The sequence below is a fragment of the Brachypodium distachyon genome, chromosome 2, assembly GCF_000005505.3.
Source record: "Brachypodium distachyon strain Bd21 chromosome 2, Brachypodium_distachyon_v3.0, whole genome shotgun sequence".
Classification (NCBI taxonomy): domain Eukaryota; kingdom Viridiplantae; phylum Streptophyta; class Magnoliopsida; order Poales; family Poaceae; genus Brachypodium; species Brachypodium distachyon.
In genome coordinates, this window is record NC_016132.3 from 21,823,257 (window position 1) to 21,892,921 (window position 69,665).

Sequence of the window (69,665 nt, forward strand, 5' to 3'; positions counted from 1 at the left end):
CGATGTGTCATACGAAATTCAGGCCTTAATGAACTACCCAGTTCCACTAAAATTATCAAAGGACTGCTCGTACACATAATCTCCCATTCTCCCTGAAAATCTTTTGAGCGAGCAAAGGAAAAGTTGGTCAAACTTTCAAAAGGATAAGAATCTACTTTAGAGAAGGAAATATTTTTCCTTTTCTCAAAAGGCTGAGACAGAGATACCGAGATTTGGAACTATTGATCAAATATCTAGAGGAAACTCCACTTATCCCAGGGAAACGCAGCAACCATAGCACACATTTTCCTCTAACACGTACTCTGCTGTCCAAGGAATGCATGCATGCAAAAGCTATGGAGCAGAGTTAAGCACACTGCACACTTTGGGCTTTGCTTTCCTAACTCTGAACTGAGTTTTCAATTCTCGTTCCATCTCGATGGCACACTTTGGACGCACATACGTTACGGCAGAATCCGGGGCGGGATTCAGTCGGGCACTTTGCCGCAGGCCACAGGAAACGCAACCACATCTTTCCCGAAAGCGCACGCAGGATGAGGGATTGAGGGAGAAGGAATCCCACAAAGGCAAAGGCAGCACGAACGCACGATTGGTCAGACGACGACAGAAGGCATGAAAGTGAAACGAAAGGCGGCGAGCACCGCATCCTGTCGCCGCCGGCAAGGAGATCCTTCCCCCCGTTTTACAAGAAAAGGAAAGCGGGTGGCCGCCGGGACGGGAGAGAGATGCCAATTAATAACCTGACGCGCGTGCCTAAAAATGTGTCATGCGGCTAAGTCACCGGACAGAAGTGACATTGTCGCGATGTGGTTATGGTTTCAGATACCTTGTTTAGAATGAAAAACTGGATCATGTAGGGAATCTCGTCTTTTGACCAAACTTGGCGTGAGAGAGGAAAGGTTGACCCAGTAAAGGTGATAGGGAGGAGACGCAATATGCTTGGATGTGCTCAGCCAACGCGGCTCCCTTTTCTTGTCTTCGAAGAACCTAGATTTTTCCCTTTTTTCGCTTTTCTAAGTCGATGCAAAACGACGTCTAATCCAGTTATTTAGATTCATGTAAGGTTCATACAAATATAAAGGATAAGAAATCTTAATCAGACGATTATGATTGTCGACGGAGAAGTAACTATTTCTAATTCGACTGAAAAATAGACATTTCTTCTTCTTTTATAATAGATGAAAAAACGAGATAAAGTCTCTTTTTTTTGGGACCGTGTAACATCCCAATTTTCAAAACCCTTCATATGCATTGCATTTCATAAGCATCATGCCACCCTTGCATTTAATCACATTTAAAATCCTAAAATTTAACCCAGAAACCCCTTTAACAAAAGTGCTTTTATTTGAATCTGACTCTTTTCTTGCTTTTGGTTAATTGCATTTTGACCCATGAGTGTTTTGGCATAAAAAATGGTTTAATGCATTTATAAAGCTATCCCATAATTTGGCTTTTGTATTTGTTTTGAAAAAACTAATTATTTTGATAGTTAACAGGCCATAAAGGCTAGTTTATAGGCAAAAGTATTTTAAATATTTTATTTTGAGGGAATTCTTGTCCCAAAAGTTGAATCATATGAAAATATGATTTTACAAATTTTGTTGCATTTTATTTGGTTTGAATTGGAGCTTTGAATCAAATTTGGTATCCAAAAACAGAAAATAGAAAAAAGAAAAAGGAAAGAAGAAAAAAAAAGAGAAACCGTGGCCGGCCCGGCCAAATGGGCCGAACCGGCCCACTTACCTGCTGCGCGGCCCGGCCGACCGACCGAGCCTGCCCAACAGACCGAACCAGCCCGCTCGCGAACCGCCTTCAGCCGCTGACAGGTGGGGCCCCCTTGTCAGTATCGTTTTCAACCGCCGGCCGCTTCTTCCGCGCGCAACAGTCCGCGTCGCCCATGACTCCCAACCCGACTCCGCGTCGCCCACGACCCCCTTTCTCCGCATTGAGCGCGTCTCTATAAAGCCTCCCCCACCCGCAGTCCTTCCCCTCTCTCGCCCAACTGAATCCACGCCGCCAGGCTGCCGGATTGCTCGCTGGAGTTCCACGGACACTGCCGCAAATTTTCGTCGCCGCCGGTTAACCGGTGAACCTTAGCCCCCATCTTCTGTTGTTCCTTCCTTCTTTCTTCCTTGCGCACCCCGTGACACGCTTGGTTTTCTTTCTTTCGCACTCTAGCGCCTGGACCGCCATCACCCGAGGCTCCCCGCCGCCGCCGGCCGTCTTCTTCGTCCTAGGCGTCGCCCCAAGCACCCTCGAAGTAAGCCGTCGTCGTCATCGGGATCGCCTCGCGGAGTCGCATCTTCCCCGCCTTCTCCCGAGCTCGCTGCTTCACCAGAACGCCGCTGCCCAACTCCCCGACTCGCCAAAGCTTCGCCGGAACCCTAGCCGCCGGTCGGAGGTGAGCCCGAACCATCCCGACTGTCAGATCTTGTTCAATGGCCAAGATTAGAACGTTTTTATTGAACCGGTATGCTTAGATCTCGGCCGCCCGTTTTGTTTTAAGTGAGATCCAACGGTTCGTATTAAATCCCTTACCGAACCGGTACCGGCCAGTAGGATAGCGCCACGTGTCGCCCTTTTTAATTAAAACTTATTTCTCGGCCGAATTAAATAGTAACTTTGCAGAAAAGACCCTGGAACTTCAAACCATCATATCTTTTAAACCGTTCGACCAAATTTGAAGTTCTATACCTTTCTGGAATCCTCACAACATGTAGAATCTTTTGGCATAGTTTAATTTTGACTTTGAACAACTTTAACAGAAGCAGATTACAGAATGCTTAATTATGGTTTAAAATTCAAACGAACTATTTCAAACTAGTTTTGAGCATGTTAGCTTGTTGAAGAATATTTTGAGTATACTCTCTGTCCATTAGGACCAGAGGAGCAATTATTTTGTGAATAATATTGCCACAGAAATTTAATCTTGCTCCATGGTTTACAAAAATCAAATAAGCTTTTAATTAAAGCCCATCTTTGTTTCATACAAAGCTTTTACCTCGTTGCTATTTTATAATCTGTCCAAATCTTGTGTGAAACTTTTCAAAACAGAAACTAAACATGTTACATTTAGAACCAACCTAAGTGTGCATCATCATGACAATTGCATCATGGCATGTTTTTGTATTGAATAGCATGTTCATGTGTGTGTGTTTTCTTTTATTTTAGATTGAGTGGATTGTGAACCTTGTTGTTGCGAAGAATGCGAGAACTACCACAACCTTGGACAAGGCAAGTTCACTTTGATCATCTCCCAAATAATTTTTACTATACACTAGTTATTTTATTAGTTGCACTAGGAATATTAATTGTACCTCTATGCTAGCTATAAATCTCAGGTAGTATAGTCTACCCTTGCCATTACCTTGCTACCAAATTGCCATCGATTGTAATTGAATGCTAGGCTATGGTAGTATCGGGGGAAAAATTACTACATTATGATATTGTTATGCCTATGGAGAAATGAAGTGCTTTATTAGAGTAAAGCAAAACAATTAATTCAATGAACCATCCTGAGTGGGCGGCTTTGAGGATTTTAAGGTTATGCGGCGTCAGGTCCATTTCTATGGGTCCCTCTGAGTCGACTTCCCGTGGATTCGGGGAGGGATCGTCCATGGACGTCTCCCCGTGGATTCGGGGAGCGCTTGCGTTGCAAATGTGCAATGCCACCTGGGGTAACCGAGACTGGACTAGTTTCCTATTTAGTAGCTTCCAGTACAACCACAATGCTAAATGGGCTCTGGCGAGACAATAGTATGTTGTACGAACCTAGACCCGAGGAATTGTACTGAGGTAGCATGTGTAAGGGGAGCGTGATTCTCTCGTGGTTTAGGGAATTACCTCTGAAAATCTCGTAATCGACGCCGTTGCTACTCTACCCTGAGGACAACAAGGGATTAAACCGTCGGTTTCTTGTGGGGAATGTGTAAAAACTCTCGAGAGCGTCAAAACTAAGTACTTAGCCGCGTCCCCGGTTATGGACAATTATGAGCAACTGGATAGTGGAGTTGTAAGGAAAGTCTCACTCATTCTTATTTCTTAATAAAATGAATTGTTTGAACTTGGGTTTAGGAGCATTGATGTGTCTACTCAATGTCCTTAGTTTAATAGGAGCATGGGTGTGTCTACCCCATGTCCAATAGTGACAAAATTATTTGATTAAAATGATAGGATTAAACAATTAAGCTTTTATGCAAATAGCCTGAACCCCACCTTGCCAAATTATGCATATACCTCGTGGTTCTGTTATAACTCCTAGTGATCTTGCCAATACATTCAATGTATTGACCCTAGTGGCTGCATCGTTTAATGATGCAGGAAGCTCCGACGAAGAGTAAGGATACGTTCTGGTCTTTGGGTTACGGGCTTACATTCCAACACGCTCTCACCGTGGTGTTGTGTAGCCCTTGTATCTTTCACTTTCCGCTGTTGAACTATTGTTTTATTTCCAGCTAACCCATGAGGTTATGCGGGTTTGTAAGTACTCTTAAATTCTGGATGATGCGTTGTAATATTGAGACCTTTGTTCTATGATATTACATCTTGAAACTGTGTGTGCTTGTGAGTCGATCCAGGGACTAGCACTAAAAGCACAGAGATCGAACCCGTGTACGGGGGTGGTCGCTTCAGACTGGTTGCTCGCTTTGGGTGTTAGGTCATTTTCTCCCAATTTTATACTCAAGCAGCTCCTTCAGTCGCCCCCCAGCCGGCTGCCGGGGACGCCCCTCCGGCAACCGAAGGAACCCCTGCAGCAGCAGGGGTCCATGCCGCTAACATAGCAGCATGCGTTGGCAGGGAGATTCCTCTCTGGGCGAAAGAGATCGCCCACTACTTGAAAGGAGGGGCTCTCCCGGGAGATGACGTCGCCGCGGAACGAGTAGCGCGACAAGCCAAAATGTACACTGTGGTGGATGGGAACCTCTACCGCAGGCCTACGAACGGTGTCAAGCTCATATGTGTGCTGCAGGATGAAGGGCGTGCACTGTTGGAGGAAATACACCAAGGCACATGTTCACACCATGTGGCCTCCCGGGCTTTAGCCGGCAAGGCGTTTCGGCACGGCTTCTACTGGCCCACGGCCCTAGCAGACGCGGAGCGGCTGGTGAGGACGTGCAAAGCGTGCCAGTTCCATTCGAAGAAGAACAGCCAGCCGGCGCAGGCCCTACATGTCATCCCTTCCTCGTGGCCGCTCACGGTCTGGAGGCTCGACATCGTCGGTAAGCTACCAAGGGCGGTTGGCGGTTACGGATATTTGTTCGTAGCCATCGACAAGTTCTCCAAGTGGGTGGAGGTGGAACCAGTGCGGAAGGTGACCGCCCAGGCGGCCATCAAGTTCTTCAGAAGCATTGTGTGCCGGTTTGGTGTGCCTAACAGCATCATCACCGACAACGGCACACAGTTCACGAGCGCGGCGTTTCAAGCCTATTGCGAAGACATCGGCACTAAACTGCGTTTCGCGTCTGTTGCTCACCCGAGGAGTAACGGACAGGCGGAGCGAACCAACGCAGAGGTGCTGCGGGGGCTCAAGACGAGAACCTTTGACAAGCTCAAAGGTCACGGGAAACACTGGGTCGAAGAACTCCAGCCCGTGCTGTGGTCAATCAGGACCACACCTAGTCGGGCAACGGGCAAAACTCCTTTCGCCCTTGTCTACGGGGCAGAAGCGGTGCTGCCCCTCGAGCTCAAGCACGGATCTCCCGGGTACGCGCGTACGGTGACACCAGCCAACACGAGCAAAGGGTTGACGATCTAAACTTCATCGAAGAGCTTCGATGCCGGGCTGCTGTGCGAGCCGCGCACTACAAGCAGGGACTCCGTCGTTATCACGATAGGCGAGGCCGCCCCCGGGGGCTCGAGAACGGAGACCTTGTCTTGCGCCGGATACAAGGAACGAAGGCCGGGAACAAGTTGACTCCGAAATGGGAGGGCCCCTTCCGGGTAGTGCAGGTGACCAGGCCGGGGGCTGTCCGACTGGAAACCGAAGACGGCTTGCCGGTGCCCAATAGTTCGAATATTGAGCACTTGCGCAAGTTCTACCCGTGAAGCGGCGGAGCCCGACCCTCAGGTGATGCCGCCGATGCATACCTCTCGAACTAGTGTAGCCGGGCAGCCCCCGTGTGTAAACCACTAGTTATTGTGAATAAAGATAAGTGTTTCGCTCCTGAGCTTTGAATTCGCCTTGTTTATTCGCATGTTCCTCCTTCTTCTGTCTCCTGTTTTAAGTGCACAAAAGTGTCTTTCCATACTTGGTTGTGAGCAGGGGGCTGTTGGAGCCTCGAAAACATAAACCCATTGTCGGATCGTTCCGGCACGGGACATGCAGTTGCCGGGCTTCCCGCAACGTGCATCATTGGACATGCAGTTGCCGGGTTTCCCGCAACGTGCATCACGGCACGTGCAGTTGCCGGGCTCCCCGCAACATGCACCGCGCAGTCGCTGTGCCTAGGAAATGAAATGCTCATATCCAAGTTTGGCATCGACCCCTTTGTGCCCGGGGGCTGGGAGGCAGGAGGAGTTTGTCTGTGTTGCTTTCTGTATTTTCGTGAATTTCGAAAAAATTTGGAGCATTTTGGGCCTGGTAAGAATCTAACCTGCAGGAAAGGGTGAAATCTTGTGCACTGTGATGCCCGTGGGCTGCTCACGGGTCGCGGCATGCACCGGTGCCCTGTGGTGCAGGACGACCGCAACACGAGAGACTCGCCGCACTCCGAGGCTTCTGACTCGGGAGGGCACCGCCACGTGTACCACAGTTGCTTGGCATGCATGGTGGCGGAGACTGTACCGCGTTTCAAGGGAGGGGTGCTACGGGTGCTGCGCGGGTCCGTCACGCGCGGTGGTGGCAAAACCCCCCTCCCGCGCCTATAAAAGGCACGCCTCAGCCACGGAACGGCTCAGAGCGAAGCCGAGTAAGGGGCCATTAAGGCGGGCGGTGCCACGGAGGCGCGATGGTGGTGCATTCCATCGCGCTTAGCACCGATGGGTGCACTGCCATCGCGCCCTTGCCGCATCATCCCATCGAGCCCGCCCCGAGGGGCGTCGCAGAGGCACGGTGGGAGTGCATGCCATCCGCGTTCTGTGCCAACGGGTGCACTGCCGCCGTGCTCCTACCGCGCCTCCTCAAGCGGTTGGCTCCTGGGCGAGAGTTGCCACAGAGGCACTGTGCTGGTGCATCCCATCAGCGTCCGGCGCTGACGGGGTGCATGCCGCAGTGCCCTTGCCGCGTCTCTCCATGAGACACCTTCGCAAGGAGCAGGGGCTGCCGCGAAGACACTATGGTAGTGCATGCCATCCGTGCCTTGCACCGACGGGTGCACTATCATAGTGGCTCGGCCGCATTCCCCTTGAGAGAGCCTTATTTCGGGCGCAGGTCGTCGCGAGGACGCTGTGATGGCGCCGGTGCCGGCGCCCGCCGCTCGCTTCGGCCCATCACCGCGTCCCTGCCACGGCCCTCGAGCAGTTTTGCTCCCGGGCAATGAGGGCTGTTACACCCCTTGGGACGAGCTCCCCATAAAAACCAGGTCTCCCCAGTTGCGGGGGCTGTCGCCGGGAGGCTATAACTTCCTCGCCACCAGTGCCCGCCGCCAGGGTGGGGTGCAACTGGCGGCGAGGACGTTATAGCCGTCTTGCGGCCGCTCCCGGGGCGGAGTCCTCCTAGGCCAGGGTTCCTCCCTGAAGGCGAGGGTTGCTGCATGAGCGTGGTGGTAGCATCGTCATCGGCGGTTGCCGCTGGCGGCGATCCTGCCCCCGCGTTCCTGTCGCATCCCTCAGAAACATTTTTCCTTGAACAGGTACCCGAGGTGGGTCCCTACCAAGGCAGTGCTTCAGGTGCACTTTTCCGCCAAGCGTCACGAGGCATTGGACTGAACGGAAAAGCTAAGTGCCTGAACATGAACGCTGAATTCGCTAAGAACTGAACGAAATTGAGCACTGTCTCGTTGGGTGTGGCCCCAGATCCTGCACGTAGCCCGATCAGCGTGCCGTGGTGGACTCGAGCGTCGTGCGCAGCCGTTTTGGCTTTGCGGACGTTGCCTTGCATCGCCGCGAGTTCCGCGGTCTTCGCCGCGATCTCGTTGCCGGCCTTGGCGAGCTCCTCCCGGACGGCGGCCAACTCGGTTTCAAGTCCAGCCACTCTGTCGTTGGCGGAGCCGAGTTGGAGCTCGTGCCGGGCCGCCGCTCCCAGCGCATTTTCAGTGGCCTTGACTTGCGCCTCCAGCATGACGTGAAGGCCCTGGATTTCGCCGCGGTAGTTGGCAATCAGGTCACTCTTCTCGTCTAGCCGGGTCTGGGCTATCGCGACCACCTCGGCATGTTCCTTCCTGGTCACCTCGAGGGTGGCCGCCATCGAGTCGAGCTTCCCCTTGAGCTCCATGCGCTGGGCCTCCAGCTGCTGGTGGAGCTCGGCCTCCGAGACCACTGGCTCCCGGACGTCCTCCAGGGCTTGCCGGGCCAACCGCGCCTCCTCCTCGGCGAGTCGTGTCTCCTCGCGCAGCCGGGACAGTTCTCGCCGCTCTCTCTCCACGGCCTCCCGCACCTCGCCAAGTTGGTTCTTGGCGTCAGCGTGATGCTCCCTTACCTCGTTGAAGGAGGTGACGAAGGCCTGTTGCTGGTCCCTAACGGCGTCCAGGAACCGGTGCCCCCGCTCGAAGATGCTCGGATCCCAGGTGAGGGGGTTCCAAGCGACCCCGGCGAGGGTGCCGACGTCGGTACCGGGGAGAGCAGCCGAGGACAATGAAGCCCCCGCTGCCGATGTGGGGCTGTGCGCGGGGTCACCAGCCTGCTCCCGGGGGTCTTGCTATCCTTCCCCGGCAACTTCCCCTGCGCCTGCGCCCAGGGACCCCGGGGCTGGGGAAGCCTCCCTGCTCCCGGCGGGAGCTGTCCCCTGCAGGGCGGCAGGTGAGCCTGCGCCAGTCGCGTCCGCAGCTGCGGGCACGTCGCCGGGCGCCGTCACAGCGGCGGCGGTGTCCACCGTTGCCCCTGTCTCTGCCGCGGCGGGGCTTGACGTGAGAGCCGGTTCCGGCTCCACCTCCGCCCCCGCGACTTCGACGACCGGGTCAAGATCGACCACGGTCGTGCCCGTTCCAGGTGTGGGCGCAGTTGTGCCTGCGACGATGAGAAGCATGAGGATCGGCGAGTAATGGGACTGTCAAAAAATGGACAAGGGTGACCAGGACGGTTACCTTGCGCGGCTGTCGGGTTTGCGGGGGGAGCCTCTCCTGCCTCGCCTGCGCCGGCGGGAGTGTCCAAGAGGCTTGCCGCGGGCGAGTTGCCGCTCACTGCAGAAAGAGGTACGTTCATGAGTTTGGCTAACCAAAGTTGCAGCTGCAGAGAAGTAACGAAGACATACCGGTTGCCGGCCTTGCCTCCGTGGGGGCTGGGCTGTCAGGAGCGCGATCGCGTCGCTGCCGACCCCTGCAGCGGTGGGGTCGGTGGCGCCGCTGGCATCGGCGCGCGCCCTCTTGCTTGGCGTGTCGGGCGGGGAATCGCTCCTCGCCCTCTTGCTGGCACCCGCCGGCGAGTTGGACTTCGGGGGGTTACGCCGGAGCGCGAAGCCCCGGAAGACCCCCCGAGCGGGCGGCGCCGTAGGCGCCCGCGGGGTCATCGCGGCCTGGAGTGTCGCGGGCGTTGACGGTGATGCCGCCGAAGTGCCGGGAGCCAACCTTGGGGAGGCCCCCGCTACTGGGGCGAAGACTGTTGCCGAGACTCCGGAGGCCCCTGCGGATGCGGGCGAGGCCGGAGTGCCGGCGGGCGCCCCGGGAGCGGCTGCCGCCATGGTGCTGGCGGCTGCCGCTGAGGCGGAGGCCGCCGCCGAGGCACCCGCGGCCCCGGTGGCCGCGGATGCCGCCAAGGTGCCGACGAGCGCCCCTGAAGCGGCCACCGCCGCAAGGTTGGTGGCCGCTGCCGGGGCGGACGTCGCCGTCGAGGAGATGGCTGCGGCTACTGCAAACACCCTCGATCTCCTCACGATCAGGGGCGCGCTGTCGCTGCTTTCGTCGTCGTCGTCCATGGGGACGAGCTCCGGAGACGCAGCCGCCTGGCCCGCCTCGTCGTCCAGCGACTGGAGGGAGGGCCAGCTGGGCTCAGATCCGCCCCCGCTCTCCTCGAGCACCTGCTTCTCGCGGGGTGCTTGCAGGGATCCTCAACGGGCATAATTTGACTTATGCCGATTCTTCATATGGCTTGGGGAGGAATTTCATCATCTACATCCACAACATCAACTTGCCCCACATGGGAGCCATTATTCTCATCAAACTCCACATTACAAGATTCTTCAACACATCCAGTGGATTTGTTGTAGACTCTATAAGTGTGTGAGTTTGATGCATAGCCAACAAATATGCCCTCATAAGTTTTAGGCTCAAATTTAGATAACCGAACACCTTTCTTAAGCACGAAACACTTACAACCGAATATCCAAAAGTACTTGAGGTTGGGATTGCGTCCCGTGAGAAATTCATAAGGTGTGTTGTTCAATATCTTGCGGAGATAGAGACGATTAGTAGCATGGCATGCGGTGTTGATAGCTTCGGCCCAAAAGTTGTATGGAGACTTGAACTCCGCCAACATTGTCCTTGCCGCATCCATGAGAGTTCTATTCTTCCTCTCCGCTACACCATTTTGTTGAGGGGTATACGCAGCGGAATATTGTCTTTTCATACCCTCATCACTCAAAAACTCAATCAAGGTGTAATTCTTGAACTCGGAGCCATTATCACTCCTAATAGCCATAATCTTTGCATTGTATTGTGTCAAACCAGTGGCACCCGGGGTACCACCGCTACGCGACACATGGGCCCCGTCCCCGAGTTCCCGGGAAGGTTCCATCCCGGGCAGCGGCTACGAGCAGTCCGGCAAGCTACCAGCCCGGAAGGGCTAGCGGGGCTTCGGGGAATATTCCCGCCTGTGCACTTCCCGGGAAGCCGCTTCCCGAGGGAGGTTCCCGGGTGCGTTGGGCCCGGGCGCTTCCCGGGGGGCGACTTGCTGGGACAGGGGGTTCCCGGGCGCATGCCCCCGCCTCAAGCGTGGGGCCCAGTAGGCAGATCAACAGCGCCGCGCGGGCGCGTGGCGGGCGTGGGGTGCGCGGCCCCACCGGGACAAGGAGTAAGGCGCACGGCTCATTAAATGAGCCGACCAACGGGGCGTTACCCGTCCGATCAAGTGAACAGTGGCTGTCCAATCCTACTCTAGGGTTTTAGACCCCTAGCAACGGAGGTGGCGTCCATGCGCGCCACCAGCTCACCAGGGGGGAGTTGTATGCTTCCCCGCTCGACACTTGTAGCCCATGCACCGTGGCATCTGTGGTATCCCCTAAAGTATAAAAGGAGGACCCTCGCCAACGGTCAAAGGGTTCGATCAGCCCACCGTTAGCCTCTAGCATTAGCAGAGAATAGTGAGGAGTACCTAGCCAAAGGGAGAGAGTACCCGGGAACTTACCCGGCAACCTGTAAACACTTGATTCACAACCAATATCAGTTCAGACAAGCAGGACGTAGGGTTTTACACCTCCGGGTGGCCCGAACCTGGGTAAAAACGTGCGTGTATCTGTTCTTTGATTAGCGCATACTTTTAGTACATCATTTCGCCGGCCCCGCAGGGCCTCATCGGCCGAGCCGGCGATCGCCGGGGCAAACCCCGACGCCCCTACCGAACCTAAAAGGGGGCCGTGACCGCACGTCCCCGGTGTCGGAGCACCGTGCGATGACATATTGGCGTTGGACTTCATTGCCAAAGTCAATAACGGTTTGTTGGGTCTCACTCTTGTGCTTGAAGAAATATACCCCAAGTGTATCTAGAATAGTCATCAATAATAACCAAACAATATTTCTTACCACCAAGACTATCATATGTAGGAGGACCGAAGAGATCCATATGAAGGAGCTCCAAAGGCCTCGTTGAAGTGATAATTGTCTTGTGATGATGTGCCTTCTCATGTAACTTGCCTTCAATACAAGCACTACACGCTCAGGGTGTGCATTCGGTTTTTCAATTCGGTTCAGTTCGGTTAATACGGTTTTTCGGTTAATACGGTTCGTATACTTCGGTTAATACGGTTACGTATAAAAATACGGTTCGGTTTCGGTTATAACCAAATTAACTAAAGTTGACGCGAATTTTTGATCAACGCATAAATTTTATAAACATGTTTCAACACACACGTGCTCACAACGATTTGAATTTGGATTGGTTTATTATAAACCTGCGTTTTACCACCAGTAGCAACCAAGTAGTGTACGAAAGAGTATAGTAGAGACTATCTATAAGTATAGATATACAGCAGTGAAATTATTCGAAAGTGACTCAAACTCGTTACGCCCATAGCGCCCAGAATCTGCCCAAAATTGATTCTTAGGTCCATAAGGTGCTCAGAATCGGCCCAATTGGCCAGAAAAAATTAAACAAAAAGTAGGGAATCAAACCTAGGACCTCTCTCGAGTCTGGACTAGTCAGTTGGTGCAAACCACTGGGCTACTGCATCACCTTTGTTTGAAGGGGCACCTTACACTTTCGGTTTGGTCGGTTTAACCGAAAACCATTCGGTTCAAATCGAAAAAACCGAAACTCAAATGGTTAGACATTTCTAAAACCGGAACCGAAAACCGTGAAAACCGAAATTTCTGTTCGGTTTCGGTTATTTTTTCTTGGTTTTCGGTTCTCGGTTCGGTTTTGCACAGGGTGACTACACACACGGTCTTTATTAAATGAAACATTGGTTAGTCCTACCACATGCTCACCTTTGAGGAGACTTTGCAAAGATCTCATATTGACATGGGCTAGATGACGATGCCATAGCCAACCCACATCAACTTTAGCTATTAGACATGTTTGTTCTCTAGTGGGTTTCTTACCGAAATCTACCACATAGAGACCATTTTCCACATATCTAACAAAGGCTACTTTAAGAGTCTTGCTCCACAAAAGGGTCACACTAGTTGTGCCAAAGAAGGAATAAAAACCCATATGTGCAAGTTGAAGTATCGAAAGTAAATAGTATGAAAGGGACTCAACAAACATGCAATTCTCAATGGATGTATCCGGAGAGATGACAACCTTGCCTAGTCCCAAAACCGTTTATTGTGAAGAATCTCCAAATGTAATTTGCTTGGACCTTGATGTACTCATTTTGGCGTCCACAAGCAATTCTTTGCTCCCGGTCATATGATTAGTGCATCCACTATCCACTATCCATGAAGATCCACCGGAAGCGACCTCCTATAAGTTTAAGCTTTGGTTTTAGGTACCCATCTTTGAATGGGTCCTTTAGCATTAGCAACAAGGGTCTTAGGAACCCAAATAGACCAATGAACATATTTATAAGGACAACCAATAATTTTGGCATAAACATGCCCATCATTAGTACGACAAAGAACATATGAGGGATTGAAATCCCCGGCACTATTATCATAGGTGGCCTTGCCACCCTTCTTATTCTTTGGCTTCTCCTTGGCCGCCTCCCCTTCCTTCACAAAATAAGCATTAGTGTAGGGAGGATCCTTGGCATTCTTCTTGTTGTTGCTCTTCTCATTGGGGTTGTACCCAATTCCCTCAAATCCAAAAGCTTTTCTATGATCATTCAAAAGATCATGGAGGTTCTTCTCCCCTTGGAAGCAAGTGGCTAGGCCCTTTTAAAGTTGAGCCTTCATCCTAGCATTCTCCTCAATCATAGATGTATGCTTACAACAAGGGTTAGTTGAAGCATCTTTATCATTATGTCGTGGTGGTGTCACGGCAGATGTCATAGGATGGCTTAACTTGGGGCCGATGGACGAAGGAGGAACCGGAGGAGGGAGGACGTGAAGGGAAACACGCACGAATCACACAAGCACACACGGATCTACCCAGGTTCGGAGCCTCTTGCCGAGGTAAAACTCGTACTCCTGCTTTGTTGTATTAGCCGACATAGGCAAGCTTAACAATGGCGCTCCTTGAGCTGTATTCTTGAGGAAGAAGACGAAAAAGGGGAAACCCTAGTTGTAAGTGCACCGTCCTGCTTTCTTACAGAGGGGTAAGGTTCTATTTATAGGCCGCCCATGTCACACTGACATGCGGGCCAAGTCTAACGCCATCTTCCTTGGGCCCCGCCGGGCACGCGGCTTGGTTCCCTCCCGGTAACACCGCAGGGGACAAGACAACTTTACTTTTCCCTGTCACCCTGCAGAAAGTACCGCTATCCTCTGCCGACTTTCGTCAGAGATTCTCTTTCGGTGCTTCCTCTCTGCAATCGCCTGACGCCGGTACGCAGGCGCTGACTGCTTTTCTGAGATGATGATGGCTCTGTTTTATTTTGCACCACGTGGTCAGGATAAGACCGTTGAGAGATCTCGGCGAGCCGAGATCAAGGTGCTCGTCCTTATCCTGCAAACTCATAAGACAAAATAGTCATGCCGGCATACGCCCGGGATGCCGACTTAGTGTTAGTTTTGACTTTACGATGCCGGCTTTGCCTCCATCATCTCGGCTAGAGTTGTGTCGCCATGACCCTACCCGGGGTCATCCCCCCGACACATTAGAAATTAATTCCTTAACAAGAGAATATAGAAGATGATCACAAGACTCTTTGAGAGACTTGTACTCACTTGTCAAGGACTTGTGATCCTTTCCAAGTTTGTCAAAGTCCTCAAGGAGGTTTCTATGATCATTCTCAACTTCACATATCCTACCCAAGTAATCATTAGGAAGGGAAATAGCATTATCATAGAAATCTTTAACTTTAGCAAGTTCCTTAGAAAGTGACTCCTCAATTGCTTCCCTATTTGCTTGTTCTTCCTCAAGAGCTTCATTAAGATCCACAATCTCATGAGCGGCAACGCACTCAAGTCTTACCTTTTCATCCATAAGCTCATCATGTTCTTCAATAATTGCTTGAGCTTCACCTAGTTTTTCCAAGAGGTCCTCAAACCTCTTTTTGGTCTCACCTTCCAAGTTTGCCATGAAGATCTCGAACTCATTCATCTTATGCTTAACAACACTACTCTCCTCCACACAATCAAATAAAGATAAACTCTTAGAAATGACATGCTTGGTGGGAGGAGGGATTACCGAAGAGGTCTTGGCCATGAGACACTTGGTGAGTAGTTCTTGGTGTCATTGGGGGAGTCGAAGAGAGATGGAAGTGAAGGAGCAATTGCAATGTTCGCCCTCTCCGTGGACTCTTCCTCATCATCATCTTCGTCACCCGAAGTATATTATTCTTGAACAAGAAGCATTCTTGGTTGCCTCTTCTTCGTTGGCTTCTTGTGGAAGGAGAGCTTGGTCTTCCCCTTAAGGATAAGGCGACCACCATTCTCCTCCCTCTTCTCATAAATACACTCTGGAACGAAATGATCATTGTTACCACAATTATAAAATTTACGAGATCTTTGACCTTTGGGCTTGGAGCTTGAAGCTCCCTTGTTGTTGTAGAAGTTTTTGGGGTTGAAGGTGTTGGTCTTGACAAACTTCTTGTTCTTCCAAAAAGCTTGAGCCGCAAGAGCCATGTAATCACTAAACTCATAGTTGCAATTTTCTTCCGTGATCTCGACCTCTTCTTGTTGGGGTGCTTCACATGGAGTTGAGGTGGGAGTCACGTTGGCCTTCAATGCAAAGTTTGAGCTTTGTGAGACAAACTTGGCGCGAATGAGGTTGTCCTCGGAGGTCTTCTTGAGAATATCCATAGTCACAAACTCTCCCATCACTTGACTTGGAGTCAAGCTATAATAGTCCGTTCTTTGCCTAATCATTGCGGCATGAACCTCTCGGTGTGGGGAGATGGCTTCTATGAATAGACACTTGATCCATTCATCATTGATGTCACGACTTCCATGGTCCTTCATCTTGGCTCCAAGAGTGATCACTAATCTTTTTGTCCACACTATCTACAATTACTTTTTGCATGCTATCCAAAAGCAATTTGATGGATTTAAAAGTTAGTGGAGCATTATCATCTATCACCTCGGTTTCTTGGGGTTTCACGGTGGATTCCCCATCATCGCCGGCCATACACTTAAGAGCGGTAAAGCCCTAATTAAGAGACGAGGCTCTAATACCAATTGAAAGATCGGCATGGTCGACTAGAGGGGGCGGGGGGGCGTGAATCGGAGACTAACAAATTTTAGCTTTACCTATTCTTTTCTTGAAAGATACAAACACTTAATCCTAGGGTTTACTAGATTCTTTAAAGTGAATGCAACCCTAGAATGAAATGCAATAGCCGAAGCAACAATAGATAGCAAGAATGTAAAGGGGAAAAGATACCACACGAAGAGACGAAGATTTCACCGGAGTTCCACCTATTGGGATCGGTGTACGTCTCTGTTTGGAGGAGTGCTCTACCACAAAGGTAGAGACGCCACGAAGGCTCACTCTATTCTTCAACTCACCACACCACAAAGGTGAGATGAGCTCTCACAACACCACAAAGGTGAGATGAGCTCTCACAACACCACAAAGGTGAGGTGAGTTTCACTAATTGCTTCCTTGAGGGCGAACGCCGAACCCTTAAAAACTTGACTGGGGCAAACTCCACAACTCAATTGGAGGCTCCCAATCGAAGCCCCGAGCTCCTCAATCACCAAGGAAGAGCTCGAGGTGACCCCTTTTGTCTAGGGTTCCCAACAACCCAAGAGAAACGAAATCCAGAAAGAAAACAAGGGGAATCAACTTTTTGACTTGGTGAAACCCTAGATCAAGATCTTCTCCTCCAATCCTCAAAGAATCAAGAGTTATGAGTGGCTAGGGAGGGAGATCTTGGAGATTTAAGCTTGAGGTGTTCTTGAGGTGAGAGGTGGTGTTCTTGGCTGCTTGCTCGGTCAATTAACTCGTTGGGGACGAAGGGGTATATAAGTGGATTCCCAAAAATTGAGCCATTAGGCACTGGTCGGGATAGGCCGGATCTTCTGCTAGATAGCCGGAACTTCCAGCTGACCGGAAGTAACGAATATTCACCGGAAGTTCCGCATATTCCCCCGGGACTAACAGAGAGCACCCGGAGGTTCAGGCGGAAGTTCACCCGGAACTTCTGCCGCCTGGAAACCAGAGATGCCAGAACACACTCTGAAAAATGTTTTCTTCTCACACCTTTTTGGGTAGGCTTTTTAGTGGGTGCAATTTGGTGTAGATGTGTACGTGAAATTGATTCATCCGTTACCTTCCCTTGTGGATCCCCTCTTAATAGTACGGATGTCCTACGACTCAAATCAACCGAAAAAGCCGCTAAACACCACTACTCTTCTTTCCTTTTTGAGGGTCCACAATTCATCTTGTGTCGAGTTCTTTATAAATCCTGAAATGCTTAGCACAAAATTAGATAACAAAACACGTTGTCATCACCACCAAAACCACTTAGGAGAGAAATGCCCTTTCAGTCTTTAAATAAGTTCTACCATTTGATCAAACTGCAACTTTTTGCAACCTGAAATTTTGGCCATATATAAAGAGTGACAATCAATGTATTCATACTACTTTAAAAATCATGGTACCGATACATATAAATGTAAGGGCACAAGAAAACCTATAAATTTGACTTACACAATGTGTTGCTGTTTGGTATTACAAAAGCGACATGTTAGGTGAAAACTTGAAACTTTCAAACCTATATTTTACATATCAAATAAATGGGATTTTTATGAAATATTAAAATGTGTTTAAGTGAGTAGAGGTTCCACCTTTTGTCCCGTCAGTTTATTTGAGATCCACTGGCTAGGATTTAAAGGTTCCCCTGAATGGAGATTTTTCACTTGATGTGTTGTTCAAGTTCAAACCATCGTCGTAGGTCCACCGCGTCACTCCCAAGGGGCGACACGGGCGGAACCCTAGATCCGGCCGCCAGCGCCGCCCCTACCGTCTCCTCCTCCCCTCGCTGCTACCAGTGTGCGCTGCTGGGCAAAGCGCTAGTGGCGTCAGTGGCGGCTGGGCCTTTTCTAGCCGTGGCGGTTGGTCCCCTGTGGCGGCGCGTTGTGTGGTGGCGGTGCTTGTGCGTGGTGCGCGGTGGTCCAGCGGCTGCGGGCGGCGTGGATCCGGTGGCTGCAAGCGGCATGCCCCAACGGCGGCGGGCTAGGCTCCGCGTCGCGATGGCGGCGTGGTGGCCCGGGCAAATCTGCACGGGCGACTCCTAGCTGCGGCTGGCGTGGTGCGCCGGGGTGGCGGCGCCAGGATGGTGGACGCGCTGGTCCCTGGTCTTGGCCCACGGGGGCGGTGGCGCCGCCGGGGCGCGCAGCCAGCTCCGACGGTGGTGGCGCCGGTCTTTGCGGCGGCCTGTTGTCGGAGGCGGGCCCTTTAGTGGCGGTAGGCGCGCAAAGGCTGCGGCTTGCCCTTGCGGGCAGCCCCAGCAGTGGAGGCGCTTAAAGGCTGGGGCTTGCCCTTGGGGGCAGCCGCGGTGGTGGAGCGCGGCCGGCTTGGGCTGCAGTAGGTGTTACCGTGGTGGCCGCAGTGGTTTGGATCCGGCTGAGGAGGGCCGGAATCGGGGTTGGAACACTTGTGGTTTTTCCTCCCTCCGATACGTGACTCGCCGTCATGATTCCCTTGGCGTGTCCTGGACGGGTTCGGTGTCCTTGGTCTTAGGCCGGAGAGAAATCTCCACGTGGGTGTTGGCCTACGCTGATTACGATGACGGTCGCGGCCGCCGTTACCTTCTTGGAGGCGTCGTTGTGGCTCGGCCGCGGCTTCCTCCTCCTTTGGCACCGGGAGAAACCCTTGGTCTGGTCGACGGACCTGGCAACGGCGGCGCTCAACGTCGTTCTTCTCTCTTGAGAGCGTTGTCTAGGTGGCCTTGGAGCCGTTCAGTGAGCATGGTTGTTGTGGGTGATGGCGCCGGTTCCATGCCTGGGACGCTGGACTTCTGGGCGCGATGTACCCGTCGTCGACGCACCTCGGCCAATCTCCTCATTCAGTTCCGGCCTGCGGGTACCCCACTTACCGATCTTCTCTCTTGGCGTGATGGTGGGCTACATCGTCCGGGGCGGTCTTTATGTTGCGGCGAGTTTTCGAGAGGCTTGGCGGCAGGCATGAAGCGGTTGTTGAGGTCCTGTGCACGACATCTTCGTCTTCTAGGCTTGTTGACTAGGTTCTGCGGTGGTTGTGACTAGGTTCTTGTCCAATTTAGCTTGGGTCGGTGGTGTGGTTTTCCTTTTGCCACTTGTTGGTGTTGTTCTTACCGTTTTGACGATGTACTAACCTTCTGACTCTTCTTTTTTAATCGATGATGCATCCACTAGGTTGCATTCTTGAATAAAAGTTCAAACCATCGTTCCATGAGTTGATTAGAAAAACTCCTTACGAACGAAAGTGAGGAAACTGGACATTGACCATCCCAAATAGAATGAAAAGTAAAAAATAATTGTCCACTACAAATAACATAATTTTTCCAAAGTGGAGCAAACAAGTTGAGGCACCAAACCACTTCCAAAAAATCTAATTCGTTTGCCATTTCCTACGTTCCATTTGTAACCAAATTCAATGTACTTAACCTCACAAATGACACCTTTCCAAAACCTGGAGACACTTCCAGTCTTACTAGCGAAGATGTTAGGATTATTACTGTCATGCTAATTAGATTGAATCTTTACTATTCCTTAATTCTCAGTTACTGACTACGTCCTTCTCCTCCCTCGTGCTACCGATTCCCTTGGTGGGCTTCCCGAATAAAACAACTTCGTCCGCATCCTCCAATCGGTTCCCTTCGTGGGCTTACCAAAATCGATCTCGCGACGCGTACCTCCGCCCCCATCTCGCCCCACACGACGAAGCCGCCGCCTCCCATCCAGTCGCCGGCGCGCCTCCGCCCATCCCCTCCTCTGCCGCCGGGATCTGCTGTGGTCCCGCAGGATGACGCCGCCGCCCCTTCCAAATCCGGCGCAGGCGGTGGTTGCCCGCGTCGCCGAACCTCCCATCTCAAGAAATAACTCCCTCAAGAACCCCTCGATGGGATCTGGCAGCAGGCTTCCCTCGGCCCCGCCAGGAGGAGCTCAAGCAGGTGCGCCTCGTCGGCGGAGCGGCCGCCGAGACTCACATGGCGGCGGCGGGAGAGCTGGCGATGCTAGATGTGGAAACGCTGGCGCTGATGGCGGCGGACCCGAGGCGACGCAGGTGGCCGTGTGCGGCAAGTTGGAGACGTTCAAGGAGATCGTGCGGCCGCTGAAGCAGACAGACACCGCACAGCGAGCCGCGCTCCTCGCCGAACGAAGGTAATCTCATAGCTAATCTCCTCCGCTTCACCAATCTCAACCGCGCCCTCAAGGCGCACGCAGACACCGCCCAGTGCACGCATCATATCTACCAGATTTATCCATGATTATGTAGAATAATGAGTTATAAATTGAAACTGGAAAGCTTACCTGTTTCCTGAATAATTGCTACCACCATATTACCAAGATAACTGAACTGAGATTGTGTTGTCTTGATTAGCATGGTAGGTGCTGCAACAAAAGAAAAATGGGAAAAATAGTGCACGAATTTGGGAATTCAAAAATCTGATTCAGTATTTGCTATAAGCTTCAGATGTTCTAATGGAAATTCCCACATGCAGGTGACTGAAATAGATGTTGGTTGAGGAAGGGTCAGCTGGTGATAATATGGCATCTAGGGGAACAAATCGAAGTAACCTGGACTGAGGTAACCTGGACTGCTGGCTATAGATCATTTCACCGAATTAAAAGAAATATGGATGTATTTAGTTGTACGTTCTGTAGAGTAAACTAATGATCGTGGTACCCAATGGATCTAATAATATTGCATGAACACACTAGTTTGCAAGTTGCCAGAGATGTTTGGTGTTTCATAAATATTGCATTTTCATAAGAAGTCCATATTTTTGTATCACTTCTGTTTTTAGGCACCATACACTGAAGAACTGTTTGGTATCTGGACTCTGGCCAAATGAGTGAACAAATCATTATGATGGATAAGAGGTCAACTTCTGTTTTCAGGCACCATACACCGTAGTCTGGAAAATTTCAGTGATCGATCCTCAGGGTGGAGCTTGATTAAAGTTGCTTCTCCGAAAGAAAATTCAGACATTGATGATTGGTATTGATCAGGTTAGGATGTTGCTTTCTCCCTTTGAATGATCTTGTTCGAATGCGAGTCTGGATTTTGCGAAAAGTTTACTTGCTCTGTTTGCTCACTTGTTTAAGATTTTTGCTTGCAGCTGTGTTTATATTCGCTGAACCTATTAGAGCTTACATCTCTACTACTTATAAAGGAGCCAACTTTTCTTTTCTAATTCCCCTTGTCTTGTCGTTGTAGATTTTTACAGAAGTCAATCATGTCCTGTTTGCAAGCGCTTCTGTTGCACAAGTTCAGGCCACCACAACACATGATGGGGAAAGTTGCTATTGAGGTTGTAATCTAACAAATGATGCAGTTTGTCTTGAGTTCACTTATGGTTTAGGTTGAATTCTCACATGAGATGCATTCCACAATATTTTTTGAGTTACCGCTGTTCTTCAGATACTGCGACATTGGGTGACATAATTATTTTATGTTCATGGCATGAGCTCTTTTTTTAATGTTGATGTCTGAACTTTGTATGAATAGACTTTAAATTAGTTGAAAAAAATACATTATTAGTGTTATATAACAGTTGCAGATTAAGCCTATAACAATTGCCTATTTAATCACACAGAGAACGAGAACTTGACAGGAGCAAAAAGATATGAGAGGGTAAACACTCATGTTGGAATTGGTAAGTTTACGTGAGTGTTGGCCGTGTACAACTTTAGTCAGTAGCTGTACCTAGACTCAAGGCATGTAGTGTTATTTCTTCCCTGTAAGTTTCTCGTACCTTTCCATGGATTTCTATGTTTAGATATTATGATTTGATTTTCTACTTCGTGATAGGAGAAAGCCAGACATCAGTATCTAAAGAAATTGTTTCGAGACCTCTTTATTTGAGAGGTTGATTTACTCTTTTGGGCACAAAACCTGTAGCATTCTGAAGATACAATTTAGATGAATTTATGTTTATACATCTAGGTAATATCAAATGCTATCTGTTCGAAACTCTTGATACGTCAACGTTTCTCTACTTGAAGGTAGTTTTACTATGTTTTTTATTGGACGATTATTAAGTATCAACGGTCAGAGAGAACCAATGTTCCACCATCGCTGGACCATGCCACCTATTTAAATGGCTTAGCGAGGAAAACAGTAATAAAAATATTCTTCAAGAGAAATGAGATTTGAAAGACACACTTAAATTTCAGGGGCGTGTGTGCACGTGCTCGCTCACTAATGATTAATGCAATACATTTGCTCCTGTGAGATCCAGGATTCAGTTAGTTTTGTGCGTGTGACTTCTATGCAACATTAATGCTTCTTATTTTGGTCAGGCATACATTTGCTAACCCTAAGAGACATATATATTTGCTTTACATCTAGGCGAAGTATCCAGTGAAAATTCTCGTTCGGTGCAAACTCTGCAAACTTCATAAAAAGCATGTTTAAAAGTTCTAAAAAAATTCTACAAAAATACCATATGTTGGGAGTGAGATGTTTTACAAACCTACAAAATTTCAACTTCAAAATCAAAAGTATTTGAAAGGAATTAAAAAGAAAAATTTACAATGAATAGTGTTAAACACTGAAAGACCATTATTCATGCAGAATTTGCTTTTTTCGCTGCTACCAAACGAAACGGGGTTTGAACTTGAAATTTTACACATATATAAAACATCACTTTTCTAACATATGTGATTTTTGTGAGAATTTTTTGAAATCTTTTCAATGGAGTTTTCACAGTTTGCACCGTAGAGATGGTTTTCATGGGATACTTCGCCTTACATCTATGCTCGATGAGAGGACTATTTAATACAGGCAACATATCCTGTATCCATGCATCCGGCCATCCTTGGCCCTCTGATCCGATCGTACGTGCAACATTGACAAGGTCGCTATTTTGCATATGCACGCCCGCCTGGATTAATAAGTTATTGTTTATTTTCAGTAACCCCCTAGGAACAGTCCCGCTTCAGCGTCGATAGAACTTATCGATTCAATACAGACTCGGTCGATCGAGTTGCCGACGCTTCTTGAATCAGCTTGGATACGCACATGCAACCGTGCGATTTGGGAAACTGTCCATGGTCGAGGTATCGCAATGAAGGATTTGTCACCAATTTCTCTCGGCGATGAATTAAGTCACTCCAATAGATCTCACATGTTCAAAATTCTTCAGCCATCATACAAGCAAAGGAACTTCAAGGAGGATTTTTAAACGTATCTACTTGGTGCGATGGAGCGGAAGATCAGTGTCGCACAGATGTCAGCTGATCGATCGTATTCAGCTCAGTACATGTGCAGATGTGTTTGCCGCCGGGTCGCCGGACGCCGTGTGGTGTGATGTGGTAGCTGCCTCGGTGCCTCCTGCTGCTATATGTGGTTGTCGGTCGGCGTGCATCGCATGGAAGATATGCACCCTAGCCTTATCCGCCGGATCGTCCAAGGACACTCTGCTAGTCCTGGGGTTGTTCGGTTGTGTGCCCGATGGGGGCGGCTTTCTTCTTGAAGATGATGGGGGGTTTCTTGTACTCAGAATATTGGGGTAGCTCTGTAGACTTGAGCTTTGGCGGGCATATAAGAGCAAAAGGTTGCCATTTTTATATTAGGCGTGCGATCTGGATCGGAGGCTGTAGAACAGGCGGATGCACGGATGCACAGAAGCCCCGGATTCACAGGATACGCTCCCTTTAATACATGAGCTGGATAATATATAAAAATGTTATTTGCAATATGTGTGAAACGTTTTTAGAGATAAACTTGGCTTATTTTAGTGGTCTGTACCTTTTGTTTTACTGCTGGAACAGAAAAACTAAGCTACCCAAGCAATTTGTTTAAAATAGATGAAGATATATACTCTGTATTAATATTTTGAGCAAACAATTTCAATAACGTTATTTGTTTCAGGACTAACAGGACTACATGGAGTAGGGTAGCACGAGTGACATTAGAGGTTGACAGCTACAGAACGGGTCGACGAATAAGGAAAAGAGGCGGGCGGGAAGATTGGTTCTCACGAGACGAAGATGAAGAATATCTCTAACCGGGAGAAAGAGAACCAATGAAAACACGAGATAGATCAAAGAAGCGCGAGAGAATGCCGTCGTTCTTGCGTTATGTTTGATGTTCAACTCAACATAATATCATTAGCTACATTTACGAAATAAATATTCATGTGATTGTTTTGTACACGCGCGTTCCGTATCAGTTTGGAGATGCAGTTAACCTGGTCAGATCTGTAACACCTGCTTTTTCTTTGACTCCGGTAAGCTACCCCCTTCATCGTTCGGTCTGATATCAAACGAGAAACGAATCTGTGTCTTCCCGCTACAAGAAAGAGAGAGATCCGCCCCTGTCCTACCAATTCGTCGAACACCCTCCTGTCTGCCCGAACCATGGCGCTGGCGCCGTCCAGCGCGACTCGGCAAGTTGAGGATGCGGTCATGGCGAGCCTCCGCGCCTGCGCCAGTTTCCGGGACCTCCTCCGCGTCCACGCTCACGCCGTGCGGCTATCCCTCTCCCAGAGCAGCTACCTCGCTACCCAGATCGTCCACCTCTGCAACGCCCACGGCCGTGTCGCCCACGCGACGCGGGTGTTCTCCCAGGTGCGCGAGCCCAACCTACACCTGCACAACGCCATGATCAAGGCCTACGCTCAGAACCACAGGCACCTCGACGCAATTACAGTCTACATTCGCATGCTCAGGCGCCGTCCATTTCCTTGGATTAGCTGCACCGGCGGCGACCGGTTCACGTACCCGTTCCTGCTCAAGGCTTGCGGTGGTCTGATGGCACTCGATCTGGGAAAGCAGGTGCACGGGCACGTGGTGAGGTCCGGGTGCGAGTCCAATGCCATCGTGCAGAACTCCCTGATCGAGATGTATACGCGCGCTGGCGATCTGGTGCTCGCGCGTAAGGTGTTCGACGGAATGCAGGAAAGGGATGTGGTTTCCTGGAACACGGTTATATCGGCGCATGCGAGGCTGGGCCAGATGAGGAAAGCAAGGGCAGTGTTCAACTCCATGCCTGATAAGACGGTGGTTTCCTGGACTGCACTGGTGTCCGGGTACACGGCAGCGGGGGACTTCTCAGGCGCCGTAGAGGCATTCCGGTTGATGCAAATGGAAGGCTTTGAACCGGACGACGTGAGCATCGTGGCAGTGTTGCCGGCGTGTGCTCAATTGGGAGCGCTGGAGCTTGGCAGGTGGATATACGCCTACTGCAACAGGCACCAAATGTTGCGCGAGACATACGTATGCAATGCGCTGGTGGAGATGTACGCAAAGTGCGGGTGCATCGACCAAGCACTGCAGCTGTTTAACGGCATGGCAGAGAAGGACGTCATCTCATGGAGCACCATGGTCGGCGGCCTCGCGGCGCATGGGAGAGCGCAAGAGGCAGTCCAGTTGTTCACGGAGATGGAGAGACAGGGGACGGTGAAGCCGAATGGCATCACATTTGTCGGGCTTTTGTCAGCCTGCTCCCATGCCGGGCTCCTGGACGAAGGGCTGGACTACTTCGACCGCATGAATGATGTCTATGGCATCGAACCTGGAGTCGAGCACTATGGCTGCATCGTCGACCTCCTCTGCCGGTCAGGGCAGATCCAACGTACGCTGGACCTCATAAGCGACATGCCCTTACCTGCCGACGCGAAGATATGGGGCTCAGTTCTCAATGCATGTCGCAGCCACGGGGATGTCGACACGGCCGTGCTCGCTGCTGAGCGGCTTGTCGCACTGGAGCCGGAAGACGTGGGCAACCTCGTCATGTTGGCCAACGTGTACGCCGCGGCGAGGCGGTGGAGTGAGGTGGCAAACACAAGGAAGGCGATAAGGAGCAGGAGCATGAGGAAGACGCCGGGATGCAGCCTGATCGAGGTGGACAACGTGGTGCAGGAGTTTGTCGCAGGGGAGGACCTGAAACCTGAATTTGGTGGCCTTTCTGGCGTTCTGGACATCCTGGCCTCGCAGCTTGCAGACGACGATGCAAATTTCATCGATTCAATTTGTTTAGTTGATGCGCAGATGTCTGCAGCTGCATCTGCAGCTGACTGGTGACCATCATAGATGTTCTGTTGTGACTAGAGAAAAGAAGCAGGTTAATTCAGCTGACTGGTGACCATCATAGAAAGTTGAAGTTCTCTGAACCCTGAAAGCTGCGACTGGACTTTTCCAAAGCCAGAACTCCGGATGATTTCTCCTCGCTCCATTTCGACAAAAATGATTTCTCGGCGTTGGAAGAAGAAATCGGAAATTGGCAGGGACGTGCAATGCTGGCCCTGTGGAGAAAGAGAAACAAATATTTGAAGCCCGGGTTCATGAAGATGAAAAGAAATTGTTCTGATATTCCAGTATGGTTTGGACTTGCAATTTGCAAATTGCATTGGAGAGCGGGTAGGATCGCTTTGGTCCCACAACCGGCAAAACTTGAATTCAACATCCTAAATTTCTCAAACTGGTTCAACCTTGATCCAAAATGAAATCCACATGGCATGCTGACCTGGCGGGAGTAATCAGATCTAGGAAGGCTTACCGGCGTCAGAGATCAAATGCCAGTGGTGACCACTGTTGAATTGGGCATTTGGCAAAGATTGGAACGGCTGGGTCGAACCGCATCCATCAGAAAGCAGGCACTACAGTAAGTTGCCACATCAGCAGAGTGCGTATAGAAATCATGTATGTAACTCACTATATATTTTCCACTGTAGTTCACTGATCTAGATGTGCATTTTTTTTAGTGTGGGGACTAAATTGAACGATCAATGTTGCATTTTACTCCCCTTAATTCTTTTGCTAATATTTATATGAGAAAAACCTCTCTTTCTTTTGATAAGTTAACGGCAGTTACTTGCTAGAGATACTTCCTCGGTCCAAAAATATTAGGACAAATTTGATGATTGAAAGAACCAAAAGAAACTTCCTCCCGGGGACATTCAAATTTACGAGTTTTACTCACAAATAAATTTCTCACAAAGCTAACTACGATGCATTATTGAGTAGAAGTGCAATTAAGAATCAGTTTGGCAATGAGTAACGGGGATATATGAATGTGCGATGGAAGTTCAAGGATTTTCCTTGTATCTTTTTGGTTCTCAAATAAGGATTTATCCTTCTATTTTTTGATGGAAATATTTTTTTGATGGATAGTACTTCCTCTGTCTCATATTAAGTGACGAAATATTACATGTATCTAGACTCTTTTTGGGTATAGATACATCTATATTTGGACATATTTGAGTCACCTAATATGGGTCGGAGAGAGTACTATTTTGTGAGAATATGAATGAATGCTACAATTTCGTTTTCTTTTTTTTCTGAAACGAGGCAAACGATTTGCCTACAAAAATTTAGTCGCTTGACTTGGGTTACACAATGCCCCAACGGTTTCACTGAGCCATAACCTAGAGAAGATATCATGTGCTCACATTCCTTTAGGTGCTATCGTGGTACCAACACACGGAAACACCACTAATAAGTTTTTAAAATTTTTGAAATAAATGAGTGGGTTCGTAAGATATGTGTCTACCATCTTATAAAGTTTCAAATCTAAATTCACTATATGCATAGAGAAACAAAAGGACAAATTCGGAAGTGAATAGGTCACAAAAAAAACACAAAAGGCAAAATATCTGACACTATTCATGTTTGCATTCTTTTTTGTTTCTCTCTATATATAATAGATTTAGAGTTGAAATTTGATGGAAACAAAGACACATGTCTTATGAACTCTTAATTTATTTGAAATTTATTTGAAATTTTTTTAGAGGTTGTTAGGCTCGGAAGCACCGGATATTCTCTCGAACCCAGGTGAGCTGCGCGGGCCGGAACTCCAGGCACAGACACATCGGATGGTGATGTGGATTGACGAGGCACAGACAAGCCACTCACGGACTGACAAGTCAGTGCCGTGCGCCTAGGGTCGTGGTTTACCGGAGGCTTCCGACAGGCCGAGACCCTCAAATTGCTGGCTCCTCATGGATTCATTTAGTCGCTAATGATGGGAACCGATTAAGTGCGGCTCGCAATCAAGATCGACCTTTCTGACTAGTTGGTGCATGTGTGCCCCGATCCCCACGCCCTGCTTGGGCACGTCCTAATATGGGGGCTGAAATGGCGGCCAGGATTTGGCCATGGAAACTCTAGTTTAAACAGAGGCTGCTTTGTGGATATGCTCTGTTTGTTCCTTCAGGCGCTTCTACTGCATGCAATTCGGTTGACACCTTCTGCTTAAGTACGATCAGCGAACCGAAAATCGTAGCCTCGTGCAGCATAATGACAAACGCGCGAAAACATACACACTGTAATTTCTGGTTTGGCGAGCAGGGGTTCAAAATTTCAACTTCTGCTCTCCGTTTTCCAGTGAGTATGCACTGTACTTCTGTGACTTGTGGCTAGGTGCCTAGATCCAAGAGGCGGGAGACATACGAATTCCAACGGAACCGAGAGCTAGCGCTCGATCGCTTGGAACCTTTGGATCCTCGCATGTTGGCTTCTTCGCACGTCTCTGTCACTCCTCTCTTTCTCTTCACGCTCCTGACGTACGTGCATCTTATCTTGCCTACGTGGCTACGTACATCGGTAGCCTATCTCCCTCCGTCTCATTTTTTTTCTTCAAAACGGACCGTCTCATATTAAATGACTCAAATTTGTCCAAATATGAATGTATCTATATCTAAAATCGTCTAGATACATGTAATATAAAGTCACTTAACATGTGATGGAAGGAATGCATTTTACGGACTAATTCAGTCAATTTATTGGAGAGATTGTGACTGCATATATCTCCGATTAGTTTACCAACATTACAACAATCCAACATTGTAAACTCGACCGCATTCCTGCCAAGCACTCGCCTTCTATATATGGGGTGGATCGATCTCCTCATCGCCACGGGCACAGTTCTCACTCCAGCATCCACAAATGTCCGCTGATCTCCTCTTACACAAGCCATGCCCACCACTTCCTGGCACCCAAGCTCGAGCCGTCATGGAACCGCCGCTACACTACTCCAGGCCACTCCTCCTCAGACCTCAGGGCGCTCCACCTCGTCCTCCGGTGCGCGCTCCGCGCCACGGCCCGCGCGTGGTATCGGCATGGTGGCACCAGCGTCCTGCAGGCGTGCTCGGCGGGGCTGCTGGAGCTGTCCCTGCAGGCCGGGTCGGAGTGCGCCATCTGCCTGGCGGAGCTCGTGGGCGGGGAGCAGGGACGCGTGCTGCCGCGCTGCCGCGACGGCTTCCACGCCGGCTGCATTGGCCGGTGGCTCGCGGCGCGGCCGACGTGCCCCACGTGCAGGCAGCTGGCGGCGGTTGCCCCGCGAGCTCGAGCACGTCCGGGTGGACTGTACGAGTCATTCGTAGTTCGTAGATGATGATGGCGGGGTCTGCCGTGTGGAGATTTGGTGTGCGTGACGGGATTAGATTGATGGTACAGCAGTAATCTTGTCAGCGAATAGGAAGGCATTTCTGGGTTGCGAAATTGGGTGGATTATGCGGACATAGTCATAAGTAAATTGAGAATTTTCACAATATATTGGTACAATGTCAACTTATTACTCCCTCCGTCGCATATTAAATGACTTTATATTACATGTATTTAGACGTTTTTTAGACATACATTGAGCAAATTTGAATCACTCAATGTGAGACGGAGTGAGTATATCATAAGATTTCACACCGAAACACAATATCGCGGCGCCGCACGCGCAATCGCATCTGTTCCTGCACGTACGAGCCTACGAGGACACAAGGTAGCATGACGGCCCAGCAACACCTGTTGGCCCAGCTGCCTCCAGAGCCCATTGGCTGATCGCCTGATCGTGGTGGCTCCAACGGTCCGTCCGAACAAAACGTATTTCAGCCTCGTCTTGGTAGCGCGTGAGTAGCTTGCCTTCGTCTATGTCTTTTATTTTCCCTCTCTTATGAATTACTCACTTGGTTTCATAATATTTGTCAAAATATTATATTCCTTTGTCCAACAAAGGATGTTTCAAATTTGACTAAATTTGAATGCATGTATACACTAAGTCATGTCTAGATACATCCAAATTTTGACAAACTTGAGACATCTTTTGTTGGACGGAGGGAGTATGTATGTAGACGTTTTGTAGAAATAGATACATCCATTTTTTTGACAAATTTGAGACAAGAATTATGTAACGGAGGGAGTAGACATATTTTGCAGCGCATAAAAATTTGATCGACTTAAAATGTACAAAACTTATCATTACACACCAGTGTTTCCTAAAAAACGCAGCACTCTCATATATGTCGTGAAGTATGTTTTTCTGTTTAATTGCATTCATTTATCGATTTATCATCACCTACTTGTCAGTTTATCTATACGTATACATGTCTACTTACCAACTTGCCAGTTTATTTGCCGGTTTAGCTATGTATACTTGTCTTTTTATTGACCGATTTGCCAATTTAATTATCCACGTACTTGTCAGGTTATCCACACACACACTAGCTAGATTATTCGAGCATACTTAACGGCTTATCCACATCTATTGGGTAGTTCAAGTGTTTAGCTATGCATACTTGGTATGTTACTATGTTGATACTTAACAGATTAATTATTTCTACATACCAAATTAATTGTAACTATTTATCAGGTTAATTTTGCCTACTTACCAGATTAATTGTGTCTATTTATCAGGTTATCTGTGTCAACATAATATTAACTATAAAGTACAAGTCTCATGGTTACCAGCTTAGTTTATCTACTTACCAGGTTAACTGTGCTTACTTACCAGGTTATTCGCGCCTACATAATAGGACATATAAAGTACAAGTCTCATGGTTACCAGGTTATTCGTGTCTATCTACCAAATTATTTGTTCGCGCTTACGAGGTTATCTACGCCTACTTAGTAGTAACTATAAAATTATATATCACATGGTTATCAAGTTATTTGTGTTTGTTTACCAGATTATTTGTTCGTACTTACCAGATTATCAACATCTACTTAGTATGACCTACATAAAGAGAAGTCTCATGGTTATCGAGTTGTTTGTGTGTACCTACCAGATTATTTGTGCGCACTTATCAGGTTATTTGCGGCTACTTACTAATATCTATAAAATGTACGAGTCTCATTATTATTAGATTATTTCCATCGACTTACCAGATTAATTATGTCGACTTACCGGGACAATTATTGCAATCAAATGAATAAGCTGAGCACACTAGTTCTCTTTAGCTATGTAATCAAGTCGATTCTCTTTCAGCTATGCGTAATCAAGTCGAAGCGAGAAAATATGTGCATTTCAAAGAGGAAAACAACATCCATGATCTGCTCGGGTAGGAAAGACCCACAAATATTTTTATCCGGCCAGCTACATCCTCAAATACTATTTTTGGCAAAGCAAAAAACACTTGAGCAAAGGACAAACAACAACATATATTAGCCAGTAGGAAACAAACAGTAGCAGCAGCCAGCAGGCAGTAGCGAACAAACAACAACAGGGGGACGTGGAACAGCTGCTCGCACTGGAGGGGAAGTCACGAACTGGAGAAGGAGAAGCCCAGGAGGAAGGCACGGCTAGCCGCGACCTCGGCCTGCACCTGCGCTAGGTTGCCTTTTGATTCCAGACCTGGAGGGGAAGACAAAGCGGAGACAGAGGGGAGAGCGCTCCAGTGGAGGGAAGAGAGCACCGGCCTAGGGCGGAGGGGAGAGGGCCCGAGCCGCTGCCGTTGGGGATGGCAGTCCACCGGCGGGTGGATGCGCTCCGGCCACACGATCCTGGACCCTCCGAATTCCGAGGCTGACTTTCTGAGTGGAGGAAGGAGGGAAGGGCGGCTGAGGGGAGAGGCCTGAGGGCGCCGGTGGGTGGCAGCTTGGCTGGCGCTGGCAGATACGCCCTGGACACACTCACGAAGAAGCCGCCAGTGAGCTAGGCCGAGAGGAATTTGGCCAGCGGGCAGCGGCTGGCAGCGAGAACGGCGGTGCTAGAGAGAAGACGTCGAGGAAGAGAAAAGAGGAGATTCTTGTGATCCGCATAAAAAGGGATCGGGTAGCCAGGCAAAAGAAGGTCGGGTGATTTCCCAATCTCAAAGCGCTGCACGGAACAGCAACCCTGGGCACGTCTCCCAATTAGATTTGCCGAACAATATTTGTTAAAGGAAACCGATAAAAAAAGGGGTTACTTCCACTACTTCTACGACACTGGTAAAATATTATACTTAAGGCTTTGTACCACTTCATATGTTATCCTTGTATATAACCCATGCGGAATACTGCGGTTGGCGCTCGTGTTCTAGGTAGCTTGGTATCTTCCCAGTGAGTACTTCCATCGCACAACTATGATGGGGTCCGTCTCTCACATATATAAGGTGTGACCATGTGAACGACAAACAAGAACTGCTCTGTGCAGACGAGTTTTTTAGACAACATAAGGTTCTTTTTGGAAGGTTGAAACAGTAACAACATCAAAGTTGTCACTTATGGGGCTATATCATGCCATGGGCAGGCAAAGAAAGAAAACAGAAAGTGTGAAATGTAGGTATTTTTTTAAGCAACGTCTGGCTTTATTGATTCAAGAGACAAATTACAAAAAATCGATACACGAACGAACACAAATAACAAAGATACTCAACAAAACTAAAAACTTCAGTGTAGTCCTTCGAACTAAACTTCTCTTGATCCATCCTTCGCATTTGATGCTTCACAACATATTCGTTGACAAAATTGCAGAATACCGTGCTTGCACAAAATGAACTAACCTCAAAGGTTTTGAAAAGTCGCATGAGCCGTCCACCTCAAACAGTAAGAACTTAAGATCATTGAACGCACCGATGGAGTCATTCCCCTTGCAAGACAAGCTGTAAAATTGCTTTCCCGTCGATGAATCAACAAGGAAACAGACCAAAAACAAAAAAACACGAAAATATATGTCGTGAGAAACACTAATCACTCCATAGCATAGGTTGCAACGCTTACATCAGGACCATGAAGGAGCCTGAACACCAATCTTCTAGATGATGACGTCTCCATCGCCAAGACGTCATCAAGACGAACACAAAAACCTAACAAAAGAAGGAAACAAAACTTGATGCCAGACGTTGATCCGTGGTTCCCCTCGTTTGTTAAGGCCAGATCGGCCGTGAGAGACGAGGGATACCGCTGGAGATTGAAGCTTCCCCGAAGACAACGGTGGCTAGGGTTTTCTGCTCTCGTAACTTTCCTTCACGCCGGGGCCACCGAATGTAGGTATATATATTTTTTAAACAAAATGTAGGTATAGTTTTTTTTTGAGAGGAAATATGTAGGTATAGATAATATTGGAAAAAGATCTTAAACAAGGCCCATCAATTTATAATCCGTATTGGGGTTGTTTTTTGAATGCACTGTGGCCAAGCTGGTTTGGGGTTGTATCGGTCACTTCTTGGGCACGATGGCGATCCCTAGAAATCACTGGTAGTTCTTCATTTGGTCAGGGCGCCTGTTGCGTCTAGACAATCTCTGTTTTGTGGAAGGCTTGGCAGCTGTGTGCTGGGCTATATGGAAATCTCGCAATTAGGTGCAGTTTTGAGAAAAAGATACTACACCCTCAAGCTGTGGTCTTTTCTCTGTGTGCGTTGTTACAGTACTGGGCAGGGTTGCAGAAGGAGCCGCGGCGTCAGCAAATGATGGATGGGGCAGGCGATGGTGGCTCTGTTGAGAAGACATCGAGCGGCTGGGGGATATGATCCAAGGCTCGTTGATGGCGCTACTATGGAGTAACTGGTTTCTTCCTTGCAAGTGTCTGGGTGTTGCTCGTTCTGTGGGTGATGATAGTTCTATATATTTTGGCCTCTGTCACTACAAGAAATATGCTGATTTTTGACCATCCATTTTCGTCACTAAATCGTCACTATTTTCAATTTATGACGTTCTTATGACGAAAAACAGATCGTCAAAAATCAACCGTCGCTAATGATTTTTAATGACCTTTTTTGGTGAAATGGTCATAAAAGTTATGACCATTTTTTATCGTCATAAATTTATGATGAAATATTTTGGTCACTAACAGTTTGCCATGACACGTAGGATCTGACTTGGCAGTCCGACGTGGCAAACTTTTGTGACGATATCAAATGGTCATAATACGAAATGAGCCCGGTCCATACATGTCATATAAATGGGCCTAGCCAAACATTTCTTTTGGGCCACGGCCTTTTTACAGTCCAGTTTTTATATTTTCGGATCATTTCTTTTTTGGATTTTAGCACTTTTTAATTACGATCCAAATGAAGTTGGGCCTTGGCCTTTTTAAGGACCAGGTATTATTTGGTCCGGTCAATTTATTTAGGTCAGTGGCATTTTTCATTTATTATTTTTTCAGTAAATGCAACACGCCAGTGAGAGCTGTTGGGCCTCTTTGGTCCAAATGTAAGACCAGTTAAATACATTTCAAAAAATACAGTCATCCCCGTTAATTCAGCCCACATTGAAAAGGTCAATCAATGCAACATAGTACAAAGACAATATAGAACATATGACCGTGCGCAATTATAAGCCAATTTTCTGAATCATAAGATAAAATATTTGATTGCCTTTTACAGTACTAATCATGATTGGAGGGGGTATAAATTAACATCTCTTGATAGCAAGACTTGCATGGATAGCTGCATAACCCTAACGCTGTAACAAAGCATTTTTTGGCGCCTTGGCATGTACATTCCTCCTGCAACATCGCATTAGAGATTGCATCAGTTGTGCATATGTAAAATAACAAATTTGTGAAGCAAGAAGCTCAATTAGAGATTGCATCAGTTGTGCATGTGTAAAATAACAAATTTGTGAAGCAAGAAGCTCAGGTCGACAGATCATACATCTAAAATAAATTTCATGATGGTATAAGCTGACAGTATACAACATGAAATAATTATTAAGTAGAGTCGCACACTAAGATGTATTCAAATGACACAATTACAACAGTACATAACCATGTTATTTTGATTATCTGGTAACTAGAGCATCGAGTTTCAAGGATTTTTCAGATTTATTTAGTTTCAGTCAGACGTCACTTAGAGATAAATTTCCACATTCCACACCTATGCCTGACCAACAAAACAGACCATGAGTCAAAAGTAAAATTAATCCGGAATAAACAGACATCTGGGTGAAAAAGAGATATTCTCTATAAAAGATGTAGTTAATCAGTTTCAGTTAAACATTTGATAGACAACGTAATTTCACTCTTATGAAAATATTCCTCCTCGATTTTCTTGCTGGCATAATTCACAGAGAAGTGTATGGCAACATCACAGATCTACGTGTGGTCCGATGCTTGCACTATACATGACACCAAACTGTATTGATATTTAAGGTCTATTCAAGAAGTTGAAGCATAGCACGTATATACATACAGCATATATCAAGCTAGGAACAAGCTAATATACAACATCTATCAATCTAGCTTGAACATCATACATCATGTATATATACAGCATATATAACAGGAAATGACAGGATGTATATACAGCATATATCAAGCTAGGATACAAGCTAATTACAACATACATCAAGCTAGGTCACCATATACAACAGATATCAAGCTAGGATACAAGCTAATTACAAAATACATCAGCGTATATCAAATATATCAAATATATCCTGAAATTGCATGCTCGAGCAAGATTGGCATGGAAAAGGGCTAGGAACAGTGCTTGACCTGTCGAGGAGGAAATTGCAATCACCGTGTAGGAGCTGGAGGCACCCGCCATCGCCTCTCTGATGGATATGGAGCAGGCAGCGGCCTTGAGGAGCCCCTGGATTACACGGTTGATTCAACAAAGCAGACTGCAAACAATTCTCGAATATAAATCGAGCGCACCGAGGAATCAAACCAAGAAGTTTTCCTTACGGGATCTGCAAGACCCGAGAAGTCTTGCTGACTCCGTGACGCCGCTGCTCCACCCATCTACGTCGTTGTTACTCTTCAGGGCCGGCTGTGGCCAAGGTCGGAGATGCCAGATCCGTGCCGAGCTCCACCTTCTGTCCGTCCTGTCCAAGCTCGTGTCCGGCGGCACCTGAGAGAGAGTGAGACTGAGACAGGGAGAGATAGAGAGAGACACCCAGGGAAGGCAAAGAGCAAACCTCGTCGTCGACTAGTCATGGTGGCGGCGGCGCTTCGCTCGCTGAGGTGGACGCGGAGGCAAGGAGGGCCTCAGGAAGGAGCAGATGAAACGACGCGCTGAAGGGATGAACGCGGGGAGCAAGCTGCAAAGCACAGCACGGCTGTGGCGCCGGATGGTCACGCGGCGACGAGCGGCGTCGGGAGCTGGAGGTTGACTGCCTGTCCGCACGAGGACGGCACGGTGGGTGGGCAGAAAGACAGAGAGAGAGGGAGATAGAGGGTGGCGGCGGCTGAGGGAGGGGAAATAGAGGGCTAGGGTTCCGGTTTGGACACAAGAGGTGAGCATTTATATAGCTTTTCGTTCTTGGGCCTTGAGTTCCTTTTGGTGGGCTGAAAAATTTAAGAATGCCGTGCGGGAAGAGGAGGGAACAGCAGCGGGAAGAACAAAATATTCACACGTACTCAAATGGTTATTTGTTTTATAAGTCTAGCATGATGGCTTCATTTTGTGAAGTAAGTGCTTTACAATTTTATCCAAACTGTCTGATTTTTTTTATAATGGCATATTATGCCCAAGACATGCTTCCATGTCAGACCCCAACATTTTCTGACATTCCTATCCTATTATTTCATTTACTGGTCATTTAATGCCAAGAAAGGCAACTAAATGATGAAAAATAGCTAAATTTTGTGAAAATCCTCGAAAATCCTTAAAGACCCATTAAATTAAATGTGGTGCAACACATGTACACAAGAGATGAGTGCAAGATAACTGGAGATGGGGCATGTTGTTTCACAAAAAAAAACCACTCTCAACCATGTGGAAAATGGGGAAATATGTTTTCCACATGGAAATAGCCAAAGTTTTCCAAGTAACAACTCACTGCATCGAAAGGAAGCCTTGGGCCAAATTCAGGACCAATCTGATGAGTTTTCATACTAGTTTGGCAGGTTAGTTACGATCAAATTCTATCAGACATCTAGTCTAATGAGCCCATTGTGGGAAGGAAGTGTTTTTCAACTTTCTCTAAACACCTTGAATTTTTTATGGTGACAATATATACTCAATTGATGGCTCCATGTCAAACCCCAACATTTTCTGACCTTCCTATCATATTATTTCCTTTTTCTGCCCATTAAATGCCAATAAATACAACTAAATGGTAGAAAATAGCTAAACATTTTGAAAATCCTTATAAATCATCAAAGACCCACTAAATGTGGTCCAAAACATGTACAAAAGTATATGGATGCAATATAAGTGGAGCCTAGGCATGTTGCTTCATAGAGAAACCACTCTATAGCCATCCGGAAAATGGGGAAATATGTTTTCCGCATGGTAATAGCCAAAATTTCTCCAAGTAACAACTCACTATGTCGATAGGAACACTTGACCAAATTTGGGGTCAATCTGTTGAGTTTTCATGCACGTTTGGTCAAAATAGGTTAGGTACGATTGAACTCTCTCACACATCTGGCATGATGATCTCATTTTGTGAACGAAGTGTTTTACAACTTTCTCGAAACAACCTGATTTTCTTATGCTGACATTGTATGCTAAATACATGGTTCCATGGCAGATCCCATTATTTTCTGACCTTCCTATCCTATTATTTTCTTTTTTGGACATAAAATGCAAATAACTCCAACTAAATGGTGGAAAATAGATAAACATTGTGAAAATCCTAGAAAAGTCGGTACGGCATGGCACACATAACAAATGTTTTTTTGGGATAGTTCGTTTTTCAAATTTGCACTTGATTTCAACATTTTTTGTGGATTCATGCTTCAACAAATAGAGTTTGAACCTTTACTTAAATAATAGAAAAAACTTTTTTTCCCTTGGCCGTTTGCGCCAAAGTCCAGCCCAACTCTCTCTCTCTATGTGTTATTTTCTTTCGCTGGGCACAAGGCGGGCAACAATGCTCAGCTGAGCAGCGTGCTTTCTGTCTCTCCCTCTGGCCCTCTCGTTTTTTGCTTTTGCACCGGAGGCAGCCCAAGAAAAATAAAAACGAAACAAACAGTAAAAAGAAGAAACCTTACCTCGGGCTGGAGCCCGGCCTAACCATGGCAGCGGCCCAGCCACTAGCCCAGCGCCTCTGTTCTTTTTGTTTCAAGCACAAACATTTGGCCCGACCAGCCCAGCCTTTTCCTATCCTGCGCAGATCCCTGAACAGGCCGGAGGGCAGCCCAACTTGGCGGACTGCTATAACAGCCCAACACCATCGTCCTGCTTATATTTTTCTATAAAATGAGATAAAAATGAAACTCACAGTAGCACGTGACAATAGGGATTGTTGGTCTGGTGGCTTTAGTCGCAGAGGTGTGCTTGTCAGTTCGTGTGTTCGAGTCCTGTGGTGCCAAGTTTTTCCCTCACATAAATTTAATTTCTGGTGTGGCCTACTTAGTTGGTCCCACTTGTCTGTCGTGACCCAGCAGACGCAGTGTGGCCCACATGATAAGTAAGGCCCACATGTCAGTCTGTGGGCCCCATGGGTGCATGGACGCAGTCTGTCCTACGTGTCAGTCAGGGCCCACTGGGTAGGCAGGCCCGTGTGTCAGTTTGTGGGCCCCACGAGTGATTGGGTCCCACATGGAAGATATATGACTTAGTCCCAATGGGTCCCACATGTCATTGGAACGCCAGTCTGGACACATAAGCATGGAAGGCTGTCCATGCATCATGCTTACGAAGTTATGACCATCTAAATTGGTCACCGTCAATTTGAAAAAACATCGTAAACCGTGACCATTTGGTACGGAATGGTCATAGATCTATGACCACTTCAGCAACCGTCACAAAAAAAGTCATAAATCAACACATTTCTTGTAGTGTGTGTAGGTCTGTAATGAAGAGAACTTCTGGCCAATGTGCCTTTTTTGCGTCCATGGTTTGGATGTTTCATTCTGTTAGCTGTCGACAGTTTTTTGTTCCATGACAAAATAACCGAGCCAGTTATGACGAATGATAACTTGAACTAAATTTTGTCATGGTTAAACTTTGTTAGCTATTTTGATTTTGGATACTTAATTACTAGCAATGATGAAAATATAATGGTGTCAAGGTTCTAAATATACAAAGACACGTGGTGTCAAGAAATTTTTACTAAATAAATATGCCAATGTGGCACTACATCTTCACGAGACTGCTTACCATTACTCTTTGGTATGAACTTGGAGGTTGATGTGTTTATTGAAATCTTTGTCTTAAGCTTCTGATTGTTTACCATTGCCTTAAGCTTCTGATTGTTAATCATTACACTCTAGACATAGGCTTGGCATGGTGTTTTAAATATAGGCTTGGCAAGGTTGAATTGACTTGGCATATAAATTCAATGAAAATAAATATTATGCTTTTATAAAGTGCTTTGTTTAATGTAATGTGCTGCAACTTTTTTGTATTCAAGTATTGATGTAGTTGACAGGGGGAGACCATGTCTTGCAATAAATCGTAAAAATACTTGATTTTTAGTCACGTGTAGATTACATCATGCTTATATACATGTCGAGTACAACTACTTTTTACATGACTTGGATGCACAATTATCATGTTCATGATGTTTCCTAATGCTCATTACAAAAACAACAAAAAATCAAATATGACAAAATAAACAAAAAAAATCCCTTCTAGTTTAAAGAAAAAAAATTAGTGGGGACATATTTTTGTGTGGTTTTGATGAAATTCATTGTAAAAGGGGAAGAGATTTCAACACATATACATACCATATTTTACCTTTATTGGTGTTTCTCCAACTTTTTAAGGTTTTTCATTTTCTTTTCAAAACCTTGAAAATCTGAGAGTTAGGTGAATGTGTATGCCAATCAATGTTCAATGTCTAGTGTTGTTAAGGAGATGTTGCCAATGTTTTCATCAAGGAGGAGATTGTGAAATCATAGGTGATGTGTAACATTGCCAAGTGTTTTAGATGAAACATTGATGTGGATACTTTTGGTAATATGGATACTTATGTGATGAGATGTATCTTGTTTGGACTTAGTGCTTTGCTAGCGGTGTGTTGATCCATTAGTTTCTTATGTGAAAACATGGCGTGAGTTGTGTGGAACTTACCCTGAGTCAAGTCGTGGACTTGTGCTCGTACTGGTTATTTGTGTATTCGCTTTTAGGTGTTGCCGGAGTTAGAGGAACGTGGTCGATGACGGGATCGAGGAACGAAGCTTGGGAGAATCTGAGGTCAAGGATCAAGGTCATGCGGGACGTTCGTGCGAAGGAACAATGGAAGTGAAAACTACGATGATCCGGAAGGGCACCGATTTGTCGTACGTTGTTTATACCGGATATGTACGGTATTGGAGATATTTGATACGTGATGGTCGAGTTTTGAAGACATCACAAGAAGAGTTGAGGCATGGAGTGGCATCGACGTGAAGATATGTAGGTCCAGTCGTGGCTGGATGAGAGCTGTTTAAAGATTAAACAGTAGCGTCCTGAAGATGGCGTCCGATGGAAAAATGATCCACATGAAAGTTGTGCGCGTCGTCGAGACGAACAACTTTGCTTTTGGAGTCATCTCAATCCGAGGTCGTATGCGGGCCCCACAGGCAGAATAACGACCGGAACAGATGAGTTCGTGTTGGATTCGGAATCGGTTAGGATCGCGAATTTTCCCTTATAAATAGAGAGCGTCCTAACTAAGGTTTCAGTAAGGACGTGAGGGAACTCAGAACTTTGGATCTAGATCAATGCTTGGAGAGTTCTTGGATGCATGGTTATATCTTTTGTAATCGATCGACATCGTTGCAATAAAGAAATTCGTTGGCGGTGTCATCTCTGTTTTTCTCGGATCTTCGTGGATTCTTCGTGGTAGATCTTTCTAACACTTTGCTGCAGGTTTATCACGAGTTCATAATACTTTTCTGCAGGTTTACCACGAGATCAAGAAAGTTCGCGATTACTTCATTTTTCTTGTTATTCCTCGAAATCGATTATAAATTAATTCTCGTAACTTTCTGTCAGCTGTTACTATTTTGATCATATCTTTTGATTAGTACGTCCGATTGAGCTGATTTTTGTTGCGTTGGTTAGATAATTTCAATAAATTTTTTTTGCATATTCATACGTATTTTTTGGTTCGTCCAATTAAAAGTTACGGCTGTTTTATTATCACGGACAGAAAAGTGATTTAGAATTTAAACTTTCGAAAAAAGTTTTAATTTGCTTCCGCGCAATCATTCACCCCCACTTTGATTGCCTATCTCGATCTCACGATGTCTCAATAGGCAATAGGCCGGCACTGAGAAAGAACGGAACGGGGAAAAGGTTGATTTAGGCGGACGACGGACGGCCTGGAGAAGTGGAGATGCACGGCCGGCTGGTCGAAAGCGCCGGCGAGGCCTACATACGCCGAATCCTCCGCGCTGGCGCCGACGTGGACGTGCCACTTTGGGCACCGAAAGTTTGCTTGGGCGGCTGGAATAGTCCAACTCGGAGCCCTTTCAAAAATCAAAACTACAGTTTTTGGCGTTCTCCCGTTCCAGGTGGTACCAGTCCAGTACGATCACCAGACTGCGACTCGATGCTTCCGACGTGTACACACACGGGCACACGTGCTATATGCAGCAATGATCGGTGCATGAGTCATGGCTGCTCTTTTCCCGGATAGACCTTCTCTTCGCAGCTAAATTACTGCACTTGAGTTTGCAAGTCGAACGAAAAGTTGTAAAATGATCGTATATCAAATTATCATGCTCCGTAACATAGTTCATGATTTGTGAGAATAAAGTCGATAAATTGATTGTCTGTCCAACGAAGTATGTTCATCCAACAAAAAAACATTAGCTTTAAACATTTTGACATTTCATACCTATCCTATCAATTATACTTCTGTATTTAAATCTTACGACTTAAATATAAGATTCAGTGGTCTAAGTAATTCAAATTATGTGGATTAATATGATGTCTTGTCTCGAAAACCATGTATCTTTTTAGTACATAATAAAGTGTGCGCTAATATCTTCTTTTTTCAAGAATCATCGACAAAACAAATCTTTTTCTAAGATGACACAAAAGAATCCGAAAAAACACATACAACTCCACAACATATGCCACTGAAAAAACAGAAGAACAAAAGACTAGCGGAAAACACACAACTCTGGCACAGACCCCACATTTATAGGGTCTTCCACCGACAGAACTCCTAAAAAATGATGTCACAAACAATACTACAAGAGAGACAATCAAAGCACGGTAGATGCCCAAGTTGCGTTGAAGCCAAAATTCGCTTATAGTCAGGAGAATCCGCTTATTCTTCTTGGGGCTCGTGAGGTTTGTTGGTCTACATGAAACCGAAGGAATAATTTGGTTTTCAACAAAAAAAAATTAATATTTTGAAGGTTGTTCTTTGAGCATCCCACTGGTTCTGTATTTATTCCCTACTGCCATGGAGGCGCATGGGTCTATGTAATATGGGGGTAACCGATTGGAGACGGTCGCATATGATTTTTTGGATCAACCAATCTGCGAGGCACACCAAACTTCGGCTTGCAGACTGAATTGCTATTTGCAATTATTCATTTGAATGGCGATACTCGTTGCATCAGATTTGAGACTTATACGTTGAATGAGTTTTTAATAACACGATGATAGTGTGTATCGATCGATTTAGAGACCAGAATTATCATCCTCTTTCAAAAAATGTCAGGAAAACTGCGAGCCTGCAAGCTTCTAATAGAGGCCCTGGCGTCGGCAAGATGAGATAATATAGTTGATCTTTGAGAAAGCACTGTCAACTATGCTTCAAAAATATATTCAAAATTATGCAAACAAAAATCTACCGGCACAAAAAAAAACTAGATTTACTAGTAATTTCTCCATTCGTAGAAATAGAAGTACTCCTTCGGTCTCAAAATAAGTGATTTTGATTTGTATATATATTCTTACACGCCCTATCCCGTGATCCCTACGGCCTACGCCCCTAGGGTGTCCTGTCACTACGCTGGTCAGCTACTCAGCTGGTCACGGAAATGGTGCAGTTCTGTAATGCATACACACGAGGGGCTCGGAAGTAAAATAGCCAAAGAACCCCAACTCCTCCACGGCGCACGGCCGTTTTCTACGGGCGGCGTACGTTTTCTAACTTGGAGGCGTATAAAGCAGCACCCCGTCTTTACGCCATCCATCCGCCCAATTCCTTCGTCTCGCCCTGCCAGAGTCCACCTTGCGTCACCCGCCGAGCTTTCCAGAGTCCCAAGCGATCGCCACACCTCGTGATACAGGTGATACCCCCTCGCCCCCATGCCCCTGCTCGGCTGCTCTCCTTCAAGCCGTTTGATCTGCAAAACAAATCTGCCAAGTGCGACTTCCCCAAGATAGATAGATCGCTTCGCTAGCTAGCTTCGGTGAACTTTTCATGGTTTTTCTTGCCGTTTGGGCGAATTTCGCCGCTTGATTTGGTGTGTCGGCGGCGATCCTTCCCAGATCAGAGAAAAATTTCTGGGATAAGTGGGTCATCTCTGGATTTGTTTATGTTGTGGTCGCAAGGCCTCCTCGTTGTTAAATTTTTTTGCTGTGAACTGCAGGTTTTGCTTTCCTGGAGCTTACCCCCTTTATTTCCAATGCTTAGCGCTTTTAGGCGATGTGCGAATTATAGTGCCGTCCAGTGATTATTTCTTCAGTTGGCAGCAGCAGCAGCAAGCCGAAAATATGCAGGCTATCTTCATTCTATACTGTTTGAGTATACTTCCATATTGAACTTGTGTGTGACCTGTGATGATATAGCGCTTTACTTTATAAATTGGAATTGCTCTGCTTTAGCAGATTGACAATTTAGCCAATATCTAAAGAGCCCAAGTTTGTCTTACTCTGCATTAGCAGATTGACAATTTAGCCGCGGTTAACACATTTCATAATCTGTTAAAAACGGATGTATTGAATCAAAACACTTGATGAAAAATAAAATGGTGCTCTTCAGAATTGTTCTGTGTGGAAATTTGCTTTGATGTTTCTAAATTGAGTGTTGGATCATTTAAGTCTCTCAATCCTACTAGATGTCGATTATATCTGCACCAGTCTTTAAATGGATTTGCAAGCACTCTTAAGTCTGAACTGCGTATATCATTGGCTTTTTTGCTCTTATATACTCGCACATAAACATCAGTGACAGTTTAACCTAGATCTAGGACATCTAGCTAGAGTACTCATGTAAAATCACTGCAAATTTCTGTTACAGAACAGTTGAGGAATGGCTGATGAGGATGTTCAGCCTATCGTGTGTGACAACGGCACTGGCATGGTCAAGGTTGTTGCCCTGCACAAATCATTTCAAGAAAACAAGCATGTTCTCCGTACCTAATAGACCATCTATCGCATTCTTAATCTTTGACAGGCAGGTTTTGCCGGTGACGATGCACCAAGAGCTGTCTTTCCAAGCATTGTCGGCAGACCACGCCATACTGGTGTGATGGTTGGTATGGGCCAAAAAGATGCCTATGTGGGTGATGAAGCTCAAGCAAAGAGAGGTATCTTGACATTAAAGTACCCCATCGAACATGGCATTGTCAACAACTGGGATGACATGGAGAAAATATGGCATCACACATTCTACAATGAGCTCCGTGTTGCACCTGAAGATCATCCTGTATTGCTAACTGAGGCCCCTCTGAATCCCAAGGCCAACAGAGAAAAGATGACCCAGATAATGTTTGAAACCTTCAATTGCCCAGCAATGTATGTCGCAATCCAGGCCGTTCTATCCTTGTATGCCAGCGGTCGAACAACTGGTATGTCTATTACCTTGGCAACAGTTCACACTTAAGTTAACGGGACAGGCTGTGACAATTTTATTTTTGCAGGTATTGTGCTTGACTCTGGTGATGGTGTGAGCCACACTGTCCCAATATATGAGGGCTACACACTTCCTCATGCTATCCTTCGTCTGGACCTTGCTGGCCGTGACCTAACTGACAACCTCATGAAGATCCTTACAGAGAGAGGGTACTCCCTCACAACAACTGCCGAGCGGGAAATTGTCAGAGACATAAAGGAGAAGCTTGCTTACGTTGCCCTTGATTATGAACAGGAGCTGGAAACGTCTAAGAGCAGCTCCTCTGTTGAGAAGAGCTATGAGATGCCCGATGGACAGGTTATCACTATTGGATCAGAAAGGTTCAGGTGTCCTGAAGTGCTGTTCCAGCCATCTCTTGTTGGTATGGAAGCTCCTGGTATTCATGAAGCTACTTACAACTCCATCATGAAGTGTGATGTCGATATTAGAAAAGATTTGTACGGTAATGTTGTCCTCAGTGGAGGTTCAACCATGTTTCCTGGAATTGCTGATCGCATGAGCAAGGAGATCACGGCCCTTGCTCCTAGCAGTATGAAGGTTAAAGTTATCGCGCCACCTGAAAGGAAATACAGTGTTTGGATTGGTGGCTCTATCTTGGCCTCTCTTAGCACTTTCCAGCAGGTAATTTGTTTCTTCCAACCCTGAAAATTGCATACTTTTCTCAGCAGTTTTATAGCGGCCTTTGCGGTAATTTTTTGTCAGCCTATTTAATTATAATTGGACTAGAATTCTTTGTCTTTGTTCTCCATCAGTTTTGGTTATCAGGATATGCACCGACCATTTTTGGGAATTCCGTGCTTTCACATCCTTTAAGAATCCCCTCAAACCGAATGAGTCCTTATTGGGCTAGAATCCTTTGTCAATTTCCATCAGTTTTGGTTGTCAGGATACACACTGACCATTTTTTAGAATTCAATTTGAATTCGCACTTATCCATGTTTAGGAATTTACGGTTAGCATAGATGGCCATACTCTTGTTGAACTCCTTGGGTGTTGATATATGTCGTTTATGAGAATAAAAAGGTAGTCTGAAGTCGTAATCAATATTATGATGGCTTTTGCACAGACACGAAGTGTAAGTGGAATGACTATTGTGGTAATATTTTCTGGAACACCCTTGTTCATAAATCATTAATATCGAGCTAAGCAATTGGTAGACTGATGGCTTTTACCGAATCATTTCTAAACATTGATTTGTTTGTATGGCAGATGTGGATCGCCAAGGCAGAGTACGATGAATCTGGTCCCGGCATTGTCCACATGAAGTGCTTCTAAGCTCGCGGGGAAGGTTGTAGCTGTACTTATGGTTGCTGCCATATGTTTGTTGAGACATGTTTACAACGGAGGCTTGCTTCCCGGCTATGTAGTACTGTACTAGTACATGGTTGGATATACTTGTCAAAATGTTTAATAGTCTGTTAATTACTGCATTGTATGGTCGTAATGGTATACCTGAAGGAAAAATAAAAGGACAATAAAATAAACATGTTTTGTTCGTTTAGGACAATAGAAACTGTAGAGTGGCCTTGGTATTGCAGGCCGTATAAAGCAACGAAATGGAACATAATAGATGTACTCAGTATTGATGTACCTCAAGTATTTTTGAGCGGGATGCAGGCTTTTTAGTATCTCTAGCAGATACCCCATATGGGCGATCCGAACTTCATATTCGGTTTTAGGCCAAAAACCCGTGCAGAACAGATCCCAAAAACAGCCTGGCCCGCAAAACGCGTTTTAGTTTACCCCCCAAAACCAGCCCGATATATCCCTACTCGAGGGGCGTATTCGGTGTCCACCCCCCCCCCCCCTTGCTGCCAAACCCTAACCCGTCACCCAAATCCGCCGCCCTTTCTCCTTCTTCTCCAACTCTAGCAACCTAGATTCCGTCCTGTCGATCGCAATGGTGCACTCCATACCATCCTGGGGTCCACTGGTTGCCATACCACTTCCACGCACGGGCAGGGAAACCCTAGCGGCGGCCGCGGCGGAGGAGACGATGACGAGGCGGTGCGCCGTCGTTCCATCAGGGAGGCCGAGTCCTCCCGTGCGGCTCCCCGCGTTTACGCCGAACTCCCTCGCCGGAAGCCCCAGCGGAGGAAGCGACGTCAGAGAAGAAGGAGGAGGACCCGGAGTTCCTCCGCGCGACGGCGAAAGCAGTGATGGATAGCCTCGTCACCAAAGACGACGAGGATCGCCGCCAGTGGGATGACAAGGCGGACCCGGACATCCAACGCACGATTGAAGAGTCCAAGGGGAAGGGGAAAGCGCCGGTGCCTCGCAGGGAGCTCATCATGCCGGATGATGAGTAGGTGCCGGAGACAGAGTCGGCGACCGGCGGCGACAACATGAGCTTTTGTTTTTTTGGGTTAGCTCCTCTTATTTATGTACTAGGATGTATAGTTAAGATGATGAACTTGCCGTAATGATGGATGTTGAATGCTACTCTTTCCATTCCAAAAAAAACAATTCACATAATTTTTTTTCTCATTTGTTTCGCAATACATCTCACTTTTTTCTTGGCTCCCGCACCTGGTCAATAACTACTCACATCAATTTAATTTTGATCCAATAAAAATGGCGAGGCACTAGAAATAAGACTTTTTTCAAGGTTTTTGGTCAAAGTGCACAAATCTATATGAGATGTATTGTGAAACGGAGAGAGTATGTAGTTTAACCGGACGGACTTGCCATGGATGAATGCTAGGTTAATTTCGTGCGAAGCTTTTTTAAAATTTTCAGTTCTCGATTCCGTTTGTGTTCTGCATGACGTATTTCTGAACTGCGTTTTCAGATTCAGTTTTTTCTTAGCGAAATTTTAGGACTCAGATGATCCGAACTTGGTGTATATGGGGTGTATGTACTGTAGATGCTCTAAAAACACTACTCGACTCAGTTCGTGGATTCAGGCTTCTCAGCAATTTACCTTTGGGCCTATGCGTGCAATTTTCCGAACAGAAGGCCCAACGCACACGCTACATCGAAGCAACTCAGAACCCAAAGCCCAAGGGAAGCCAAGCCCAGAGCACACGGTTGCCACATGCCCGGCTGGCTACACGCAGCTGTGACCAATCAGGGCGCAAGAGTACCCACCACACGGATCGCCCCCTCCACGATCCGCGTGCCTCCCCTCAAAACGTATCCAGCCGTCCACCCCAAGAAAATCCAACGCCCCAAACCCATCTTCCCTGCCAAAACCAAAACTCACCGCCCCCGAAAATACAAGTCATTTCGCATCTCCCGCCGACCCGCCGCCTACTTAACCCACCTAATCCCCACCGTCTTTCCTCACTCCTCCAATTCCCAAATCTTCCGAGCGACAGTTCTTCCTTTCTCCCCCAATCAAAGACAACAAACCTCCCATCCCGATGGCCCGCACGAAGCAGACGGCGAGGAAGTCGACCGGCGGCAAGGCGCCGCGGAAGCAGCTGGCGACCAAGGCGGCGCGCAAGTCCGCCCCGGCCACAGGCGGCGTGAAGAAGCCCCACCGCTTCCGCCCGGGTACCGTCGCGCTCCGGGAGATCCGCAAGTACCAGAAGAGCACGGAGCTGCTCATCCGCAAGCTGCCGTTCCAGCGCCTGGTGCGGGAGATCGCGCAGGACTTCAAGACGGACCTCCGCTTCCAGAGCTCCGCCGTCTCCGCGCTGCAGGAGGCCGCCGAGGCGTACCTCGTCGGGCTCTTCGAGGACACCAACCTCTGCGCCATCCACGCCAAGCGCGTCACCATCATGCCCAAGGACATCCAGCTCGCGCGCCGCATCCGTGGTGAGAGGGCGTAGAGTGCTTCGTAGTGCCTCAATGGAGTTGTAGAGATGTTTGTTTCTTAGCCTTAGCTTTTGTCGCCTGGTGGCAGTGTGGTAGGAAAAATCTTCCTTCGTGTTATTGTTGTCATGTTATGTCGTGGTGTGCAATCCGCAGCTACCATCTTGTATGTGAAAGTTGGCTATCAGGTCATTTTTTGTGCTTGTGATACTTATTGTTGTCGTCTGATGCAAATTGCAACGAATGTTGGTTTAGTTCATCCCATAGCCTAACATTTTAATCTAATTTGCGATGGTGTGGGTGAAATTACTGCATACTCACAACTGAAGCTATGTTGTTAATCAACATCTTAAACTAATTTGTAATGACACATTTTAATCCGGTCTGCAGTTAGATTCCTAGATGAAATTTGTGATGGCGTAGTTGAAACGAATTCCAGTAATCAATCTGAAGCCGCTTCAGTTGTCACAACTCTTGGGCCCTTGGTTGCGTCGCCTGTTTTTGTCCTGAATCTGAACATTTAGGTAATGCTTTCATTACTCCATTCTGTTCACCAATGGTATAATATTTCCTCTTGTCCAGGTTCATCATATCTTTCCGCTTGAACGTATCACAAATTTTTACTGAATTTCTACTCCAGTGTTGTAATCGAAACAGCATGGACTTCTTAGTTCTGAACATACAGCCTTACAAGACACGTTATCTGAAGATACAGAATTTCTGAATCCTGGACCATTACGTTTGTTGTTTTAAGATAATCCACTGCTTTATTAAACAGGAATATATTGAAATTCCAACTGGACAACTCTAGTCAGAAAATCTGGAATAGTACCGAAATGAGAAACTAATCTACTCCAGAGTAGTATTAAGAGCATGTTTAGCACAAACATGTGCAGCACTGTTCGCCTCACGCTTGATAAAGGAGATATCAAAACTCTCGGAAGAGCTACCAAGCTGTTGATGCTCCTTCAGAATATGTATGCCTGCAAACTTGAGCTGTCTAGGATCCTTCCAAAGAGTAATAATTTGTTGACAGTCAATCTGCACTGCAGCATCACCTTGGCCTTGGGCCTTTGCTGCCTCCACCAGCCCTTCTCGACACACCAGTAATTCACTGATAAACGGGTCAATTACACCTGCCTGAAGCTTTGAACCAGCCGACAAGAAATTACCCTGATGTTCCTCTCGAGTCTCGATCAACAGAACGGATCCATCAGTATTCACCATTACCCAGCCAGTAGTAGGCGGCAGCCACTTCTGGGGTTCAAAATTCACTTTCTCCCCTCCGATAGGTAGCTCCAAAGTTGCCAGATGTTCCTTCCTCCACAAGCTGCATCGACCGCAAAGGTTGAAATTTCTTTTCACTATGGACATAGCTCTTCCGGCTATTCCATAGTGTCCACATAACAGTGACAGCTAGAGCTCTCTGATTCTTGATCAGCATTGGACCATTATTACGTTTTGTTATATCCTCAAATCAGAACCAGTTTCTCGCATCTGACTTGCTTGCTTCAATCCCTATCAAGACCATCCTTCATCTTGGAGATTTGGTACCATGCAAGCAGTAGTGAGAATCTGTTATGATCCTGGCAAGCAAAACCTGCAAACAGACACATGACTTCAGTTGCAAGTGTTGTTGCCGTTGCGTTTCTTCTTGCCTCTCTGATGCCACGTCATTGTCAAAACTGCGTTATCCTTCCAGCGACACTTTACTCAACTGAATGCAACGCAGTGACATGGATGCTGCAGTTTTTTTTCTTCCTCTATCTATTCTCGCCGAGTCCGGCGAACGATTGCTTCTTAATTGCGTGCTTAATCAAAAGCCGCGAAACATTTGAATAACTGTACTTAGTCGTGCAGTGACGAGGTTTAACGCTATTAGCCACCGGATCACAAAAAGTATGAAGCAGTCAACTGCGTCCAACCAACACTTCCAGCAATCCAGTCGGCGAATTCCCTCCTTCCACGGGACACGTTTGGCCGCGCTGCCAAGCATATCCCTTCGCCGCTACCCGCACCCATGCGGCACAGACGTGGAACCCGTAGTACCTGATCCGACACGCCCCCCCGCCTATTTCAATCCTCGGACCGCGGACCGGATGCCACCTACCATCTGAGCCTCATTAACTCCAAATCGATCCACGCAAGAAGAAGAGCTAGCTAGTAGGACGATCGTGCAGCAGCAGCCAGCAGAAGGTGATCACGAGGTAGTAGTAGTAACGATCATGGATCACGCGGCGGAGGCGCAGCGGACGGACCTGATGACGATCACGCGGCACGCGCTGAACGAGCAGGGGCGGCACCCGGAGTCCCGGGGCGACTTCACCATCCTCCTCTCCCACATCGTCCTCGGCTGCAAGTTCGTCGCATCCGCCGTCAACAAGGCCGGCCTCGCCAAGCTCATCGGCCTCGCCGGCGTCACCAACGTCCAGGCACGCACCGCTCGTCCGCTCCCATCCTTATCCTGCCGATTAATTATCTACACCTCGAGTCCCTTTCGATCTCTCCCCGTGTTTGTTTAATTCTTGTGTTGACATGCGAGAGATGAATCAAGCGCAGGGAGAGGAGCAGAAGAAGCTGGATGTGCTGTCCAATGAAGTCTTTGTCAAGGCGCTCGTCAGCAGCGGCCGCACTGTATGTATTGCACCTCTGACTCTCCTGAAGATTAGTACTAGCTCAAACCTTGACGGTTTCTTCTACCCATGATATACTACTACCTCCGTTCCTAAATACTTGTAGCTGTTTTAGTGCATTAACGGAGATAGTACTCCGTACTGCGATTCTTTCCGGTAATTTGGACAATTCTGAGTTAATTCAGGCTCTGAATTTGCCTTTCTGGTGTGCAGTGTGTTCTCGTGTCCGAAGAGAACGAGGAGGCCATATTCGTCGATGCTCCCCTGCGTGGAAAGTACGCACCCGGCAGCTTATTATGCTCTCACCAGTTGCATGTGTTTGTGTCTCACTCTCACCAAGGTTCCTTTTACTGTTCAGGTATTGCGTCTGCTTTGATCCGTTGGATGGCTCCTCCAACATCGACTGCGGCGTCTCCATTGGAACAGTATGCGTCCTTCAAAACTTTTTTTTGGGAATACATCATTTCAGAAGCGGAATTGAGATTAGAGCCCAGAACGTGTTATTGGTTCATTGCTGCAATCAGATCGATGCTCCTGTTCCTTTCCATAGATCTTTGGGATCTACATGATCAAAGAAAAGGACAACGCCACTTTGGAGGATGTACTGCAACCTGGAACTGACATGATTGCTGCTGGCTACTGCATGTATGGGAGTTCATGCACGGTAATTACGTCCCCCTAACTGTATCTTCCCTGCTAAATAACAGTACTCCCTCCCATGGTAATTTTTTTCATACCTTAATGAAGTAGTTGACCCAAGCTCTTGATCCTAAATTGACCGCTATCTCATTTGTGGCAGCTTGTCCTAAGCACGGGAAATGGTGTAAATGGTTTCACTCTCGATCCTTCCCTTGGGGAGTTCATACTAACTCATCCGAACATAAAGGTTTGTGGTACATGAACAACACAATTCTTTTTTTCAATTTTTGATTGATCTGCAACCAAAGGTTAGTCTAACTTAAATGTCTATGTATCTTACACTTCTTTGTCGTGTGCAGATACCAAAGAAAGGAAAGATCTATTCGGTCAATGAAGGGAATGCCCAAAACTGGGATGCGCCCACAGCAAAGTATGCAGATTGATTGTATACCTCATTCTAAGTTGACAAATATCAGTCTCTCCTAACAAGCCAAGCTGAATTTTCCTGCCAACATTTCAGGTTTGTTGAGAAATGCAAGTTCCCCCAAGACGGTACATCAGCAAAATCCTTAAGATACATTGGAAGGTGAGATATTTCCCGCGGTTATTTCTGTACGATTACTCATCTGGACTGCTTCTGTTTAACTGAAACTAATGATCATGTTAACGTTATTCTGCTCCTTCTGAATGGTTCGGTGCACACTCCACAGTATGGTTGCTGATGTCCACCGTACCCTGCTATATGGAGGCATATTTCTGTACCCTGCGGACAAAAAGAGCCCGAACGGGAAACTTCGGTACGCTGTTGCTGACAGCCTCTTCTTCATGCATCCTCGGCTGATTATCGATATATGCATTCCTGTGGGTGGTGACATGTCGTGGTATTTGCAGTATTCTGTATGAAGTTTTTCCCATGTCATTCCTGATGGAGCAAGCTGGAGGCCAGGCTTTCACTGGCAAACAGCGGGTACGCTGAATTCGCCCAATTAGTTATTTGTCAGAGCAAAAAATTTCCATGTCATCTTGATACTATGTAACTGTGCCTGATTCTAGCAGTAGCACATTTGAACCTGCCTGGACGCATTTACAGTGTTAGAGAAAATGTTGCCGAAAAAAGAAATCATATCTTAACTGAAAATGTATTGCTGCGTTTTGCATTGCAGGCCCTTGAACTCGTTCCTACAGAGATCCATCAGAGGTCTCCGATATTCCTCGGGAGCTACGATGATGTGGAGGAGATGAAATCATTGTATGCTTCAGAGTCAAGCACGGCCTGATCTGGGTGTAACAGGATCAGTGAGATACTTATCTTGTGTTCTTGACCTTGATTGTAATTACTCGTTATGGACACTCGGTGGTACTCTGTGGATGTATCGGTCGATATAGCATTGGGTCGGAGCACGGTCTCCGGTACCGGTGATGCCGAGCACCTCCTTTTCGGTTCGGTGGAGGGCGAGGTGATCGGTCCGGCGATCGCCGGAGTGACTATAGACACGAAGTGTTGACACGAGAGTTTACCCAGGTCCGGACCATCCGGAGGTGTAATACCCTACGTCCTGCTTTAGAGTTGTATTTCTTAATGTGAGTGTTACAGGTTGCCGGGGAGTTTCCGAGCTTTGCTACTTGTCCCTCTAAGGGCTTGGCTATTTGGGTGAATGCTGAACTGATCGGAATGGAACCCTTTTACCGGTGGCATCGGTTCTCCTTTTATAAACAAGGGGATACCACAGGTGCCTATACACGCAGCGTGACACGTTTCCAAGACTCGTGTCACAGCCACATGAAGTACAACTTTGCTCATCCATGCTAGACGCCATGCAACGCCCGGTCCACTGTATATGGTAGAAAAAATGGTTCGTAGGGTAGTCGCCCTAGCCTTGCTAAGCAAGTTAGGTCTGCTGATAAGACTCCTGTCGGTGCATTAAATGCACTGCGCCCGCCGTCTTGTCCTGTCTTCACCTTCACTAAGGGTCGTCTCCTCGAGGCAGGCTTCCCGGACTCATCGCTTCCTGGGAGGTCTTCCTGACGAGGCTTCGTCACTGGCGACCCACACGTCCCGTATCAGTGGGACCCCGTGGGCCACTGGTACGACAGTAGCCCCCTGGCGTGGGCCGGCAGCCTTGAAGCTTCCAGCAAGTGCTATCCTCGGTCGTTGCCAGGCTATGCCCTAAACGACGCATGGGTCCCAAGGGGGAACCCCCCCGGCACCCGGCCTCGCGAGCCACATTTATAGTTCCACTCCTCCATGCGAAACGGTCGGGCGCATGATTTCGTGCCTTATCCCCCTTAATCACCAGAGGGTTAAGGCCACGTCGCGCCCCCCCCTCTTAATCCCCGATTCTTTAGGGCACTTTATTACCGGTCGTGGGGGTGTCCGTTACGGCCCGCTAGCCCTGATAAATACTCAAGGCCGGCAGCGGGCACTCCCCATTGCCTCTTGCTTCTGCCATTGCCTCCTCCTAAGCTCTCCGCGCCCCCAACTCCGACCAGTCCAGCTCTCCACCTCCGCCGATGTTTTCCAAGGGCCAGAACCGTCCCACGGGGAGCACCAGCAAGGGGGAAAAGCGCGAAAAGGCCAGTAAGAAGGAGCTGTTGGACAGGGGCCGGAAGGATGAGGAAATGCGGGCTAAGTTCGCCTTCTCCCCCCCCCCCCGGGTACAACGTCGAGGGGGTCGACAAGCTGGTCTTGGCGCTGGCCACCAAGCACAACGAGTACGGGCCGACACGGATTCTCCCCATCGGTGCGGAGCACGACGGGCAGTACTTCCGGATCTTCGGGAGGTTCATCCTCGCCGGGTTCGTGCCGCCGCACTCCTACTTCCTTTCAGCCATCATGGAGACCTACGGACTCATCATGGCGCAGCTTCACCCCACGTCATTCTTCACACTAGCTATCTTCCAACACCTCTGTGAAGCGTTCGTGGGGTGATGCCGTCGGTGGCGTTATTCCGCCACTACTACTACCCGAGGGTGGAGAAGAAGGCTCCCCTGTCCTCGGGGGTAGTGTTCCAATTCCGCGACAGGATCAAGTCGGAGTTCACTGAGCTAGGGAAGAAAAAGATCGAGCACGAATGGCGCCGCGACTGGTGCTGGGTGCGCACCGACGAGCTCCAGGAGTTCCACGAGGAGCCCCTCGAGCCTCCGAAGGGCTGGATGCTCCGCGACCAGAAGGACGAGGAGCTGGCCCCAATCCGTGCGCAGATCAAGGCGCTCCATGAGGCTGGGCTCACGGACAGGGATGTGGCGCGCCACTTCATCGGGAGGCGCGTGGCTCCCCTGCAGCGGCGCTCACATCCGGCGTGGATGTACACCGGGGCTAGCGACCGGACCCGGCTGCGGCGCACGGACCTCCTCCCGGAGGAAGTGCAGTTCTGGGTGAAGGGCATCACCGGCGAGGACGAACCTTATCGGCTACCCTCGCTCAGAGCGCACCCGCTCCACGGCGGGATCCCGAACCCGGGAGCCCGAGATCTCCCACTCTGCGACGAGTGGGGGAACGTGGAGGACCCCTCAGCGCAACCCTCCCCCCCGCAGCCCAGGCCCTAGAGGGGCAAAGAACCGGCTGCTGAGTCGGGGAAAGGGGGCCCAGGCCAGGCCTCTGCCAAGGCAGAGGGCTTGGACTCCGACGACTCCTCGTTCGGCGTCGGAGGAGACCTCAGCGACGACGACGACGCTCCCCCGGCAGCCGGCGGGGTCGCGCCAGAGGAGGACGACGAGGAAGATGACGTCCCCCTGATGAGGCGGTTCACGGCGGAGCGGGCGGGCAGGCAGCAGGCCAGCCCGCAGCCTCAGGTGCCTCACGGCGACGCGGGGGCTGGGACCTCCGGTGGCAGCGATGCGGCTGCAACAGCCATCCCGACCACCCCGGTGGCTCCGACAGCTCCCCCCGCACGAAGCGGCCCTCCGGCGAGGAGCATTCTGGCGGACAGGGTGCTCAAGTTCAAACCAGCGGGGTAAGTTCAATGTTGTCCAAAACGCCTTTGATTTCACAAATTTTTTGTGTGCCAGACTAACTTGTTCTTGTGTTTTTCAGTTTGTCGAGGAAGAGGGGGCAGACCAGCACGTCGCCGCAGCCCCGACCAAGAAGCCCCGCCCGGCATCGGACGACAGCGACGGAAATGCCGCTGACGCAGCTGCTGTGACCGCGGCAGCGGCCGCTGGGGACCCGAGGGTCCCCGATTTGAGCTCGCAGGGCCCCGGCCCGACGGCAGGTACGTGCGAGTTCCCACCCTCCTTTATTCATCTGTGCCGTCTCCCGTACTTGACACAGGTGCTTTTTGTGCAGTTGCCGGGGAGGTTCCGGCTGCACCCGCACCCACAGAGGTGTGGGTAATCGACCTCACCGGTGAGGTCGACGACAATGCTCCGGCGGAGGTTGCCTCCGTTGGAGCCCTTCAGCAATCGGCCATGGCGCCTGCCGGGGCCGTGACTGCTGCCGTAGGTGACACCACGCAAGGGGCGCCGTCTGAGACGGGTGACACGGAGCAGCCTCCGCCAGTCAGAGCAGGCGACGGCGCCTTGGAGAAGCCCCCGAGCACCCAGCCCGCCCCTCCAGACGGGGGCTCGGCCAGGCCGGGGGCGCGCCGTCAAATCCTGACGCGTCCTCGGGATCACAGACGATCGCGGCGGGGTCCTCCTCCTCCGCCGGAGCCGCCTTCAGCCCGGGAGTAGGGGAGCTCGCAGGGCGGACATGGGGTCGGATTACCTTCGACCCCAGCGTGTTCCAGCAGGGACACCAAGTGATCGACAACATGCAGCAGCAGCAGCGGATGGTCGTCGATTTCTTCAACGACGTGCAGCAGCACCATGCCCGTGTGGTAGCGGAACTGAGCGCGGCGCGGCGGGAGGCAGAGGAGCAGCGCACCAAGCTACAGCGGCTCCGAGAGGAGCTCCAGCAGGCGCGGCAAGTCGGGGCGATGCCTGCTGTGCAAGGGGTGCCGGAGGCGGAAGTCCTCCAGCAGCTGGGGGATCTCCAGCAAGAGCACCAGCGGAAGCTCGAGCTGGTGAAAGCCACACACGCCAAGAGCGAGGAGGAGCACCAGGCGGCTCTGGACTCGTTCCAGGGGCATCTCCGGGAGAAGACGGACTTGCTGTCCGGCTATTCCTTGGAGATCCAGCGTCTCCGCCGTGAGGTCGGAGAGCTGGAGACGGCGGCTGCAACGGCAGCCGAAGCCTCAGCGCGCCGGGAGAAGGAGCTGCAGGACCAGGCCCGCTCCCGGGAGCGCGAGCATGCGGGGCAGTTCAAGGCCGCCCAAGATGTCGGCTCGTCCCTTCAGGGCGAGCTCGACACGGTGCAGCAGGAACTCCGGCTGATCGATGACGACAACACCAAGAAGGCGTTCGAGCTCGGCAGGTTGAAATCCGAGTGCTGCGAGCACAAGCTGCAGGCCCAGGAGGCTCGCGGTGCGTGCACCGAGCTACGGGCCCGCAAGATAGGGGAGGTGGCCAGGCTGAAGAAACTGGCGGATTCGGCGGTGGAGGCGCTGCAGGGATTTGAAATCCCTGTGGCTTCCTTCGATGGGGCAGACATGGGGAGCTTCACTTCCTTCTTTGCTGACTTCGTCGGTCAGTTGAGCGACCTGCAAAGCTGCGTCACGGCCTTCAGAGACCGGCAAGTCGGCCTTGCGGCCAAGCAGGTCACTGGGCAAATTGTCACCCGGGTCCACTCCGCCCACCCCGACTTCCCATTCGAGTCGGTCTTCGACGCCTGGTCAGACGAGGAAGAGGCCAAGACCCACCGGGAGGCGGTGCAGGGCGTCGTGGACAAGATGGTGGCGCGAATGCAGGGCAAGGTCGACGAAGACGAAGCCGCTGCTGAGGATGTTGCCGGAGAAGTCCCCGATGCCGTGGATGCACCCGACATTGACGCAGCCGCCCCGGGAGCACCTCCCGCATGATTGCCTGTTTTTTTTTTTTTTCCTGCAAGTGGTGCATGGCGCCTTAGAACTTTTTATGTTAGCTTTCCCTTATCACCGCAAGTGTTATTTGTCAACTTGTTTTGCTCAAACTTCAATATATCCAATGCCACTTTTATTTGCTTCTTTGTCTAAGACTAGCTTGCCGGGGAAGAGCTCCGTCCTTCTCGTGTTCTTGCCTTGCGTACCCGAGGACTCGCCAACCACGTGCTTGGCCAGACTAGGGACCTGGGACAGACCCGCGGTGCCGACCTAGGACCAAACAGCAACAGCTAGTCACTCCGCATGCGGGTTAACTACCCCAGCGCGCACGCCTCCGGGACTGACCCGCGAGCCACGTGCGGGGGGGCGTTCTCACCCTGCAAGCGTCCTTCCTACGCTCCGGTAACACGGGGACCGAGCTTACCTCATCAAGCCAGCGTTACTAAAGGAAGAGCTAAGGACCCAAAACAAAGTACTTAGCTTTCCGTTCTCTTTGGTCTTGTAGCATCTCGTTGAGAGCCGTGGCAAGGACGCGGTGGCAGCGCACCCTCCAGCAGCACCCTCAGAGCCGCGGAGGCATGCACCACCACCGCGTCTTCACGACGCCTCCCGCTTGCCTCATCGCCATTTCTGGTGTCGTTTCGTAAGAGATGTGGCAGGGCCGTGATGGTGGGAACACCCTTAGCGACAAGCGCAGAGGGATGCACCACCATCGTCTCTCTGCGACATCTCTTGTTTTCTTGCCCGTTGCTGGTGCTGCACTTGCCCCGGTCTCTTTAAATAGCCGAAGTGCTGCTCTTGCCTCCACACGCGCGGGACCACCAGTCGCCGCGTGGAGGCATTGGCCCTGTTTCAGTTTTCTGCATCAAGCCTCGAAGTAATTGTCTTATATGTACAACTTACTCGCAAGATGACGACGCCCGTGACCACCACACGAGCGTCACAGTGTGCCTTCGCCTCATCTTTAACCTACATGTCAGATTCCTGCAGTGCCCAGGACGCATAGCGAATTTTTTTCGAAATGCACGAAAAACAGTATAAACTGGATAACCGATAACCTCCTGCCTCCCATCCCCCGGGCACAGAAGAGTCGACCTCAGCCTGGGGTGTGAGCATCTTTCTGTTCCCATGGTGCCTCGCTGGCACGTAGCACGTTGCGGACGGGTCCGGCAACTGCTAGGCCTCGTTCCGGGGTGTCCCGGCAACGAGCTTAGTTTTCGGGGTTCCGGCAGCCCCCTGCTCACAGCCCTGGACGAGGAGACAATTCTGTGCACCTAGAGCAGGAGACAGAAGCATTCATAAATAGCGAAGCACATTATTCATTGAAGCAACACTTATCTTTATTCAACTTTGTGCTAGCAGATTACAATCGGGCCTTGCCTGGCTACACTAGCTTAAAGAGGCACGCTGCCGCAGCGTCACCCGTGGGTAAGGCACCACAGTTTCACGGGTAGAACTTGCGCAGGTTCTCAATGTTCCAACTATTGGGCACCGGCAAGCCTTCTTCGTTTTCCAGCCGGACTGCCCCCGGCCTGGTCACCTGCACAACCCGGAAAGGGCCTTCCCAGATTGGAGTCATCTTGTTCCCGGCCTTCGTTCCATGTATCCAGCGCAGGACGAGGTCTCGAACCTCGAGCCCCAGGGAAGGACTCTCCTGTCGTGATAACGACGGAGCCCCTGCTGGTAGCCTGCAGCTCGCACAGCAGCCCGGCATCGAATCTCCTCGATGAAGGTAAGGTCATCAATCCTTTGCGTGTGTTGGCTCTTGTCGCCGTACGCGTGTACCTGAGGTGACCTATACTTGAGCTTGAGGGGCAGCACAGCTTCTGCCCCGTAGACGAGGGCAAACGGAGTTTCACCCGTCGCCCGATTTGGTGTGGTCCGCAGTGACCACAGCACGGGCTGGAGTTCTTCAACCCAGTGTTTCCCGCGGCCCTTGAGCTTGTCAAAAGTTCTCGTTTTGAGCCCCCGCAGCACTTCTGTGTTGGCTCGCTCAACTTACCCATTGCTCCTAGGATGAGCAACAGAGGCAAAGTGAATCTTAGTGTCCATGTCCTCGCAGTAAGTTTGGAACACCGCACTAGTGAATTGCGTGCCGTTGTCGGTGATGATGCCGTTAGGCACACCAAACCGACACACAATGCCCTTGAAAAACTTGATGGCCGCCTGTGCCGTGACGGCTCGGACAGGCTCCACCTCGATCCACTTCGAGAACTTGTCGATGGCCACGCAGGTACTCATAGCTGCCAACTGCTCTCGGCAACTTGCCGACGATGTCCAGCCCCCAGACCGCGAACGGCCACGAGTATGGGATGACTTGCAGGGCTTGCTGGTTGGTTGCTCTTCTTGGCGTGAAACTGGCACGCTTCACAGGTCTTGACTAGTTGTTCGGCATCGGCTAGTGCTGTTGGCCAGTAGAAGCCGTGCCGGAACGCTTTCCCAGCAAGTGCCATGGAGGTCAGATGGTGCGAGCATGTGCCTCGATATATATCCTCCAGCAACGTGCGCCCTTCCTCCTGGGGCATGCAGAGGAGCATGACTCCATTAGGACGCCTCCGGTAGAGTTCTTGGCTTGCCGGGCTACTCACTCAGCGGCAATGTCTTCCTTCGGGAGGGTCCCATCCTCATGGTAACGAATAATATCCGTCCCCCAGGGTGGTGGCTCACGACAAATATATGCTACCAACTTGGCGGCATGGACCGCTGCAGCTGCAGGGTCACCTTGAGTTGCCGGAGGGGCTTCCCCGGCAACTGTCTTGGGGTCGACAAAAGGCTTCGACTGCGGGGCCACGTCACCCGAACGCAGCTCGCGAGTAAACGCGACGCAGCCGTCCTCGGCGCCCATCGGAGCATCATCCTGCTCCTCTGGGTGCTGGCGTTCTGACTCATGCCGGCGCCGACGCTCCAAGCGCAGGTGGAGGTCTTCCTGCTGGCGGGCGTTCAGGACGCCTCAGGCATCACCCCGTGTAACGGTCAATGACGAGTCTGAGGACCCCACGGGATCCTCACCTCCTTGCCCTACCGGTGTGGGAGGGTGTTCTCCGTGCCCTGAGACGCGGGGCACGTCTCCGCGTCCCGGGTTCTGCCCCCGGCCTGAACCAGCCCTCGCCCTCGCCCTGCGGCTGCTGGGCGGCGAGTGCGAGGAACGGGTCCAGCTCCGCACTCCATGCTTCATGCGCTGGCGTGCCTTGCGGTGGCTCGTAGCGCACCATGACACGCGCGGCTACGATGGCTTCCGCCGGGGTATGGGCGGGAGGCTGCCAATTCTCCAACCGGCTGCCCTCCGCCCTATCACCCGGTGCCCTCGGGTGTGTGGGGTGAGACTCCGTTAGCGTCGCACGCGACGCGCTGTGCTCGTGGTGTAGCTGCCGCTGCGTGTCTTCGGCCCGTGAGTGGACTCGCTGGCCGGCGCGCGCGGCGTTGTGGCTGCTCGCGCGGCTGGCTCCGGCGCTGGGGGCCGCAGGGCCCCTCGGCCGGTTGTCTGCCGACGGCCGAGGAGGCGGAGGTGGCAGCTGCGACTGCTGCTGCCGTGGAGAGGACCCCTGGTCCCCTTGTGCCTGTGACGCGCGCGCGGTGTCGTGGGATCGAGTGCGCATGGCGAGAGTGTCGCAATTCGACCTGGGGTTCGTCTGCCTTCTTGGGCGGCATGGCGAACTAATTGTTGAAGGTGTCATAGGCGAAGAAGCCGGTGTTGACGACGATGACGCTGGCGGTCACCCGAAGCTTTCTGCACGCCAGCATCCCGGGCGTATGCCGGCATAGTTTTCTTATCTTGTAAGTTTGCAGGATAAGGACGAGCCCCTTGACCTCGGCGGTGCCGAGATCCTTCAACGGTCTTATCCTGACCACGCGGTGCAAAGTGAAATAGTATCATCATCATCTCAGAAAAGCAGTGAGCGCCTGCGTACCGGTGTCAGGTGACCACGCTAGAGAAGCACCGAAAGGGAATATATGACGGAAGCCGGCAGAGGATAGTTGTACCCGTTGCAGGCTGGCAGGGAAAAGTAAAGTTTTCTTGTCCCCTGCGGTACTGCTTGGAGGTAACCAAGCCGCGTGCCCGGTGGCGCCCAAGGAAAGTGACGTTAGACTCGGCCCGCATGTCAGTGTGACATGCTTGGCCCATAAATAGAGCACTACACCTCCCTGGAGAGGGGATCGAGCACTTAGACATTCTAGGGTTTCCCCTTCTTCTTCTTCTTCTTCTTCTTCTTCTTCTTCTTCTTCTTCTTCTTCTTCTTCTTCCTCAAGAATACAGCTCAAGGAGCGCCATTGTAGAGCTTGCCTATCTCGGCTAATACATCAAAGGAGGAGTAGGAGTCGTACCTCGGCAAGAGGGCTCCGAACCTGGGTAAATCTGTGTGTTCTTGTGTGAATCGTGCGTGTTCTTCTTCACGTCCTCCCTCCTCCGGATCCTCCTTCGTCCATCGGCCCCAAGTTAAGCCATCCTATGGCATCTGCCGTGACACCACCACGACAGTTGGCGCCTACCGTGGGGCCAACAGCGGCGCTGGCTGGAGTTTTCATCCGGACGGGAAGCTTCCTCGTCACCGGAGAACGCGTGGTCTCCGGTTTGGTCCAGAGATTCGGCTCACTAGGCTTCATCGACAACAACGCGGGCTGCTTCAATGGAGCACCGTTTCCCTGCGCAAGCTGCTTCATCAACTTCGGCATGCACGAGGTCTATGTTGCTATTGACAGCTCTTGTAGGTACCCAGAGCAGGTGGTGGTGGTGGCCGAAGACCCCCCCGCCGTCCGCAAGGTACGCGACCGGCATTTCGACTGCCCCGCTAACCGTGTGGAGGTCATGGTGACAGCTCATGGCGTTGATGCTGGAAGGGACGCTGCGGGAAGCGGCGCGGTCCCAACCAAATCTGGCAGAATGGTGAAGCTCCCCATGGAGAAGCCAGAGAACATTGCTGCTCAAGCCGGCACGTCGGCCCTGCCGCCGAAGCCGACCCAGCTTCAGGCCTCCATCGAGCGGCCAACTGTGCTGGTAGCATCAAACACTAACCCGGCCTAGCTGCAGGCGGAGTTGGAGTTGGAGAGACACAAGCTGCTAAAAGAGGCAGTCGACATCGCCAGCGCCCGACAACAGCTCAAGATCTCGCTTCGTGAGTATAACAAAGCTCAGGTCTTAATTCTGCTGCGTTTACTAACCCTAGCAGAGTTGGGGAGGTGCGTAACCGTGGCAAGAACTTGAATGCCAAGATGGCAGGGGTGTGCCAGCTGCGTCGGCAAGTTTTGCCTCGGCACTAAAGCCGAAATACAATACCCCACCCAAAAATCTCAGGGCTGTCGAGGCTGCGGTTGAAGAGTTGCCGAATCTTACGGGAGAGGCACTTCGGCAGCAGCAGCTGTGCGTAAAAGAACTGCTACAAATAGCTAATGAGCAGAATGAGGCATACATGAGAATGCACGGTAAACCCGGTGCATCGTAGGTCATTCATTCGGCTGCAGATGCTGGCGGCCGGGTTGACAAACAAGCGTCCTCACCTGGTGGCAAACGGGACAAAAGCGTTAACTCTGGCCGGGATAAGCAGTTGGAACGCTGTGGCCTGACCCAGGCTGAGAAACATATAGTCAGAAGGGTTGATGACAACCAAAGTGTTTTGCGTCCCAGCGGCAACCGCCGACATCACCAGGAGCGTTACTCGTATGATCATGGGCACCGACCTCAGGGTCCGGCACCCAATATTGCTGCGGGATAGCAGGGTGTCGGGCACAACCCTCTGTATCGAGGTGAAGATCGCCGTTATGACCGTTACGATGACGGATACTCGGCCATGGCTGATGAGGGTTATATCAGGCGAGAGCGCGAGAATCTCGGTCCGCTCGAAGGACGAATTGGGAACAGGCAGGTATCGCCCCTGGATGCACGACATCGGCTTGACAGAATTTATCTGTTCGAGCTTCTGGAGGAGCAAGGCCCTCCGGGATCGTGTTGTTTCGCGCATCGGATCATGAGGGAGAGACCAACCCCGGGTTTTTAGCTGCCCTGGGGTACAAGAACGTATGACGGCAGTACTAAGCCGGAAGATTGGCTGGAAGACTATGTCACGACAGTAATCGTGGCAGGTGGCAATCGCAGATGGGTAGTACGTTATGTACCCCAGATGCTCATAGGGCCGGCAAGGATATGGTTGAACAATTTGCCGGAAAGCAGCATCAATTGCTGGATAGACTTTGAGGAAGCATTTGTCAGCAATTTCACTAGCACTTACAAGAGGCCAAATCGTCCTCAACAGTTGTCCATGTGCAAGCAAAGAGACAACGAAACCGACCGGGATTACCTGACAAGATGGAACAATCTCCACAATTCCTATGAAGGGATAGTGGAATCGCAAGCCATAGCGTGGTTTGACCAAGGACGTTGGCATAGCAGCATGCTGTGGCAGAAGCTGCAAAGAGAGATGCCGACCACTCTATCTGAAATGATCAGGATCGCCGACATGTACGCGCTTGGCGATCCTACTCAGCCATCGCTGATGCCGGCAGAACCACAAAGGTAGCAGCCAACATACAATCCTGCTGGGGCGTTCCGGAGGAACGATCATCAAGATCATCGCAACAAGAGAAGGGATGACAGGCCGGATTACCGGTATGGGCCAGCTAATGTCGCTGCAGTTCAGGACCAGCCTGACGCCGGCTCTAGCCAGCGTCAGAAAACAGGAAATCGGCAGTGGGTCAAGAAGGGAGAACAAAAGAAGCCCTGGCAAGATAGGCCGAAGTATACCTTCGAGGTGATGTTGGATCAGCCTTGTCGTTTTCACATGACTAACCCCAACAAGCCGGCGAACCACACTACGCGACAATGCAGCTGGATGTAACGGGCCGAGAACAGCGAGGCAAGCCGATTACCCCCACCTCCACCCCTCACAGGTGCAAACACACAGATCCAAGGACCCCCTCAGGCAAACAATGCAGTCAACCAGGTGGAGGGACAAGAAATCCCAGGGTATGCCGGGAGAAACGAGTACAAGGAGCATCACCAGAGCTACAGGATTTTCATCACTGAGCCCACTGACAAGCAAAGTCAGCGCAGGCGAGAGATGGAAGTCAATGCTGTTATGCCACCAGTTCCAAAGTTCATGTATTGGTCGGAGCAGGAGATCAACTGAAACCGGACAGACCATCCCAAGGTTATGCCCAACCCTGGTGGATATGCCCTGGTGGTCGACCCGACGCTCATTGGGCCCGACATTAACGTCAAATTCACTCAGGTTCTCATTGATAATGGGAGCAGCATCAATATCCTATACCGGAACACGATGCTCAAGCTCGGCATTACAGATAACATGCTTGAACCCAGCTGGACTACCTTTCACGGTATTGTGCCGGGAGTATCTTGTGCTCCGGTAGGCAAGATTCGAGTGGACGTCTTATTCGGCACCAGGGAGAACTGTCGGACCGAAAATCTAGTGTTCGAGGTGGTGGACCTTAGCAGGGCATACCATGCACTGCTTGGTAGGCCGGCACTCACCAGGTTCATGGCTACTACTCACATTGGTTATCTGAAAATGAAGATGCCGGGACCAGATGGTACCATAACCATCTCTAGTAATTACAAACGCTCATGGAATGTGCGGCGGCCGGGTCTGCTTTGGCCGAGTCGTTGGTCATCGCTGGCGAAAAGAAGAAATTACAAGAAGCTGTTGCGATGGCGCAAGCGGCACAAGTTGGCCTGCCGGCTATGACCAATCCTCATGGAAGTGTGACTTTTCAGGCAGCCAAGGAGACAAAGAAGGTACAGGTCGACAGCGAGTTCCCGGACCGCACCGTCATCATTGGTGCCGGCCTGGAGGAGAAATAGGAAGGCGAGCTCAGCAGCTTCCTCCGTGAGAATCGGGATATCTTTGATGGTCAACTCAAGACCTGCCAGGTGTGCCAAGGGAGTTAGCTGAGCACTCATTGCATGTCAGACCAGATGCAAGACCGGTGAAGCAGCCCCTTTGACGCTTCGCTGACGACAGAAGGAAAGTCATATCGGAAGAGGTATCCCGGCTTCTAGCTGCCGGCTACATCATGGAGGTGTTGCATCCCGACTGGCTGGCAAACCCGGTCATGGTCGAGAAGAAAAAAGACGACTCAACTACTGCCAAGGTGTGGCACATGTGTATCGATTACACCAGCCTCAACAAGGCATATCCTAAAGATCCCTTTCCATTACCTCGGATCGATCAAGTGATCGACTCCACTGCCGGGTGTGAGTTGTTGTCTTTTGTGGATGCGTACTCTGGTTTTTATCAGATACCGTTGAACCCTAATGATCAAATAAAGACATCATTTATCACCCCGTTCGGGGCTTATTGCTATCGCACTATGCCGTTTGGTTTGAGGAATGCAGGGGCTACCTATCAAAGGTGCATGCAGAAGTGTTTGCACGATCAACTCGACAAAAATGTGCAGGTGTATGTCGACGATGTCGTCATAAAAACCAAGAAAAGCGCCACGCTCCTGGATGATATCCGGGAAACATTCGCAAATCTGCGGAGGTTCCGAATGAAACTGAACCCGGCCAAGTGCACATTCGGTGTGCCGGCAGGAAAGTTGCTCAGTTTCCTGGTATCAAGCCGAGTAATAGAAACGAACCATGTGAAAATTGCTGCTATAGAAAGAATGAAGCTGCCAAAGTTCCTCAAAGATGTGCAGAAATTTATGAGATGCCTAGCGTCGCTAAGTCGTTTCTTGAGTCAGCTCGGTGAAAAGGCTATGCCCTTATACCAGCTGATGAAGAAAACCGACAAATTTGTGTGGACACCACAGGCGGACCTAGCTTTTCAAGAGTTGAAGAACATGATTGCTACGGCACCTATATTAGCTTCGCCGATGGAGAAGGAGCCTATGTTGTTATACATTGCAGCGACAAATCGAGTTGTCAGTGCTGTCATTGCAGTGGAAAGGGATGAAAATGGCAAATCGGTGCAGAGGCCAGTATATTACTTGAGCGAGGTGTTATCGTCGTCCAAGCAAAATTATCCCCACTACCAAAAGATGGTGTATGGCGTATATTTGGCGGCAAAGAAGCTAAAGCATTACTTTGAGGCACATCAGATCCGAGTTATATGTGAGGCGCCCGTCTCGGAAATCATGAGTAACAAAGACGCGAGCGGCCGAGTCACAAAATGGGCTCTCGAGTTGGCACCCTATGCGCTGCAGTACGACAGACGGGATGCCGTGATATCTCAGACTTTGGCGGATTTCTTGGTGGATTGGGCTGAAATGGAGTATGAACCACCGCTCCCAGAGACTAACTACTGGAAGTTGCATTTTGACGGCTCTAAGATGAAAAGCGGGCTTGGTGCCGACATAATTCTGACCTCGCCAAAGTGCGACCAACTTAAGTACGCATTGCAAATTCACTTCGCAACATCCAACAATGTTGCCGAGTATGAGGCGCTTGTGCACGGATTGAAAATGGCGAAAGAAATTGGAGTCCGCCGAATTCAGTGCTTTGGTGATTCCGATCGGTCGTCCAGCAAGTTTCTGGTAATTGGGATGCATTGGATGCCAAAATGGCGTTATACCGTTTCCATGTCCAGAAGATCAGTGGCCATTTTGAAGGGTGTGAATCTCATCATATACCTCGGGCGAAAAATGAAGCAGCCGACACATTGTCGAAACTCGGCTCGGCACGACAGGCTATTCCAACTGGGGTGGCATTAGAGAATTTATGCAAACCGTCCATCAAACCCTCACCAAAATCGGAGTCCATATTTATCCCGGCGAGCTCAGAAGCCGACGTCATTCCCATGGACATTGACAGTGGCAGTGGTTCCGGTAACCCGGGGACTGAGCGCCTTAACTCAGCAGAAACAATGGCAGTTGAGCCAATGAAGATAGACGAGCCGGATGAGCCAATCTTCATCACTCGTCCTGTGCCGGTTTGGGCGCAACCGATAATGTCTTACCTCAAAGATGGGAGTCTTCCGGAAGAGGAACTATCGGCAAGACAAATCCAGAGAAGAGCGAAAGCGTACACCATCATCAATGGTGAGCTTTACAAGAGGAGCGTTACTAACGTCCTACAGCGGTGCGTCGAGTCGGAGGAAGGACAAGAAATACTTCAGGATATTCATCAAGGAGAGTGTGGCCATCAGGCATCTTCGAGAACGCTAGTGCGCAAAGCTTTCCGGCATGGTTTTTACTGGCCCAGTGCACTATAAGAAGCAGAAGACATAGTCAGGAAGTGCAACGGCTGCCAGAGATATGCCAGCAAGATTCATATGTCGGCATCCGAGCTCAAGACTATTCCAATCACTTGGCCTTTCGCCTTCTGGTGTTTGGATATGGTAGGACCGTTCAAGCGGGCGCGAGGAGGCATGACGCATATTCTGGTCATGGTCGACAAGTTCACCAAATCGATTGAAGTCAAACCGATAAAGAAGTGCGATGGCAAAACCGCAGTGTCATTTCTGAAGGATATTTTCTTGAGATATGGGTATCCGCACAGTATCATCACGGATAAAGGAACGAACTTCGCGGAGGGACCTTTCACGCGATTCTGTGTTGAAAAGAAAATTAGGCTGGATGTTGCTTCTGTAGCACATCCTCAATGCAATGGGCAAGTTGAAAGGGCGAACGACATGGTTTTGGTCAGCATAAAACCCCGAACCATTGCAGCGTACTCCGGGATGCTGGCTGGATGAACTCCCGGCTGTGCTATGGAGTGTCAGGACGACCCCCTATCGCTCTACAAGCTACACGCCATTCTTCCTTGTGTACGGGACGGAAGCTGTTTTACCAGCCGACATTGAACATGACTCTCCACGAATAACCATGTATACGGAAGCCGAGGTGAAAGAGGCCCGAGAAAATGATGTCGACCTGCTCGAAGTAGCACGGAATTGGCTCTGTCTCGGTCGGCCATCTATCAACAGCACCTAAGGCGTTATCACAGCCGAAAGGTCAACCCGTGAGTTTTCCGGGAAGGAGATCTTGTCCTCCGGCTTGTGCAGCGCACAACCGGCATGCACAAATTATCGCCTCCATGGGAAGGACCCTCCATTGTGAGCAAAGCACTCCACAATGATTCTTACTATCTTATAGATGCACAAGATCCAAAGGCGAAAAGGATGGACCGGTCAGGCGAGGAAACCAAGAGGCCATGGAATGTAGCGTTGCTCCATCCGTTCTATACTTGAGAGCTGAGTATTTGTATCGTTTTTCCTTATGTTGAATGTTCTAATTAAGACAATGAAATCATCCGCCGGGTTCTTAAAAGAAACTCGAGGACTTCCATATCGTTTAAGTGCTTTGCTACAATTCTCTTTGGTATGTCGGCATGGCTTAATTGCGTAATCCTACGTTAATCTAATAGTGTGTCGGTATTGACAAAACTCCTCTATGACTTCGCCAATGTCCGCAACCCGACTTCATGGCAAGCTAGAGATGGGTATAAAATAACCGAGCACATGAAAAATGACTACGGAAACAAGCAAAGAGGCGATCCGAGATACACGTTATCTTAACTCGGCATCTCTTTTAACTCGGTTGTTTCCGAGCGAATTCTTCGAGTTACTTTTTTCGCGAGAGTGGTTTAATTACTTTGCGATTCATACGTCGAACGCCGACAAGGCAGACAAAGGAACCGAAGTTGTAAAATTTCACTAAGAGAAAAAATGAACTCGGGGACTCTGTCGGGAATTTGATAAACAAAAGACTTAATTAAATTAAGAGCATAGTACTTGGTAAACAAGACTATGTCGGTTACATTTGCACCCGGCATTCCGGGGATCTAATTGTTGGGAATATGCCCTAGAGGCAATCATGTATGATGTAATTTCCAATGTATTCATAAATATTATTAAGTTGTCCTTATTTGAACATCTAATATGTATCATTGAATATGTGATTTGATTGTGGAACTATGTATTCATGTTGTTCATGCTAAATTGTCCTTAGTCATT

The 69,665-nt window shown here is 49.2% G+C and overlaps 4 protein-coding genes across 14 annotated transcripts; all 4 read left to right on the forward strand.

The window, feature by feature from the left end:
• The first annotated feature begins 19,598 nt into the window (after window positions 1-19,598).
• On the forward strand, window positions 19,599-26,802 carry LOC104582647 (pentatricopeptide repeat-containing protein At2g20540-like). Of its 8 annotated transcripts, XR_002963914.1 has the most exons (8): window positions 19,606-20,156; window positions 20,498-20,583; window positions 20,898-21,008; window positions 21,217-21,310; window positions 21,596-22,838; window positions 22,916-23,060; window positions 23,147-23,599; window positions 23,632-23,862. XR_002963914.1 is itself a non-coding variant. In XM_024460029.1 (7 exons), the coding sequence occupies exons 6-7, from the start codon at window positions 24,403-24,405 to the stop codon at window positions 26,025-26,027; spliced, it is 1,524 nt and encodes a 507-aa protein (XP_024315797.1). In that variant the 5' UTR covers window positions 19,601-20,156; window positions 20,498-20,583; window positions 20,898-21,008; window positions 21,217-21,310; window positions 21,596-21,655; window positions 23,875-24,402; the 3' UTR covers window positions 26,028-26,802. The 8 variants fall into 8 exon arrangements, 5 of the variants coding, with proteins under 5 accessions (XP_024315796.1, XP_024315795.1, XP_024315797.1 ...); XM_024460029.1 differs by lacking the exons at window positions 22,916-23,060; window positions 23,147-23,599; window positions 23,632-23,862 and adding exons at window positions 23,875-24,572; window positions 24,674-26,802 and having other exon boundaries at window positions 19,601-20,156; window positions 21,596-21,655; XR_002963913.1 differs by having other exon boundaries at window positions 19,612-20,156; window positions 23,147-23,716.
• Window positions 26,803-43,108: 16,306 nt separating this feature from the next.
• On the forward strand, window positions 43,109-46,415 carry LOC100834406 (actin-7). Of its 4 annotated transcripts, none has more exons than XM_003568318.4 (5): window positions 43,109-43,263; window positions 44,217-44,285; window positions 44,373-44,766; window positions 44,839-45,452; window positions 46,041-46,415. In XM_003568318.4, the coding sequence occupies exons 2-5, from the start codon at window positions 44,229-44,231 to the stop codon at window positions 46,104-46,106; spliced, it is 1,131 nt and encodes a 376-aa protein (XP_003568366.1). In that variant the 5' UTR covers window positions 43,109-43,263; window positions 44,217-44,228; the 3' UTR covers window positions 46,107-46,415. The 4 variants fall into 4 exon arrangements, with proteins under 4 accessions (XP_003568366.1, XP_014754861.1, XP_010231325.1 ...); XM_014899375.2 differs by having other exon boundaries at window positions 43,156-43,263; window positions 44,222-44,285; XM_014899374.2 differs by lacking the exon at window positions 43,109-43,263 and adding an exon at window positions 43,359-43,489 and having other exon boundaries at window positions 43,567-44,285.
• Window positions 46,416-48,098: 1,683 nt separating this feature from the next.
• On the forward strand, window positions 48,099-48,849 carry LOC100834710 (histone H3.2). Its single transcript, XM_003568319.3, has one exon. It carries the CDS (start codon window positions 48,197-48,199, stop codon window positions 48,605-48,607), a length of 411 nt encoding a protein of 136 aa, XP_003568367.1. The 5' UTR covers window positions 48,099-48,196; the 3' UTR covers window positions 48,608-48,849.
• Window positions 48,850-50,538: 1,689 nt separating this feature from the next.
• Window positions 50,539-53,484, forward strand: LOC100834106 (fructose-1,6-bisphosphatase, cytosolic). The gene is made up of 11 exons (XM_003568317.4): window positions 50,539-51,022; window positions 51,150-51,224; window positions 51,437-51,498; window positions 51,582-51,648; window positions 51,774-51,887; window positions 52,023-52,109; window positions 52,222-52,292; window positions 52,383-52,448; window positions 52,573-52,659; window positions 52,754-52,829; window positions 53,026-53,484. Exons 1-11 carry the CDS (start codon window positions 50,816-50,818, stop codon window positions 53,137-53,139), a joined length of 1,026 nt encoding a protein of 341 aa, XP_003568365.1. The 5' UTR covers window positions 50,539-50,815; the 3' UTR covers window positions 53,140-53,484.
• The last annotated feature ends 16,181 nt before the right edge of the window (window positions 53,485-69,665 follow it).

Coding starts and splice junctions, on each gene's coding strand:
- LOC104582647 (XM_024460028.1), top strand. CDS start 24,363: ATGGCGCTGGCGCCGTCCAGCGCGACTCGGCAAGTTGAGGATGCGGTC.
- LOC100834406 (XM_003568318.4), top strand. CDS start 44,229: ATGGCTGATGAGGATGTTCAGCCTATCGTGTGTGACAACGGCACTGGC. Junction 44,286..44,372: donor ACGGCACTGGCATGGTCAAG/GTTGTTGCCCTG, acceptor AATCTTTGACAG/GCAGGTTTTGCCGGTGACGA. Junction 45,453..46,040: donor CTCTTAGCACTTTCCAGCAG/GTAATTTGTTTC, acceptor TTTGTATGGCAG/ATGTGGATCGCCAAGGCAGA.
- LOC100834710 (XM_003568319.3), top strand. CDS start 48,197: ATGGCCCGCACGAAGCAGACGGCGAGGAAGTCGACCGGCGGCAAGGCG.
- LOC100834106 (XM_003568317.4), top strand. CDS start 50,816: ATGGATCACGCGGCGGAGGCGCAGCGGACGGACCTGATGACGATCACG. Junction 52,293..52,382: donor TGGGATGCGCCCACAGCAAA/GTATGCAGATTG, acceptor CCAACATTTCAG/GTTTGTTGAGAAATGCAAGT. Junction 52,830..53,025: donor CTTTCACTGGCAAACAGCGG/GTACGCTGAATT, acceptor TTTGCATTGCAG/GCCCTTGAACTCGTTCCTAC.